Raw genomic sequence first — 72,089 nt, forward strand, 5'->3', positions numbered from 1 at the left:
GATCAATAGAGGAGTGGGTGATTGACTATAAAAGAGTATAAGAACAGTTTTGGGGGTGATATTGTGATTGTGGTGGATGTTGTGAGACTCTATACACCTGTCAAAACTCATAAAATGGTACACTTAAAATTAGTGAATTTTATAGTCCAGAAACTATACCTCAATAAAGCTGACCAAAATAATTAAAAACACAATTTTTTGTTATTTATTTTATCATTTTAAATGAATATTCATTTCATAAATTATTTGTATTCATAATTTTTGTATTTTTTTTCTTAAAGATTGCCCTCTTAATGTATAAACATCTATGTGCTGAGAATTTAGTCAAATGACAAAGAGAAAAATTTCCTGCCTTTACTGAGGCAGTATAGTATGGTAAACACCAACCATATAATTATATAAACAGATTTTATAATGTCAGGTAGTGATAGGTCCTATAAAGAAAAATGAAGTAGTGTAATATGCTTCTTCCGATCATAGAAAGCCTGTTTGAAAAGAGAACTAAAAGCAAATGAAATATCAAGCCATGAAAAGATATAAAGGAGCTATAAATGCACATTACTAAGTGAAAGAAGCCAATCAGAAAAGGCTACACACTCTATGATTCCAACAATATAACATTTTGGAAAAGACAAAATGATGGACATAGTAAAAGATCAGTGGTTGCCAGGGGTTGAAGGAAGAAAAGAGAGAAATAGGCAGAGAACAGAAAATTTTTCAGGGCAGTGAAAATACTACACATGATACTGTAATGATGGATACATGTCATTTTATACATTTGTCCAAACCCATAGAATGTACAACACTTAAAATGTGAACCTAAAACTGTTCTAAAAAAATTAAATCTTAAAAAAATAAGCATTTGTTATGGTAAGACCCTGAGAATTGTTAAGTAGCCTAAACGTGAGAAAGATGACTACTAAGAGAATTATTGAGGTGGGGATAAGGGTCTTTTCTAGGTAGAGGAGGCTCTTGAGCAAATCTTGGGACTTAAGAAAGTATAGATTTATTCTGGCAGAATGTAATGTGTAAAAGAAATGAACGAGACACCGCAGTAAGAAAAGAGGATAAGAAATTTAGCATTTGGGTATCCCCTAATTGTTTGTGCAGCTAAGTTGCTATTTTATTTTTTTGGTGATGGCTCAAATACTGCTTAATTTTCTGGATTTCCCTACAACATTTGAGATATACATTCTCCTGTGATGGATGGATAGATGGATAGATAGATAGATAAACAGATAGATAGACAGATGACACTGCATTTCAACTCCTGGAAAGGCACTTAATTTGCTCTATATTAAATTTATTTTCCTTAATTATATAATGTTGCCATTTGATTTTGTATTTTGGAGAAGCGATGCTCTCAAATTCACACTGGCATGTTTTTCTTCTAAAAAGATTTTCTTCTTTTCTATTCTGTTGTAATTTTGCATGCAAGTAGCTGTAACTTAGATTCTGATTAAAACTGCACGCAACTTTGCTATTTTCTTTTGAATTTTTTAGCATTATTTGTGTTAACTGCTTACTCATGTGAAGAGAACAATTCTCCAACAAAAAAATTATTTTTAAAAGTTATTGATTTTTAAAAAATAAAAATATACATATTTGAAAATATAAAAATACAGAAGCAGAATCCATTGTAAATAAATGTCCTATCATTCCCTTTATTCTTTCCAATTCTTACTGCCTATGAATAACCATTGTAATTAATAGTTGAAAAAGAATATTATACGTACTTCATTAGCTTATAATATCTGTTTCAACAATATATTATGGACATCCTTCAGTATTAGTACATTCTACCCCACTATTCTATTCCATGACATGATGATCAGTACCTTCTTTAAACATTTTCCAAATTTGAACAGCTTTTGCTAGTTCTTACATATAAATTTGCAATGTGTATCTTCATACACATTTTTGTACATTAATGGATAAATTAGGTAAATGTAGAATTGAATTAAAATGTATGCACAGTCCTTCCAAAAGGTTTACATAATATATGATTCTATTATCAGTATATAAGACTCCACTTTCCACTATACTCTGATAAAGACAAGTTTTTATCAACGTATAAAAATGTTTTTTCAGTAGGTAGGCAGTATAGAGCATCTTATTTTTAGATTTATTTGTTGTTCTTGGACTACTGGTGGGATTGATCTGTTGATAAGCTCTTTATATTTCTTCTTCTGTGTGTTCTCTGCTCATATTTCCTGGTTTTACTGCTGGGCTATTTGAATGTGGCTTTTTCACTTGTAAGGCTCGTTTTTATCTTAGAGACATCAAGCTTTTGACGGATGCACCTGATGTAAATCTTTTCCTCTAGTACATTTTTACTTAAAGTCATTTATAAAGTAATTTATATTACTTTGTATAATTATTAAATTATGCCTATATGTCATACGTTTTACATATAATTATATGGTGTGTTCTCACCCATTGAAACTGGTATATGTTTATAGGCCAACTTAAAAAGAAAAGGAGAAAATATCATGGGAAGGTTAAGAACACCATCTTGGAAGTCAAGCAAATCTAGGGAGCATTTCAGCTTTGCCATAAATTAGCTGTGTGACTTAAGTAAATTACTTGTATTTTCTGAGTCTCATTTTACCATTTGTAAAAATGGAAACAGTAATACCTCTTCATTTAGGTTGCTGTGAAAAATATATTAAATAAGAAAAGAAGGTGTATCAATGTGTTTTCTACGTGGGTACACGCTTGTTTTAAAATGAACACATTTCTGTAATTTTTATCCCACTTAGGTGCAATGCCTTTCTGTATTTACATTTTGGCATAACCAAGTAACTTTAGAACAATTCTCTTATCAGAGATCACAATCTCTGATATAAGGGAATGAAATAGCTTCAAATTAACTTTAAACTGTAGTTTTAGAAACATGCCCCTAATATAAAACTCTTTTATAAAACTAGTATGATAATTGTACTTTGAATTCTCAAACTAGTATATCAAAAATTTAGCCTAGTTGCTTAAGCAAAATTTTTAAATTATCTAATAGGAAATATTAACAGAGATGAAAAGTATCATTTATCTTACATCAACCTCTGTGACTGTTAGGAGTATTACGTTGGGAAGGATTCTGAAGCCACATCTTAGCTCAAGAGGGACTAGATCAGTGCTTAATGACACTACAGGAAAAGGACTTTGGTATTCTGTTGCTTTGGAGTTGCTACCCATGAACGTAAAGAAAAATAATTGTGAAATTTTATTTCATATATCACCATCTGAATTGTTTTCCCCAATGAAAAGGTAAGCATTTTATAATTTCTTAGTTAGATCAGAAGTGGCCACCGGCGTTGAACTGTCAGCTTTTTCCACTTACTGATACATATTCTTTGTTTATTAACAAAAATGTTCCACTTCTCACCATATTTCATTTCAGAAGTCTGAGCCAGATTAATTTTATCCTAGTAGTAAAACATAAATATGAACAGAGAATATACATGACTTTAAGTAATAAAAAAACTAGACTAATATGTTATTGCATTGTATCAGCTTGCATGATCCCAATGTTTTCTCATTAAGATAATTGTATGCATACAGTGTCATTAAAATAGGAGTTTAATGAATCATTCCTAAAAAATATTAATAAAAGTCTAGCTTAAACAGTAAGACATGTTTTTTTGACAATAGAGACAAATAAAAACCTATGTTCCAAGTGTTCTATTGCATAATATCAAATAACTTAGGTTCTTTTCTAAGGAGGTGTTTGTCATAGAACATACTTCCACAGTTTTTCAGAGCATGAACAATAAGTATCTGTGCTATGGAACATAGAGGGAGCTGTTGGCAAAGGTATGGTAAAGCCATCAGAAAATATACAGTGAAATTTTACATTGAAATAGAATATTTTTGAAACTTTATTTCCAAGGCATGAATTGATAGGTAAAAGATGAGATAAAATATGACTGAAGTCAATATGTTTAGAAGGAGAGTGTAACAGAAATTATCTTTAGTTTCTTTTATTAAAGATTTTCATTAAAAAAAAAAAAAAGGTCCTTTTGCTATCCAAAACGAGAGAACCTTTAAAAGAAGGGAGGGAAATGTATCTTACACTTTGTTGCTTTCACTTACTGTTGTGCCCACAATAATGACTCTGGGATTTACTTAAAATGGCAAATTCTGTCCTATTCCTCATATTTACATTGTATACTTATTGAGAGAAAAATGTAAATTGGTCTCAAGGTGTTTACCTTCATATTACTCGAAAGTTACAATCTAATAATTCAAGTGATGTGATACAGGCAAAGCATATTTGGTAAGGTCAATATCACGGTGATTCGTGACAACATAATTGCCACAAAAATTCATTACACATATAAAACAGAGAAACATTTGGTTGATGACAGGTACTGAAGACAAACAACATACTAAAGTAATTGAACATGTAATCTGAATTTGCACCACCTGGTTAGTTGTGAATTTAAACCAACATGAATGATAGTGTTTCCTAAGAATATGCACTGTCAATTAGTATTTGAATGTGAATTGTAAAGTGGATTAACATTGTTAAAGAATGATTAAAGAAGACAATTTAGGCACTACAAACAAACTTTAACACTTCACAAAACAGTCTCCATTCTAAGAACTGCAAAATGTGGCCGAAGGCAGGAAAGCTTTTATAGGTAAAGAATAAAGAGCTACGAAGAGAAAAATGGAACATATCTGATTGGCTGGGGCCGTATAGTCAACCTTGTTTGGGGTGAGAAGGCCCAGAGCTGGCATGGCATTTGAGGATTGGCTGTCTGGATATACTGTGTAAACTGAAACATTTACAGGGACACAAAAATTGTCTAAGTTTCAGTTTGCCGATGTGGCACCCCAGGCAGGAGTAGTTCCATTTTGAGCCTAGAAAATTTTTAACCATCCCCCCTCTTTTGATCATCCTCTTGACCATTCAAGATGTCAGTGTTAGTGTGACTCTCAGTTACCACTGCCTCTTCAGGTCTGAGTGTAGCATCTCAAGAGACAATGTCAGATTCATATTATTGGAGCTAGTTACATTCTTCTGTTTTCTTTTGTCATTCCAGTAAGAGAGAGACCATCTATCCAATAGTCAACAGCTGTTCACATGCATTTAAAATCTTTAGAAAGAATGCAGCGTATCAGGGAGACGATAATAATTAATAGCAGCAAAACAATGCCCTTGGTTTGGAGAGCACTCCTGAGCCATGGTCTCCATGACCCAAACCAGCTAGAATCAAATAAGTCAAGAAATGATCCTGAAGAGGAGGATACTTCTTTAAGCCAGTTGGTCTGTTTATATATTTTGTGTAACTGTGTCTCTACTTCCCTAGAAGTGTTTATCCAATGAGCTTGTTCCAGAGAAACTGAGACATTGGAAATCAGGGAGAATTTTGTGACAGGCAAAAAGAAATACAGGAACACCAGCATAGTAGCAAATCCAAAGGAGGATGAATTATCCTCCTTTGCAATTGCCTGAGATATGTGACCGGGACAAGGAAAAAGGAGGACAAAAGAATTGTAAAGACCTTCATGGGGTAAGAATTAGGAAAAAGATGGTCAGAGAGAGAAGGAGAAATGGAAAAATTTCTTGATCCAGTGTCATGGGAGGAAGCAATCTACCTTGATGTTGGCTACTTCTCTCCCTAGTCAGTTTGGTTTTGAGGTCTGCATTTACACAGAACCAGATATGAGAAACCTTCAACTGTGAAAAATGCATGCAAGATTTTTGATAATTTGGCAGCGTGTCAGTGGTCAAGGGTACTTGGTAGGGCCCTTTTCATGAATCTCACTTCTGCAAAAGTATCAGAGTAAAACAATAACTGTCTGTAAATGGTGGAAGACTTAAAAATGCCTAAGGTTAAAGGTCTGAGGAGAGTTCATTATAATAGAATTGACAAGGAAAAATGGTTGTTTCTGTGACATATAACATTTTACAATAATAAATGGAATTTGATAATATTATATCAGGACATGTCAGATTTTTAGGAATTTTACACAATTTCTGGAACACTTATATTAATAATATATACCCATACAAATATAACCTAAAGAATGTTTAGCATCACTTATTTGACAACACTTGCCATGTAATTTAGCATATCAAATAAGCCTAATCAGGGCTTCCCTAGTGGCGCAATGGTTGAGAGTCTGCCTGCCGATGCAGGCCACAGCAGTGAGAGGCCCGCGTACCGCAAAAAAAAAGAAAAAAAAAAAAAGCCTAATCAATTTAACAATTTTCTTTTTAAAAGGAGAGAAAACAAATCTTTTGAGATGTTCCAGGAGCCCTCTCAAAAATCCCAAATTTACTTTGGGATCAAAAAGACTTCATTTAGAATTTGATTTTGGGGAAGTTTGTCAAAAATATCCATTTAACTCAAAGTGACAAAGACTTCAAAGGCAAATGCAGAAAGTTACATGGTTGTAAACAAACTTAGCTCTTTGAGAATACTGAGAAAACTAGGTTTTCATAAGTACTCAAAGGCTTGATAAAGACAACATGAAGCAGAGTAAATTATTTTGGTGAGATACAAAGTCTTTGTTTTTGAGGTAATCTACCTTGAAAGGCAAAGAAAAACCTTTGTTTATAATTTCTTATTAAGAGGAGACAGTAATCTAATAAAACTTCGTCCTTTTAACAAAAAGAAAACCAAATTCTAATTTTGTACCAATGTATTTCTGATTCTAAAACTCATTAAAAAACAAAACAAAACTTAAATCCATTCTGATCTTAGTCAGTTTGACCACACATAAAACTCATTTCTCAGGATTCCTTTTCCACAAACCTTCTACAACTTTTTATATCAGATTCAGTATTTTCTGTAAAAATACTGAATCACTATGCTGCACACCTAAAACTAATATAAGATTGTAAATCAACTATACTTCAATTAAAAAAATAAGACATTTCATGAAGTGGTCAGTCTTATTTGGAGAACTGTAAAATGGGGCAGAAGGCCGGAAGCTTTTATAGGATAAAGAATAAAGGACAAGAACAGAAAAATAAATGATTGGCTGGGGCCGTAGAGCCAACCTTGTTTGGGGTGAAACAGCCCAGAGTCGGCTTGATGTTTGGGGACTGGCTCACCAAATGTACTGCATTTGTGGTCAAGCAGAGCATTTAAATGGCATGAAAGTTATCCAAGTTTCGATTTGCTGACATGGCACTCTGTGCAGGACTGGCTCCATCTTGGGTCTTGGGCCTAGAAAGTTATTTCAGCACCAGCTAATCATTTTTAATAGTTTCTGTTTTACCTCCTAAGTTTATTTTTGAAAAAAAAGTCAGGCTCTTAAATATAGTCTGATTTCCTCTCATTATTAAACCTAACTTTTGCATTCTGCCCTCCTTTCTTAAAATAAATCCATATAAGTTCTGTTCACAGAGATATTCCTCAATCTTTAAGCTGCTTATTACTCTATTGCATGCATTTATATTTTATTTAACCCATCTCTTATAGTTGAGCATTGAGGTTATTTCCCAAACATTTTATTACAAAATTATTGCAATAAACAATCTTGTACATATACAGTTTGGTATTATGGAATGTTTATCTCCAGTGTAAATGGTAGAAATTGTATTCTTGACTGAAAGGATAAATGTGTATGGCGTTTTGTTATTTATTACAAAATTTCTCACCTTAATGTAACATTTCATACTCCATGAAAAAATATGAGAGTGATCTTTTGTTGACAAATTTCTTTCCCTTTCTTTCAACCACTTCCTTTTCTACAACTTGGTAGTAATTAAAAAGGTTGTTCTCATTCTAAAAACCATCACCATGTACTTCCAAGCCTTTCCAACAACATGAGAAGCAAATTGTATATCATGTATTATTTAAAGTTTGTTTTTTAGAGCTATATTAGAAAGAGGATAAATGAACTCAGAGGCAGATTTCAGAAAACTTTTTCCTTTACCAGACAAAATTTTTTAAATCATCTACCAATGAGTATTTTCTCCTACTACATAGGAATTCACATCCTTGGTATTATGGTATGTAAATCCCTGTATCTTTGGCCATACTTAAAAATAGATGGTAATAATCATGAGCTATTTGTAGAATCAGGCTTTGAAGATAAATTTGAAAATGAGAAAAAAAAGTATCCACCAGAAGCACACAACTTTCCTAAGGCCTTTGTCGAAAATGACCAAGCAGACACGTGTACCAAAATACACACTGCTAAAGAAATTCATTATCCACTGCATTTAAATGATAAAGAGTAAACAGGTGAGGCCCACATAAAGAAGCCTGTATTCTGGGACACTAACTGAGTATGTTATGATGCAACACTGAATTCCAGGGTAGACTAACAACCTGTTAAGCAGTGGTGCTTTCATACTTCCTGAAGGTCTCAGAAACTAGGGCTCAACATATTTCTGACATCCATCTCCTTGGACAGTTTCATCTACACTTCTTAGTTGTTCTATCAAATTATAACAGAAAAGACAAGATCATTAATAATGAAATCCTAGCTGTTGACAGCCTACCATTATTTAACCACTGCTTACGACAATGAACTTGCGGCAGTGGTCATAGGCACACACTGAATAAATACTTATCTGCCTGCACTGGATAGGTCTTTTATTAGAACACTGGTTTAACAGCTATTTCAAATTTTATTATATTTATTTTTCTAGTATTAGTTTACCAAAATAACTTTCTGCCCAAGATTGTGCCGACCCTTCCGCGGGGTGCCACATCAGTAAACCAAAACTTAGATAACTTTGATATACATGCAAATAAATGCCCCACTTGACCAGAAACACAGTATATTCAGTCAGCCAATGCCCCACCCAAGGCAAGTCTGCGTCTTTTCATCTCAAACAAGGTTGAATAGGTGGCCCCAGCCAACCACATATCTTATATTTTTCTCTGCCTTGTTCTTCTTTTTTTATCCTATAAAAGCTTCTTGCCTTCTGCCCATTTTGTTCTCTAAGTGGAGACCGTTTCAGGACGTGTTAAGTTTGTAGCACCTCAGTCTTCTTCTTTAATAATTTTTAACACTGGGGTGTGAGGAGTTGGTAATGGTAGAGGGAGAGGGGATTGGGAGTAAGACTTCTCTGAGTAAACAAGTAAACCTGTCCATATTATAAAGTGTTGGTGTGTAAACCAGGGTTTATATATAAAAACTAAAATTAAAAAATGAAAATGCAAACCCTAGATATGAATACAAAAAAAATGAAGGAACATTGCTTTATTATAACATATAATCCCACAGGAAATATATATAATTTTTGAGCACAGTGCACAAATTACACAAATTTAGTTGGACATATTCTAAGGAAAAAAATAAATAAATAAATTTGAATTTCCCTTAGTAGGTTTGTTGTCAATAGTAATTCTGTATTCTTGCATAAATTTTGGAATTGAGCAAATGAGTAAACACACTGACTGTTCAGAGCCAGGATTTTCACTGTGAATATATATGAGTGTGGAAGGAATGGGGAAGAGGAGGAGAGAACTCTGTAGTGCTGCTTTGAATGGGAGATTTCCATATAATCTTATAATTTTATATAATTCCTAGTTCTATTCAGCTAAATTGCCTAGAAGCATAAGACTTCAGTAAAATAAGCACAACTAGTTTTCAGATCTTGGTTTCCAAATACCATTCTCTACTTAAAGAAACCAGTGCTCCGAGTCTAGGACAGGGCCAAAGAAAGCACAAGTTGAGCCTGTAACATCTTTAATGCTAGAAAGGAAGTGGGGAAAAAAATAAATAAAAAGGAAAGAAGTTGATTGGACAAGTCAAGAGGAGAAATTTTCACTGGTCAAATTTAGATAAAAAGAGCATCGAAAAAAAATTCTTATAACGGATTACAATACACAGAATATAAAAGAATCTGTAAGTCCACAGCAGTACTCAAAAAAATAAAAAAGGAAAAAAGAAGAAAGCAACATGGAGAGAAGGAGCTCTTCTTTACAGAAAAATGTTAGCTAATGCATCTAGAAGGAGTACTTGTAGAATTAAATAAAACAGTCTTTTGCAATCATGAATATCATCGATTAAGGCAAGGGTCGTCAAAGGATATTGAACTTTTTGGGTGAAGAACTACTGAGGGACAAAATACTCACAGTCTCATTATATAACTCCATTAACTATGTACTTGTTAACAAAGACAAAAGAACTTTTCTTACGAGAGTTTTGGCAGTCCTCATCTTTATAATTATTGGGAAAACCGATATAATATGTCTTCTGGTATAAAGTAACAGAAAATATACAGAGTGTCACTGGTATAGTAACTGCCCCCAAATCTTTAACCTAAGTCCAATCATAAGAAAACCATTAACAAATCTGGATTGTGAAATAGTAGAATGATGGCTATGCCAAGTCATTGGTGTATTCATTCTACAATTATTTATTAAGCACCTAGTACGTGCCAATCATGGTCTAGGCAGAGAGCTTACAGGAATGACATATATCTTCTCAGCACTTAACACTTTACTTTAAAATATCTGGCAGGGTAAAAGGTTGGTAAGAATAATCTTTAGATCACATGGTTAGAGAAGACGCCTCTGGTAAAATAATATTTGATTGAGTAAGATCCAAAATAAAGTGAATGGAGCCATATGACCCAAGTCAGGAGCTTGCTTGGCATATGTGAGGAACAGCAAGCAAGTCAGCATAACTGCCACTGACTGAGGAAAGAGAAAAGTAGACGAGGTTGCCAGGAACCATTTTATGTAAGACAATTCCTTTACAACATGGGAAGGAATTTGGATTTTATTCTAGGTATAATGGAAAACAATTGGGCAAAACATGCTTGCCCACAAGAAATTTATATCTTGTAGATGAAAATTATTTGCTTGCTAATTTTTATCTTACTGAGAAGAGAAAATAAGAAACTATTTACATCTCTTAAAAAATTATTTTATGTAGATTTATACTAAATACCTCAGGAGTCAACTCTTTAGCTCTTAAGCAATTGGAGATTATTAGAGAATGATGAAAGAATCTGGAAGAATTCTTAAATAAGACCCTTGTCTTGGGACATAATTAGATGGAAGCTAGGGCACATTAATATGTGACTGTAAAATAATATATTGTTTGTAACCAATCCCAAACTTCTCAGAAGTCCCTTGTTGATTCATGTTATCACTTATACTCTATCTGAAATTGTTAGAACTTTCTGCTGAGTCATTGTTCTGTGAGTCCAATTTTAAGGTATTAAAAAAAAACCCTCCAAATTATATCACAGTAGAGAAAGTGTATATGGCAGCCTTGAATGAAATGTAATAAACAGCCACCCACTACTATTTGAGGGAGTAGAGGGGCAGGTCCTTTTCTGGCCATATTATACCAAGAACCTCATTTGCTAGTGTGGGGAATTTGGGGAATGCTGCCAGGGGAGGAATTGAAAAATCTCTGAAAATGCTTAATTTCATTTTCAATTTAAGTAGCCAGAACCTACTCAAAGACATAGTCCCTAGAGTAAAATTTTGCAGCTGAGAAATTCTTTCAAATCTTTTCCATTCTGCTGCTGAAGTTCCTTAAGCAAGAAATAGGCAGTTTGGTTCAGTTCTTGTTTTAGTCACATCTGAGGGAAGAAAATCCCTCCGATGCTCTCTCCTGTCCATCTTTACTAACGTCTCTATCACAGTCTCTAATGATGCTCTCTGAACCGGATGGATGTGCATAGTCCACTTAGGAGTTTTTCTTAGGGCTAACGTTGCCCTCAATCCTCTTGTGGAATTTCACTGAAGTCAATGAGAACTACCTGACTGGATCAAGGTGGGATATATGGCCCCATGAGGTTACTATAAATTTAAACTCTGAAAAAAAACAAGAGGAATGAGGGAAAATGTGAAGAAATGACTTCAGCTGAAAATTGGAAGTGAATTAGAGATACCACATAGAGAATGGGATATCAGATTCTATTTTTGAAGAAACAGCTAGGGAAATGAGTGTGGTCCCATGTTAAATAAGACTGGTACAGAATCACAAACACCATTATGGACTAAAGCAGAAGGTCCTTCAAGACATAACATTTGAACAATGGTATGATTTAGAGTAAATTCAACATCAGACTTGTGGTATAGCCAGGTATTATATTATTAAACCTGTCATCACTGTCATATCTCAGATCAAGAGAACAATAGACTACATTTAAATTTTTTCTGATCTGTTTCATCGTTCAAATTCCCAACCCATCAGAAAAAAAGTTCTGAGATTTCTTTTCCCTGTACAAGTTAGTCAAACTTTCTGAGCCACTGATTTATCTTTCTGAAGCGATAGTTAACACTTTGCTTACTGGCAGGTATACTTTAAGTTTATTTTGATTGTTGTGATTGGGGGGTCTTCTTGCAATTCTTGGGTGAAAGGTATCTGTAAAGTACACTTAATTCTCTGGTTAGAACCTTTTCTAAATAAAGGTTGTTTGTGCATTTGTAAAGTGTGGGTTCTGCCTAATGCCTCCTTGAATAAAATTACAGTCATTTCAACAGTACAGAATTTTCAGGAAGAAAAATATGCTATAGAAAATTTCAACAATTAGTTGAATTTAGACTGCGGGTGGAGGCTATTGTTAATTTTATTCATCAGAACAGAGAATTGATGACCAAGAAACAAATAAAGCAATAGGCAAACAAATAAAAAGACAACTACAACTTGCTGCCTTCATTCCATTGAATGATAAAATTGAGAGTTAGTAGACATAATTTTCATACAGGACTAGATACTAGGATGTCACAGTTCCCCGTCACTCAATCGTCCAGTCTAGAAGTGTGTAGTTTATGGCCTCTGAGATTTTACCCCTAACTCATTATACCCCTGATCTGATTTTTCTCGACTGAGTGTATGCAGAATCTCCAACATCCCTGAGCTCTGATGGGCATTAAAGTGAATCACAGACTTAACCTCATCACCAGGTAGCCTTAAAATTTCCTGAAACTGTAGTTTCCTAGGCATAAACAGAGTTTCCTATTCAAAAGCACTTTCTCCATTTGATTTGGTGCCTGAAATGCCACATTAGAATTCATTCCTTGTAGGCTGAATTATTTTCACTTTCCAAATAATTCTCTATTAAAATACAGATATAGCTAGGAGATTTAACACCTAAGGCTAATTTCTGAAAATCAACAAATATTTTGAGAGATGGAGAGTAAGATCTGATAAGAATAAAATAAAGAATATGGCCTAAACTAATAAATGGGGTGCTAAGCACAGGAGAATGGAGAGGGACACTGGAAAGAGAAATGGAAGAACCCTAAATACAGACTTAAATTACTTCAAAACAAAGATACTGAAGTGGAAAGAAGACTGAAACTAAAGGAAGAAACCCATTAATAGTTTCAAATAACTATCTTTGGGCAATGTCTGCAAAAAGGCGTTACTCGGAACACTTATTCATGGGATCATCTAGGGAAAAAAAAGGGTTTCTTGTACAAGTAATTGGAGAAACCCTTACCTTATATCTCCTTCCTTTAGTTTCATGATGGATATTATTATGTTAGGAGCTCTGTTTGTATTTTAACTTAGCTTTCTTACATTTATGTACCACAAACTTTTTCTTTAACAAATGCACATTGGAAAATTAACACCACACAAATACCAATATCATTATGATAAGCATCTGAAGTATACTGGTAAGAACCTTGCTTTGGAATAAAAAAAAAAACTAGATTTAAATTATGGTTTTGCCACTACATACGTGTATGACCTCCCCAAGCTTTAGTTTCTGCATCAGTTAATGGGAAAATAAGTTTTTCGTTGGACATCTCTCCCATGATTATTGTGAGGGCTCAGGGTAGCACATAATAAACTGGAAAATGTACAGGTGTAAGTTATTACCTCACTGACTTAACTTGTTCAGGCTGGGCACCACCAGTTCCAAGGACAATCAGAACACCATAAAGCCCGACCAAAAGACCCAAGTGAGGTTGAAATTACACATGAAATAGTCTCTACCAGAACGAACTCCTGAATCAAAAGAAATTAATTGCAGTGAGCACAACACCTAGGTAACAAAAAAGTTCTTTCTTGGTCATCCCCAGGCAGTACACCTCATCACAATAACGGTGTTTCATTATTCTTGACGGGATAGACTTATAGGAGACTTAGTTAAGTATAGCATGTTGTCCGAAAGTAATTTTCTTTTCTTTAAAGGATTGCTTTTACTTCATAAATCACCAAATAAAGGATGCAAAGAATTAATAGCGCAGAGGGAGGGGCAAGATAGGAGTATGGGATTAAGAGACATAAACTACTATGTATAAAATAAATAAACAACAAGGATATATTGTACAGCACAGGAAAATACAGCTATTATTTTTTAATAACTTTAAATGATGTATAATCTATAGAAAATATTGAATTAATATGCTGTATACCTGAAACTAATATAATATTGTAAATCAACTATACTTCAATTAAAAAAATAATAACTTTTTAGTGAAAGTTGGAATAGATGGCTCAACCAGAATCTATATTCCGCTGACAGTCTAAGAGATTAGAAATATCAATTCTCATTTGGCTTAATCACCTGGCATTATTTGAGACTGGGCACTCACACAGGTACCAAGAAGTGAGACCTTTTCCCGTGGAATGGTGGAGATTTCCTGAGGGCAGGGTAAGATGTATCATATAACAGAAATAAAGAGAGATGTTTATTTGGATGTGTGATACAACTTGAGCACAAGAGAGCCAGTTCAGTAGTTGGACAGCTCAATGAGATACCCTTCTTTTGAAGGCCCAGCTCTTGAAGCACCTTCACTTGTGTGGTGTAAAAGGAAGCTCATGTAGACTGGAAGTTTATAGTCCTCTTATTTCATAATTCCTTCTGTCACTGTAAAGATGATGATTCCTAAGTAAAGCTCTAGTTGAAACTAATAGATCAAGAGGGCTGAGGAAGTAGAGAGGTTTGATCTGTCCCATATTATTTCACTGTCCAAAGGAGAAGAAACGTCAGTACCTTTCTTATATATACTATAGCTTGACATAACCCATACCATTCCAATGACAGTGGAGAGCATTTCAGTACTGGTGGCAAGAGAGATGGATATGAGAAAGACTACTTTGATTGTTGTACTATTTGAAGAAAGCGACTCATTAAGAAGAGAAAAACAAGATGCCCAATATCATCTAATTTATACTACATTAGCATGATGTAGGGGAAAAATCCAGAAATTCTGATACATGGAAAAGAGTATTCTGTGCACTCCAAACTTTGCAAACTTTATCTCCATTGGTAATGAGGGAAAAGAGGAAGTAATGACAAGTGTTGTTGATTTGTTAAAATAACATTTATTGAAGAAAAATATGAAATAAAGAAGTATAACATTAAAATCAAGCAGAAGATTAATGTTAGCTCAAAAGATGCATGCTAATAAATAAATAAAATCTTTTCTGATTTATTAGTGATCAGAGGAAAAAACAGATCTATATAAATTGGAACTGTAAATTGTCAAGAGAAACTACAGAGCAATATAAATACTTTATGAATGTAGAGGATGTAGAGGCAAAAGTCCTCAGAAACAGAATAAAACATAATAGTAAAACAATCTCAGCAACATATAAAAAGGATTACACACCATGATCAAATAGGATTTGTCTCAGAAATATAATATGAGTTTAACATCTGAAAAATCAAGCATTATAATATACCATATTAGTAAAAAAAGGACAAAACCCACTTGATCATCTCAATATATACAGAAAAAACATTTGACAAAATCAGTGCCCATTCATGATGAACACATAAGCAGACTAGCAATAGAAGGAAACTTCCTCAACCTGATGTATGGCATGTAAGAAAATTCCACAGCTATCATACTCAAGGGTGAAAAATGCTTTTCCTCTAAGATAAGGAACAAGACAAGGATGTCTGTTCTCTCCACTTCTATTCAACATTGTACTAGAGTTCTAGTCAATGAAATTAAATTTCTTCCAGACTGGAAAGAAATAAGTAAAACTATCTCTACTCATAGATGACATGATCTTATATATATATAAAATAGTAAGGAACCCACTGCCAAACTATTAAAACTATTACATGAGTGCAACAAGTTTCTGGGTAAAGTGCAATATAAAAAAGTATGTTCGTGTCTACACACTAGCAATGGACAACCCCCAATTGAACTTAAGACAATTATTCCACTTACAATAACATAAATGATAAACTATATAGAAACAAATTAATAAAAACAGTACAGGACTTATCAATAATTACAGAACCTTGTAGAAAGAAATTAAAGACTTAAATAAATGAAAAGACATGTTCATGGATTGAAAGAATAATTTTTTAGCTTTTTTATTGAATAAATTTGACATATATCATTGTATAAGTTTAAGGTGTATAGGGTGTTACTTCAATATACCCTATTCCGTATATTGTAATATGATTGCCACTGTAGGGATATTTATCACATTACATAATAAGTATATTATTATTTTCTATATTCATCATACTATGCTTTAGATTTCTATGGCTTATTTACTACAATATTTGTTATAAGTATGCTCCATCCCTGGCCTCCCACCCATCCCCTAGTAACCACCATTTTTCTCTGTTTTTTACAGGCTTGACTTTTTTAGATTCTACATATAAGTAATATCACACAACATTTGTCTTTCTCTGTCTGACTTAACCTTGTTTAGCATAATGTGCTCAAGGCCCATCATGTTGTTGCAAATGGCAAAATATCCTCCTTTCTCATGGCTGAATAATATTTCATTTTGTATACGTACCACATCTTTTTTATCCATTCATCTGTTGTTAAGGAAGGCAATTCTCTACAAATTTATATCCAGTTCCAGTGCAATCATTCCCTTTTTTCTTCTTGAAGTATAGTTGACTTACAATATTATATTAGTTTCAGGTGTACACCCAGACATCTTTTTAAAATATAATTTGACAGTTCTAAAATTTATGTGAAAATGCAAGTGATCCACAATAGTCAAAATAATCTTGAAAAAGAGCAAAGTTGGATAACTCATCCTTTTCAATTTCAAAATTTAACACAAGTTTATAGTAATCGAGACGTTTTGGTACTAATATAAGAATAGACATACAGATCAATGGAATAGAAGTGAGAATCAAGAAATAAACTTTAAATGTATGGTCATTTGGTTTGTGATATGGTGTCAAGACAATTCAAAAGGAAAAAAGTAGTCTTTTGAACAAATGGTGTGGTGACAACTGGATATCATATATAAAAGAATGAAAATGAACTCTCTCTGTTATACCATACATAAAATCTAACTCAAAGTAGACCATAGACATAAATGAAGAATGGCTGCTAATGGGCATAGTGTTTCTATATAGGGTGATGAAAATATATTAAAATTAGGTAGTGGGGATGATTTAACAACTCTTTGAATGTACACAAACGATACTTAGTTGTACAGTTTAAAAGGGTAGATTTTCTGGTATGAAAATATACCTCAATATAGGCCTTATAAAAATTATCAAGAGAAATTAACTTCTGAAATGAAAATGTCAGAAGATAGAATTATTGCTAATAATTTTTGGTATTTATTTAGTGGTTTTATAGCAAGTTTGTTTTTTTGTTTTTGTTTTTTACCAGGTAGCATTTCACTTAATCATTGCGACATCTTATAGACACAGGAATAAGAGGCATACACATTGTTATGGGCTGAATTGTGTCTCTCACAAAATTCATACATTGAAGTCCTAACACCTAATACCTCAAACATGACTGTACTTGGAGATAAGATCTTTACAACCATAATTAAGTTAAAATGACATCATTAGGGTGGGCCCTAATCCAATATGACTGGTGACTGGTGTCCTTGTAAGAGTAAATTTGGACACAGACATGTACAAAAGGAAGACCTTGTGAAGACATAAGGGGAAGACAGCCATCTACAAGCCAAGGAGAAAGGCCTCAGAAAGAACCAACCCTGCTGATGCCCTGATCTTGTTCTAGCTTCCAGAACTGTGAGACAACAAATTTCTGTTGTTTAAGCCACCCAGTCTGCGGTACTTTGTTACAGCAGTCCTATCAACTATTATACACCTATTTTACAGAAAAGTAAACTGAACTAAGAAGTGACTTATGAAAGGCCACTCATTTAGCCCAATATATTCTTTTAAAATGGCACAAATTAGAGCAAGTGTTGATTTCAGAAATTACATACATCTTCCATACAAAATTATGGAGCCAAAAGGACTTGGTTGATTTACTGTCTGAAGATATGGACTGCATTAATTAAAGCCTGCTCCCCCCCTTATCCATCATATCCTAAGGTAAAATTCTGAAGTGAGCTCACAGTAGTCCAAGGAGTTTACAAGTACAGCATTATGATTCACAGCAGGATAAAACTAGGAGCAAATACTAGTTTATGAGGAAATAAGCTCAGATTTAAAGACAGGCTATAGTGATAAACTTAACAGCTATAAATGTTGGAAGGAAAGATGACTAATTTTATATATATTTTTTATCTTCCAACATAATGTATTTTTCCATAGACTGAGAGTCTGTCTTCAGATTGTCAAGTGGCGAGTTAGGAGACATCGAGCTTCTTATGATTTAGAAACTAAACGTATTATTTGTCAGAGTACTCGGGGAAGGCAAGATGTTCAAGCACATGCCAGATTTAGTAATGCCATCTAGAAAGGAATTTTTGTGCTTTTTTTTAATGATTTATGGGTGATCCTTGTGACCTGAATGTATAGAAATTCTGTAGTAGTTAATTCTCAAATGTTATCCTGCAAAAGCCAACCTTATAACCTGCTCAAAATATTTCCTCTGATTCTCTATAGATAAAAACATGGATTCTGAAGTTAGTTAGCAAGAAAAAGTGACTTATAACTGCCAATTATTTGACTTTGAAATTTAGAAAATATATTAGAAAATATATAAGAAATATATATATTATAAAATACATTAAATATATAGCAAATTAATTAGTAGTTAATATACACCATATAATATAATTAACACATATAATATACATATAAATTTTGCCAACTGAAAAAAGTGTGCTGGGGAAAATTACTTGTCAGATTCCTGCCATTAAAATATTTATATTTAAGTTAGGAAGAAAAAGAGATAAGCATGTATTCATTGCATTATTAATAATTCTAATGCGTAATATAACTTATTTCTCATCATAATACTCTGAGACATAGAGTGTTTATTAACCTCTTTTTTGAATGGGAGAAATTGAGACTCATAAATATTAAGTAAAGTGTCAAATATCACAGGTCTACTAAGTGAATGGACTGAATTCAAACTCAATTATTTGAATCCAATTATGCATGTGTTTTTCTTTTGTTTCTTTGGTTTTTGTTTGTTTTGTGTTTTGCGGTACGTGGGCCTCTCACTGTTGTGGCCTCTCCAGTTGCGGAGCACAGGCTCCGGACGTGCAGGCTCAGCGGCCATGGCTCACAGGCCCAGCCGCTCCGCGGCATGTGAGATCTTCCCGGACCGGGGCACGAACCCGTGTCCCCTGCATCAGCAGGCGGACTCACAGCCACTGCGCCACCAGGGAAGCCCTGCATGTGTTTTAAAAATCCAATCATATCACTTTCCAATTAAAAATGTATAGCCTACTGAGACTCCAATAATGAGTATTACTTGCATCTTCAGTAATTGTTATGATGATGCAACACTGTGAAAAGGACTGGGTTTGAGTCCTCACTCCTGTGACTTTGGATAAGTCATTCCACTCCGCATCTCAGATTTTCCTTTGTGTGTTGTGAACATTTGCACACAGCTGCACACAGCTTGCATGGTGTTTGAAGGAAGATATCGTAGCTCAGTGTGTGCCATAAAGCATGGACTCACTGCAAATGAGCTTCCATCCTCCCTGCCCTATAAACTCTAAATTTGTCAATAGGAGTTTGGAAGTAAGAGAACTTTCTTCAAGATGAATTTTAGGTAAATCTTAAAAGTAAAAGATTTCCAGTTGATTCTTCCAGGGATTTGGTTAGGATGAGATCCTTTGTACATTGAAGACCTGTACCACGCACATGGTAGATACTCACTAAAACAAATTATTTTAATTATGAAAATTGTGACATTATAAAACATGTTAATAATTGCACATTGCACTCTGAAGATAGTAAGTAAACCTGTTTACCTACTTTGTGTCATTATTATATAAGTTAAACCAAAACCACTTAAAACATAGGGTATTAAATATGGAAATTTATGAAAATTATATAATTTAAACAAGTTGTCATATAGAAAATTGACAATTAAAAGATGCACCACTGTAGATAAAGAATATCTGCAGCCAGAGTAAGAAGATATTTAATCAAGCTACACTCTAATTCCTAGCTCTGCTGGTGGAGGCCAGACTTTTGTGAACAAATGCATTTGTTAGTACCAACAATGGCCATGGTTAATAAAGATTGGACTGGTCTCCATGAAAATATCTTTATACTGAGTTCTCTCAGAATGAGGAGGAAATAAAAAACATGAACCTTCTTTTTTAAGCCACATTCCCTAGAAAATAAAGATTATTGTTCCAAAATAGTGCTTTATTAATGTGTAAGCACAGGATGTCATAGGTAAAAGTATCACAGAGTTGTGACACGTCAGTTGAGATTTCCCAATATTCAGGTCATTTGTTATGTTTGTAAGAATAATGCATCAAGTTGCCATGTTATTTTGGAAAAACCCCACTCTCCCACCCCACCCAATATTTCTTTGCCCCATCTTATCTAAAATCTTATATAGGCATTAGGTAGCATGTCTATCTTAAATGAGGAATTTCATCCACCAGCTCCTGTTCAAAGAAGAAGAAAGAGTATAATCTATGCATATTTTTTCCTTACAATTACTGACATAAAACCCCTTAGTAGATTTTATTCTATATTTTTGTTTGACATTGGAGAAGTCATTTCATGTAATCCAGTGCATTTTTAAACAGCCTACAGAAAATACTGTAAAAGATACCTAATGGTCTTCATTTTCTATGAATCATACCATACTGGGGTTAATAAAGTATTTAATGGGAACAGAAAGAAATGAGCTCTGCTGAAAAATATAACAACCACCCAGCTTCCCATACACTAATGGCATCCATAATAAGTGTAAGATGGTTGCTTTCCTTTGCTTTTAGTGTTAAGGATGATGGGGCTTTTGCTGCAGTAGGAAAGAAAATTCCATTATATCTCCCAAGATGTGGGTGACATGTAAGGAGGAGATTCACATGGGCCAGAGGTTCACTAGGGCTTGATTTGCAAAGAACCTTAGTTACCAAATCATTTCTCTCATTGTAATTATTTTTCTAATGCCCAGGTCACATTTCAGTTTACAGAGTACTGTTTTATCAATCTGGTTCAATAATTGCTAGCATAATCACAGACTAACACAAAAATATCAATTTCTACGCACTTAATGTTTCTTTAGTTTGAAAGTCACAGGAACTAGCACACATATGGAATAATAAAATGTGTTATGCTCATAAAGTGATAAAATGGTCTTATTTGTAAAACCTGAATAATTAAGGGATAGAAATAGCCAGGAGAATTAAAAGCTCAATCTGTATTTTGGCTTTTAGTTTAAACTACTTCGATCTTTCTAACTTACATTTTTTCTAAAGGTTCTGTGAAATAACAGTGGTTTCGTTTTTGTTTTTCTCCCTTCCAAGTCACCCTCCGGTGGAGGTCCTAATGAACCATAACATGATTTATAGGGGAAAACTAGAAGAAATTAGATTACTGGCTAATTCTTTCACTAGGTAATTTTACATAGCCTCCTTCTTTCTAGATCAGTGGCTGGTAAATCCCGGTTGCCGTGAGGACCTTAGGACACGTATGCTGTCTAGAGAAATAGACTGATTTGTAAATGTACTTCCCATACTTAAAATTCCTTCACTTCAAAGGAACTTGTAAAGAAGAATAGAAAGCAATTTTAGTCTTAGGAGTATTGGTTATGCAAGAAATCAAACACAGGTAATCCTACACTATTAACATGTTTTTCCTCCCCAACAAGACTATAAAATCCTTAAAAACAAAGACATAACTAACTAGTGTGTTTTCCCCCCACCAGGATCTATCACAGGGCTTAAGACACGATAAACATTGAGATAATTTTGAGTCAGTGTATCAGTAATCTATAAAACATGCAAATACAGTAAAATTAACTGAAAGCCCAAAATTGATATAACCTTACATGTCTCCTTCCCTGGCTTTGTCTATCTCCTTAAGTAAATATATTTTGCAAGTCCTAGAACACATTTTCTAATCATGTTCAGAGTGTGAAGTATTTGGAGGTTTCATTTGTTTTCTTCCAATGAATGGCTAACCAGCCCTTCTGGTCTCCAGTTCATTATTTGACAATCCAAAAGAGTTAAAACCAAACCAGGCCAAGTAGCTGCCTAAGCATAACATCTATAGTGATATTTAAAACACAGTAATGTTACATTCTACTGAAAGAATCAATAAAGCTTGAGATTCAATCACCAGAGGTATTAGTCTGCATCATCTTCTATTCAAAATATGCTTATGTATCATCCACAGAAGGGGTTTAATATTCTTTTGACGTTTTTACTCTCAGAATGCTAAAGGCCAAGGGGTTTTAGTGCTTTGTCATGTAATTCCTTATTACTGAATCATAAAAAAAGAAGAATCTTAATGGCAAAGAGAGAGCTCTTCTCTTTGCTAAGGGTTTGATGTTGACTGTCCTTGCCTATTTTTATATGGTGCTCTTAACCAGAAACTAGTTCAAATTAACCCAAAGATTTTGGCCAAATAAATGAACTTGATCAGGAGGTAATGGAGAAAGTCTTTAAGAATCTTGAGAAATGTCTCACGGAATTACGTGATATTTGCCTTCATTAGCAATTGCTGGACACGCCCATACTGGGTCCAGAATGCCATAAAATCTTGTTAAAGTTAAGGCAAAGTAAGATGTATCATGCCAAATCGTCTACTTTGATAGATTCTTACTGCCCTGCAATATCTGGAAAATTGTCACCTAATATAGTGAACCTGTCAAACAAATCATTTTCAACTAAATTTAGAGTTAGAAATGTTACCTGTTAGAAAAATGATTTTAAAGCTATTGAAATCATCTAAGCTTGAATAGGTATGTAATCTTTATGCATACAGCTTAAAATCTAAAAATGAGTGCAGTGTCATATTGACAAGTAGTTCAGACAAAAAACTTTGAGCTTGTATTACCACTAATTAGTCCCAGAACAATGCCTAAATGAATAAATTAATATAAAGCAGGTAATATTTGCACATAGGGACAAACTTATCATGGGTTGGTGGGATGGTGTTTTCTTTATCAAGGACTCAGATTTATAAACTAGTAAGTCATCCAGGAAACAACATATGACCACAAATTCCATAATATTTATGATTGTGATGTTATTTCCCAAAGCTATAAAAATTTGTGTATGTGTATACATTTCTGCAATTGTATTTTACTTTAGCTATGAAAAAATTAATATGCTATAGTTAATGAAAGGTTAAATAATGTTTGTTTTCTAAGAATTTGAAAAGACTTCAAAATCATTCTCTTAAAAAAATGTCCAGTGTAGCTTAATTTGGTGCCTTCTTTTTCTATCTAACAATTTCCCTTGTGGCATTTCAAAGTCCTTCCATTAACGTGGAGCAGCATTTCGAAAAATAGCGTGGAGTTCTTCACTTTTCCTTTTAGATGACAGGATTGTGCCTCAATAAGCCATTAAGTGATGAATAAAGTCTCCAAAAGCTAAAATGGAAGGCTAAATGTAGCACTATGGATCCACTGTGAAGGTGAAATTCAAAGTTGCAAGAGGTAGAAACTACCTCTACTTGACAGTGCAGTGAGAATTTAAGAGAAGATGTATTTAGGAATACTGCATAATCTGTGAATTATCTCAGCTCTACAGTTTCACTCTATGGTGACTATGTTGCATTCTTGCCTATAGGGAAAAAAAGTAGGCCATTTATGCAGCATCTTAAACTAAGAGGTAACCTAGAATTTATTTCATTTAACCTATGAGTACAGCAATATCTATAGCAATGACGCTTAAACATTTATCTTAATAGCAGAACATTTCCTTCAGAAAGAATCCTACTTATAAACACCGTAGGAAGAAAAGAGAAAAGTTGAGTTATTTTGTCTGGAAGTGGGGGGACAACAGTAATAGTCCTCTTTGCCACAGCCTCCTCTGCAGATGTGCAAGCCCTGCAGGTCCTGCAGAACCCAGCTGAAATGCAACAGTTCTCTGACAACACCTACAGTGGCAGTGAACTCACCACTTAACGAGGCCACCCACTCTGGTTAGGGGCAGCTCATAGTCTTTTTATTACTTATCTTATGTCAAAATATGTCTTCCTTTAATTTCCCACTAGTTTTGCCTTCCATTGCTACTTATACCAATTCTACTGACTCTTTTTAAAATGAGCTCTTTAAAAATCTAATGGCTGCATTATACCTAATGCAAGTTTTTTATTCTCAACAACGTTCAGGAAATATTGAAGTCCCCAAATATATAACTGTCATTTATTTTCTTGACACATGCCACGTGTGTGCTTTGTATGTGTTAACCCACAACAACCCAATGAGTAGATACTGTTAATATTTTCAGGGTTTAGAGAAGATAGATAAGATCCTTAAGGGTATATGGCTATGAGGCAGGAAAGCTAAAATTTAAATCATATGTTTTTCTTTTTAAATCAGCTTTATTGACTTTTTTCTTTATTGCCCTGTGATCAATTTTGGTTAATGTTATATGTGCACCTGAAAGAATATGCATTGTGTCATTGTTTTTGCACATGATTCTATATATGTTGATTATCAAGTTGACCTTATTTTCAAAGGATCTGTGTTCTACATTACTGGTCTGCTTCTTCTATCAGTTATTGTGAGATGAGTCATAGTCTCCCATTATGACTATAAGTTTAGTCATTTTTTCCTTTCATTCTGTCAAATTTTCATTAATAGAGTTTAAAGGAAGGTTTTTAGGCACTTGGAAGGGCTTGGGGGCCGTGTTCCTTAAATATTTTTACTTAAGGAAATATCCCTTAAAATATTATGGAATATTATGTTGAATTTTCAAGTCTTTCCTTTGAATCTATACAAATAAATGACATATCAAAAAATAATAAATTACTAATTTTAAAAATAGGAGAGACTTCAATTTGTATCTCTCAGTAACTGGTAGAAGAAGCATATCAGTAATGTAGAAACTACATCCTTTGAAAATAATGAGTCAACTTGGTAGATCAGTCTGTCAGTTTACTAATGTTCAATCATATGTAAACTTTTGCACTTTGACAATTTCAAAATTGATGGCTACTGTATTCAGTTTTGAATGCACTTTTCCCATATCTAATAATCATTACCTGAGTCTAAAAGTAGTGTTTCTATTGTATTAGCATAAATTCCCCAGTAATTTTAAAGAGAAAAAATAATGAAACACATATATGTGGAATCTAGAAAAACGATACATATGAATCAGTTTGCAAGGCAGAACTAGAGACACAGATGTAGAGAACAAACATGGACACCAAGGGGGGAAAGTGTGGGGGCGGGAGTGGGATGACTTGGGATATTGGCATTGACAGACACTAATATGTATAAAATAGATAACTAATAAGAACCTGCTGTATAAAAATTAATTAATTTAAAAAAATAATGATGCCAATCAATAAGCCTGTTCTAGATGTTACCAAATGACTCTTGGTTGACAAGAAGAGAAGATATGAATTTAGGTAAAAAGTAACAGAGAAGGAAAAATTAGGAGAATACTTATGGCCACTCCAATCTTATCACTGGATAAATATGGCTGAAATAATCTTAATATTAACCTTATAATTTGGAGATTTTAGAGGAAAAGAGGATAAAAGGACTACTCAATAGGGATGGCATATTTCCCAGACCTGTTAATTCTTTCTTTATAAGAAGAGAGAAGAGGACAAGTTCTTGCCTAGAATATCTTGAGACCACAAGCCCTCAATGCATAATTTTCTAAGTTTTGGAACAATAGAGATGTTATTAAGTTGGCACTAGTGATTGAGAATATACCTGCATTTCTACTAAAATCCCATCTCTTATGAGGAAAGTGTTCTGATCCATCAGATAAGTAACATATTTTGTCTTGCTTGGAGCAGAACAACAATATTCAAAAATATTAAAGAATATTTAAAGATAAGGTAAACTTTTTCTTATTTTTACTTACAGTGTTATTACATCACTTTGGTGTTCTTTAAAGTAGCCATAAAGGGCACTTTCAGTTTCTTTTCTGCTTTCCATTCTTCAAAACTTGTGAATTTCTTTAATGCTATTTAAACAGAGATCACTGGCTTTATCATTAAGTCCTTTTATCACACTTTCTGAAGGCCTGAAAATAATAGTACAAGGATGCGTGAGATTTTATAGAGATATATATATGAGGAACAAGAAAACCTACTCAATTTTTGTTTTCAGTGAGGAGTTTGGTGGATGCTTTATACTAGAGAGGGTTTTTGGTTACAAGATCAAGAAAATCTTTGTTTAAACAAAAAAAACAAAAAAAATTATTGGCTCATATAATTAAAAGTCCAGAAGTGCAGGAGTAGAGATGGCCTTAGAGATGGGTAGAATCAGGGACTCATGCTGTCAACAGTTCCATCTCCCTTGTCTCCTTTTTTCTCAGAATGTAGGTGGAATTTGCTTAGACCAGCTGTCTTCTTAAGATTGGAACCTCATAAGGCATGTCCAAACTAATGTCAAAACTGCCCTCTAGAGCTTCCCTGGTGGCGCAGCGGTTGAGAGTCCGCCTGCTGATGCAGGGGACACAGGTTTGTGTCCCGGTCTGGGAAGATCCCACATGCCATGGAGCAGCTAGGCCCGTGAGCCATGGCCGCTGAGCCTGCGCTTCCGGAGCCTGTGCTCCACAGCAGGAGAGGCCACAACAGTGAGAGGCCCGCGTACCGCAAAAAAAAAAAAAAAAAAAAAAACTGTTCTCTACTTTTCAACTTCCAGTTAGAAAAATACTCAGGATGTATTTTTATGTCTGATTTGGGTGCCATGCCCATCAATGGACCAATAAACATGTCCTAGATACTGCAGTGTTATTATTGGCAGCCTCCACTAGAACTTCCTAACTAAAGTGGGAAGTTCACACTACCCAATGGAAGGGGAGATTATCACCCAAAGACTGGGTTAGGGTTGCCAGGGAGACAGACACTTTATATGTGGCTGCTTCCCACTAGCTGTCTATCTTACATTCGGTAGTGTATATATGTCCATGCCACTCTCTCACTTTGTCCCAACTTACCCTTTCCCCTCCCCGTGTCCCCAGGTCCATTCTCTATGTCTGCATCTTTATTCCTGGCCTGCCAATAGGTTCTTCAGAACCATTTCTTTTTTTTAGATTCCATATATATGTGTTAGGATATGATATTAGTTTTTCTCTTTCTGACTTACTTCACTCTGTATGACAGTCCCTAGGTCCATCCACTTCACTACAAATAACTGTTTCTTTTTATGGCTAATAGTCCATTGTATATATGTGCCACATCTTCTTTATCCATTCATCTGTTGATGGACACTTAGGTTTCTTCCATGTCCTGGCTATTGTAAATAGTGCTGCAATGAACATTGTGGTACCTGACTCTTTTTGAATTATGGTTCTGTCAGGGTGTATGCCCAGTAGTGGGATTTCTGGGTCATATGGTAGTTCTGTTTTTACTTTTTTAAGGAAGCTCCATACTGTTCTCCATAGTGACTGTATCAGTTTACATCCCCATCAACAGTGCAAGAGGGTTCCCTTTTCTCCACACCCTCTCCAGCATTTATTGTTTGTATATTTTTTGATGATGGCCATTCTGACTGGTGTGAGGTGATACCTCATGGTAGTTTTGATTTGCATTTCTCTAATGATTAGTGTTGTTGAGCATCCTTTCATGTGTTTGTTGGCAATCTGTATATCTTCTTTGGAGAAATGTCTATTTAGGTCTTCTGTCCATTTTTGGAGTGGGTTGTTTGTTTTTTTTGATATTGAGCTGCTTGTATATTCTGGAGATTAATCCTTTGTCTGTTGCTTCGTTTGCAAATATTTTCTCCCATTCTGAGGGTTGTCTTTTCTTCTTGTTTATGGTTTCCTTCGCTGTGCAAAAGGTTTTAAGTTTCATTAGGTCCCATTTGTTTATTTTTGTTTTTGTTTCCATTTCGCTAGGAGGTGGGTCAAAAAGGACCCTGCTGTGATTTATGTCATAGAGTGTTCTGCCTGTTTTCCTCTAAGAGTTTTCTAGTGTCTGGCCTTACATTTACGTCTTTAATGCATTTTGAGTTTATTTTTGTGTATGGTGTTAGGGAGTGTTCTAATTCATTCTTTTACATGTAGCTGTCCAGTTTTCCCAGCACCACTTATTGAAGAGGCTGTCTTTTCTCTGTTGTATATTCTTGCCTTCTTTATCATAGATAAGGTGACCATATGTGCGTGGGTTTCTCTCTGGGCTTCCTGTCCTGTTCCTTTGATCTATATTTCTGTTTTTGTGCCAGTACCATAATGTCTTGATTACTGTAGCTTTGTAGTATAGTCTGAAGTCTGGGAGCCTGATTCCTCCAGCTCCGTTTTTCTTTCTCAAGATTGCTTTGGCTATTTGGGGTCTTTTGTGTTTCCATACAAACTGTGAAATTTTTTGTTATAGTTCTGTGAAAAATGCCAGTGGTAGTTTGATAGGGATTGCATTGAATCTGTAGATTGCTTTGGGTAGTACAGTCATTTTCACAATGTTGATTCTTCCAATCCAAGAACATGGTATATCTCTCCATCTGTTTGTATCATCTTTAATTTCTTTCTTCAGTGTCTTACAGTTTTCTGCATACAGGTCTTTTGTCTTCTTAGGTACATTTATTCCTAGGTATTTTATTCTTTTTGTTGCAATGTGAGCACCTACGTTTTGAATGCCCTGTTCTAGGTGCTGAAGATAAAATAAGATAATCATAATTGCTGCCCCCAAGAAGCTAATAATCTAGTGAAGGAGAAAGAAACAATGTAGACAAATAAATAGTAAATAATATCAGGTACTAGTAATTGCTACAAAGAAATTAAAATGGAATTATATGGGAATGGGTAACCTAAAAGAAGATGTATACTACTTTTATTCAGGATACCTGCTCTGAGCAGGTAATATTGAATCAGGACATGAATGATGAGAGAGAGCTATGTAAACATAGATTTGGGAGAAAAGCCTCACAAGCAAAAGCATTAGCAACTACAGGAATAAGAGATGAAGTGCTCAGGGACAAAAAGAAGGCTGGTGTGCCTGGAGATTATAAAATGAAGAAAAGATTTGAGGGACATGAGGTCATATATAGACATAGTGGCTGAGTGGTATAGCTCCTGGTAGGTCATGGTAAAAAAAAAATTTTTTCTTAATATATTGAGAAACCATTGCAATTTTTTAAAGAAGGTAGTAATGTGATACAGTTTAGGCTTTAAAAGACTACTCTGGCTTCTCTGTGGAAGGCAAGAGACCAAACAGGGAGACATGACCGGAAGCTATTTGTTAAGCTTCAGATGAAAGATGATGGTAATGGAGACCAAGGTTATAAAAGTAAAGATGGTAAAACATGGCTGAAGGTGAAAACAGTCTTCACTACTGAACTGGATATGATGATTGGAGCAAAGTGGCATCAAACGTAATACTTTGTTTTGGGGTTTTTTTGTTTGTTTTGTTTTCCTAAACAACTGGGTATATGGTGATACCAGTTACTTATCTTAAAAGCAGGAAAATCAGGTCAGAAGAACCAACCATTTTGTTCTACTCATATTACTTTAAGGATCCTACTACATATTTAAAGAATGGTGTTAAACTGAGATATGTACACAGACAAAAGTCTGGGCTAGGAAAACTTTTATCTATTCACTTAATACATTCTGAGGCTCTATTATATGCAGGTAGGCAGTGTTATAGGCATTTGATTACAAAGTGCTGAAACATACAAAAATACAAGGCATTTGATTACATAAAACAGTGAAACATACAAAAATACAGAAAGTCCATGGCTCATGGAGCTTATAATCTACTGAGGGAAGACAAAAAATTAAAATACATATATTTGAAAAAGTAAATATAAATATGTTACATAGTATAATAGGAAGAGATAAATTTTATGGAAGAAAATGATCAGGGCAAATGGGAACAGGAGTTCCAAAGGCAATGTGATTTTAACAAGGAAACATTTGAGCAAAACTTGAAGGTAGTTGGAATTAGCATGTGGACACTTGTGGGAGTAGTATGCCATGCAAAAAAGGAGGGTCCTGTCAGTGCAAATGCCCTAAGGCAGGAGCTTGGCCAGCCAGTGTGTTCACAGCGGAGTGGGAAAGGGGGAGAGTCGTAGAAGAGATCAGAGAAGCGGTGGGAACCAGACCCAGTTGGTGTGAGGACCTTGCTTTTACTCTGAATGAAATAGGCGAAGAATCAACATGATCTGATCCCCATTTAAAAGAGATACTCTGCATGTCCTATTGAGAGAATTCAGTTTATCCACAATATTTTAAAGCCACGGTTCTGGATGAGATCTGTTAAGGAGACAATGCAGATGGAAAAGAGCGTCAAGAACAGAGAAATGGACATTATGTTTGACATTTAGAGGTCCTTGGCCAGCAAATAAGTCTTAGAAGAAAAGCCAATGAGAAAGAAAGAAATTCATGGAAGCCTAGTTGGAATTGAAGAATGTTTCCATTAGAAGATGTGGTCCACTTTGTCAAATACCACTGAGAAGTGAGTGAGATGAGGGCAGGAATGAAATATATTATATATTTTGTGGATGATTCAGGATGCTGTTAATCTTATAAGGGCCATTTCAATTAAATGGTGCAGAAAAACTACTAAAAATAAAACCAGACAAAAAAACCCAAAAACACAATAAGGCATAGAGAACTCATTTGAAGTGTTTCATTGTGAAGAATAACAGGACAGCATGATGGTAAATCAAGGAAACACAAAATGGGGGGGGGGTGGAGTTAATATTTGTAAGGTAGGCATGTTAAATAAACATCTGTATGTCAATGGATTTAATCAGGTTAGAAAGAGAGAAACCAATGATACAGGAGAAAGAGGACAGAGTAATAGGAAGAAAGTCCTGGAAAAGATGACACAAAAAGAAATCTAAGGAATGACTGGGGAAGTGGGACTTGAATTTAACCAGAGAGACAACAAAGTGTGTGGGTAGAATTTACACTTAGGCTGTAGTTGTTGGTATTCTAAGATAAAATAGTTCTTATCTACTGATTCTGTTTTCTCTAAGAAGTATGCAGTCATTAGCTGAGAATGAGGGGGAATGCAGTGTATGATTAGAGGGAGGGTGTGAAATGAGAATGCCAGAGAGTGGAAAAGTAAATTCATTAGCAATACAATCTTTTAGTGTTGTATGCCGAATTGATGTTTTTGTCCAGAAGTTTGTTCCATTGAAATTTTGTTCCAGAACTCATCACTTAACAACAGTTGTATGATTTTTCTCCCACAAAAATTTGCTCCTGTGAAAGTATAGATAAGTTCATAGTTGAATTTAGCCTAGGATAGACTTTTACCACTAAGAATGACAGAGAGTAATGGGAGTTCATAAAAGTCTTGGCAAGTGGGTATTTTTAATGACATATAATGGATTATAGGGTGTATGAAAGGTTCTGAGAAGAGAAATGGATACTGAAATATATTTTGGTCTCCATGAAGCTGGAGAAAGGCTGGAGTGGGAGAAATGGAGTCAGACAGTTGAAAGGAGATGGCAGTTTGGGAGAAAATTATTTGAAACCACTGGATGGCTGAGTTGAGAGCAGATGAAAAAAATATTGGCCCTAAGAAAGGCAAACAAATAGAAGACATGAATTTGGAGAAGTGATGTCTTGGGAATTATAACAGTAGTAAAACTGGAAGTAATGAAGTTATCAATTAATGAAGGAACATTCCTGAAAGGGTAACAAGTGACAGCAACACAGGTAATAAAGAAAGGTAAAGTCTGACACCATGGAAGTCAAAGGAGCTAGGTGTTTTAAAGAAGAAGATGAGACAGTCTGGAAGCGGCTTGGGAAACAAGAAGGAAATATATCTTCTATTAAAGCCTTGAGGCATGTGTCATGTGAGAGAACATGGAAGCAGCCAGGTAGGAGCAAAAGCTGAAGGGAATTTTTAGAGAAGACTCATCAGGCACTTGCTGCTGACGAACTAGAGGTTTTAAAAGCACAATGGAAATTTTGGTAAGCAGATAGACATGAGAAATGGAACCTGACTACAGGATGTACAGACAAATGTATGAGAATTGATTCTTATTTACATGTATGATCTGGGTAGCCTGAACTTCTACCCAGTGATTGACGGAAGCAAGGATGAGGATGAATGTAATCATGGGCTGGTCCCGGAAGTCAGAGCACTCAGTAATTGAAAACGTAATGGTGCATATCTCAGCAGCTACTAGAAATATGGCAGCTTGGAGCAACTCCATGAATGAAAACATAAGAGGCTGTTCATGTCCCTGGGAGACTTTTTGGCTCATCCTGGAGTATCTCTGTCTCACCTACAGATAGCATGCTTGTGATAACTGCACCATAGGTGGCTGTAGTGCATCCACTGCTTTTGATTATGCTTCTCCTTGTGCCTCATATTCCCCACACCTTTCTTTCTCTTTCTGGTGAATTCCTATTCAAGGTCAAACTTAAACATCACCTCTTGATTCCTCATCAAGGCTTTCATGACCCTTCTCCCTACCCATTGAGTTAACTGTTCCACTACCTGTTGTGCTGATGGTCACATTGCTCTTTCAACTGGTATTAAAACTACATGGGTTGTCTTTTCGTCCTGTTTATGGTTTCCCTTGCTGTGCAAAAGCTTTTAAGTTTCATTAGGTCCCATTTGTTTATTTTTGTTTTTATTTCCATTTCTCTAGGAGGTGGGTCAAAAAAGATCTTGCTGTGATTTATGTCATAGAGTGTTCTGCCTATGTTTTCCTCTAAGAGTTTGATGGTGTCTGGCCTTACATTTAGGTCTTTAATGCATTTTGAGTTTATTTTTGTGTATGGTGTTAGGGAGTGTTCTAATTTCATTCTTTTACATGTAGCTGTCCAGTTTTCCCAGCACCACTTATTGAAGAGGCTGTCCTTCCTCCACTGTATATTCTTGCCTCCTTTATCAAAGATAAGGTGACCAGATGTGTGTGGGTTTATCTGTGTCCTTTCTATCCTGTTCCATTGATCTATATTTCTGTTTTTGTGCCAGTACCATACTGTCTTGATTACTGTAGCTTTGTAGTATAGTCTGAAGTCAGGGAGCCTGATTCTCCAGCTCCATTTTTCTTTCTCAAGATTGCTTTGGCTATTTGGGGTCTTTTGTGTTTCCATACAAATTGTGAAATTTTTTGTCCAGCAAAGGAAACCATAAACAAGACGAAAAGACAACGCTTAGAATAGGAGAAAATATTTGCAAATGAAGCAACTGACAAAGGATTAATCTCCAAAACATACAAAGAACTCATGCAGCTCAATATCAAAAAAACAAACAACCCAATCCAAAAATGGGCAGAAGACCTAAATAAACATTTCTCCAAAGAAGATATACAGATTGCCAACAAACACATGAAAGAATGCTCAACATCATTAATCATTAGAGAAATGCGAATCAAAACTACAATGAGATATCATCTCACAATGGTCAGAATGGCCATCATCAAAAAATCTCCAAACAGTAAATGCTGGAGAGGGTGTGGAGAAAAGGGAACCCTCTTGCACTGTTGGTGGGAATGCAAATTGATACAGCCACTATGGAGAACAGTATGGAGGTTCCTTAAAAAACTAAAAATAGAACTACCATATGACCCAGCAATCCCACTACTGGGCATATACCCTTAGAAAACCATAATTCAAAAAGAGTCAGGTACCACAATGTTCATTGCAGCACTATTTACAATAGCCAGGACATGGAAACAACCTAAGTGTCCATCAACAGATGAATGGATAAAGAAGATGTGGCACATATATACAATGGAATATTACTCAGCCATAGAAAGGAACGAAACTGAGTTATTTGTAGTGAGGTGGATGGTCCTAGAGACTGTTATACAGAGTGAAGTAAGTCAGAAAGAGAAAAACAAATACCGTATGCTAACACATATATATGTAATCTAAAAAAAGAAAAAGTCAGAAGATGGGAATAGGGGCAAGATGGGAATAAAGATTCAGACCTACTAGAGAATGGACTTGAGGATACGGGGAGGGGGAAGGGTAAGCTAGGACAAAGTGAGAGTGTGACATGGACATATATACACTACCAAACGTAAAATAGCTAGCTAGTGGGAAGCAGCTACATAGCACAGGGGATCAGCTTGGTGCTTGGTGACCACCTAGAGGGATGGGATAGGGAGGGTGAGAGATGCAAGAGGGAAGTGGGATAGGGAGGGTGGGATAGGGAGGGAGGGAGATGCAAGAGGGAAGAGATATGTGGATATTACATATATGTATAACTGATTCACTTTGTTATAAAGCAGAAACTACCACCACCGTAAAGCAATTATACTCTAACAAAGATGTTAAAAAAAAACCTACATGGAACTCTTTCTCACTTTTGGCTTCCCACTTTTGTAAACCACTCATCTTCCCCTTACTCTCATGGCCTACCTCACTGTTCCATTCCACCCATGCCTGTGACATAATCTGAGCTGCAGCAAGAGCAAAATGTGCCTGGTACTTCTCTCTCCAGCTATCCTTAAATAATATGGGAGTGTTTCTGCAGATGTGGAATTTATTAGCTACTTGATTCTGAGTCTGCCATAACTCTAACTTTTTGCAAATTTGTGTACACACTGAATGCTACAGAAGCAATAATTACAATGGAATTAAGGCTTGGAAGAAAACAAATCAAAATATGGGTAAAAACTATAACTGAGAATGCATGCTTCCCAGGAAAGATACTGCTAATTGATTAACATTTCTAATAAAGGTTATCTTCAGGCAAATCATCACTGTGATATTACTACACTTTAAAGGGGCTAATAGTCATGGACCAATAAAAACACATGTATGAGCTGTTAAAGTAAGACAAAAAAACAAAAACAAAAAAACCCGACTAATCTCAGGCTTGCCTTTGAAATCTCCATATTTCCCCCACTAATTTTTTTCTGTCTTCTTTCTTAGTTTACTTGCAGTGCTGAACTTATATAACAGAATGTCTTAATAACTAAAAGGTCACCTGGTTTAGCGCTGTTTACAGTTAGTACTACAGTAACTAAATGATTACCCAAAGAAGAAGTACTTATAAGAAAATTTCAATAAGAATACACTTAAATCTGCTTAGGTGATCAAGGAGAAGGAATGTTTATCTCTTTAAGCAAAAATTTTAGAAGAGACTGGTTATGTACATTTCAAGAGAGGTGACAGTTATTTTGGAGAAACAGAGTTTTCTTGCCCTCTCCACTTCACGGCTATGGTTTTCATATAAACTCCTCAACTCAGTGACTCTAGGGAATTTTGGCAGGCATAAGACTCCCAATGAATTTTCTTTGCTAGGAAGTATATAGCATAGGAAATGAGAAGAAGTATAAGCAAGTGAATATGTTTTGAAAATGGAAATTTTCAAAAGTTGATTATTTTTATTATAATAAGGTGACTCTACTACCAAAAATAACCTATTTCTAAGTTTGTGACTTCCCTACCTTATCTTCTTGACTCCCCCTACTGATCATGACCATTATATTGAATTCCATATCCAACATTTTCTTGCTTTCCTTTTTATGTAGTTTTATAATTCTATAAGAATACTTAAAGATTATTTTCTTAATTATTTTTACCTCTATATAAGTTTATTTGTAATAAAGTCTTTTAGGTCTTACATTTTTCTTTTAATATCATATTGCAAAAATCCATCCATTTTTATTTTCATTACAGTATATATGAATATATTACAGTTAATAAATCCAATCTTTATTTTAGGGATCCTGAGTTGTTTACTTTTTTTGCATATATCCCATGGTAAATATGTACCAGTATTTTTTTGGGGGGGTTAATAAAGAGGGAGTAAAATTAATGGGTCAGAAAGTATAGGAATGCTCAACTAAATAAAATTTTAAAAAATGAAAGCTATAAATGGACCAAAGAATCTCATGATTCAAATATTAAGAGTACTACCACTGTGTTGACCCAAGTTTCACTAAGTTTCTGATTAAACAAATACTTTTCACATCCTTTCCTAAAATTAAGCTCATTTTAACTCCATTAGTTACTTGCCTAGAGAAAAAATAGTGTGATAAAAAGATCAGAATCTTTGAGTCAGCTGAAGCTGGTTTAGAATCCTGTTTTCTAATATAAAAGAGTGGCAGTAAATCTTACTGTGTAATGGCAGTGGTTCTAGGGACAGAATTTTTGGGAGTTTAAGTCTCATGTTCACCATTTCCTAACTGGTGCCCATTAGAAAGTTTTTAAACTGCTTTTGACACAGTTGCCCTGTCTATAAGATGAAGGTTAAAAATTGGGTCCAGTGGGGGAAAAACAAAGCCACTACAATGTTTGTAGAGATAAAACAATGTAATAGAGGGATTAGGACATATAAAGATGGGAGAAGGCGGAGGTAGTAAAGATCTAGGTAAGAAGGCTGTAGCTGCAGATCCAGAGAAACAGGAGTTCCTGCAGTGAGTTGATAAGCCAGAGCTTATGAAGAGGTCTGAAAAGAGGCTGCCTTTGCCCACCACTATCTCCTAAGAATAATAGACTCTCCTCCATTCTGCTTCCCAAGCCTCTCACTTTCTTCTTATTGGAAAACTCTAAGGCAGAACCCTCCAGACCAGGAAAAATATAGTTCTTGGCTTCTCTTCTACAATGCTAATGGTATCTTATGCACAGAAGGCAATGTTGGTAAATAACAACCCATGGTTTGTGATACCTACCTCATAAAGCTGAAAAGATTAAGTAATGTCCATGTATTCAGAATAGTGACTGGCTCCAAGAATATATTCAACACATTGTTTTACAAATGATGTGATCTAGTTAAGTTACTTTACATCTTTGCCACTTTTTCCTTCTCTCTCTCTCATTGTAGAATACAGATAATGTGATGTTATCATTTCTTAACAAGGAACTCATGGCATACTCATCTTCTTAGGTTTAGTTGGTACCCAGGACTGTGCCTGGGTATAGTAGGCACTTAAAATGCTAGTTGTCTTCCCCCTCATTCCTCTAGTATTTTCTTGAATTATCTCCATGCACAAGCCACTGTGCTAGGAAGGTTTGGCATGAAAACTATATAAAATACAGCTACTACCATCAAGGAATTTACAATGCAGAAAAATATTTCTTTTTCTAAAGGAGTTGGGTCTATTATACACCCAGTGCCCTTCTGAGAGTAAAGCCAGAGAAGATGGTCCACAGTGCCTAAGTTACAATATTTTGTATAATATAAAGAGTAACATATACAGAACTGAGTATATACAGAACTGAGTATATACAGAACTGAGTCTTAAAAGGAATCCTTATTTACTGAGGAACAAAGAGTCCTAGAGAAGCAGTATATCATCACCATTCAAAGTTACAACTCTGGATCCAAAATACTGGGTTAAAATCCCAGGTTTGACACTTATTAGGCATATAGCCATGGGTCACTTATTTAGATTCCCTCTGCCTCTGAGGCCTGGAGATATTAACAGCAACCACCTGAGAGCATCATGGTACAGATTAAATTGAGTAATATATTTAAAATTCTTAAAGAGTCTCTGACATAAAAATCAATAAAAAGCTTTTATTATCATAATTATTATTAATATCCAGGATGAACTGATGGTTGCAGAGACAGGCACACTTACTGCAGGATAGGTAGACTATGCTGTGAAACATTCATATTCAGTATGGATGATCCGTTTTGGATGGAGTTAACATTCATTTATTCTGTCCAAGAGCCCTGAATGTAAAGCAAAGTGAAAGATTTGGAAGCAGATGGTTCAGTAGGACAAGTAACAAAAGTAGAGAGAAAGGGTAATGGAGACAAAGAGATGAATGGCTGAGTTGCTAGAGTGAGAGCATCACTATTCATGGTGGGAAAAGAGGTGATGTGAACAGGTTTGCAGAGCTTCTCTTGCATCACTAATCTTGTCAACTGATTGTTGAATGATAATGACTCCAATTAGCAGTGAATTCTGGCTGTGTGATTGATGAGATGATTTCTAATTTTTACCTGCTTTCCTGTCATCTGGATGGGAACTCCCAATTATTTCTGATCAACTCACTGTTTCTCTGTCCCTAAGCACATAAAGAAAATAATGATGTTGAAAAAGAGAAACTCCATATTATTGGAGGTACAATGGAATAATGTAGAAACAGAGCAGATATATAGTTATAGATATATCCCATTTATCTTCTTCTTTCAGTTTCTCCATATCACTACCACTCCCTACCCCAACAAGTTAAGCCAACACAGATTCTGGGGCTATTCCAAGCATAGAATTTGCTTGATGGGTACTATTAGCTGCATACTTTGACTATGCTCTGGAAATGAATGCTGTTGCTAAATGGACCAATATACTGATGGAATCAGAAAAGGCAAGCAGAGCTTTAGAGAGAGAATAAAGATATTTAGCATTTACAGGATTTTTGTGACATTAGTTTTAGGTTCGAGCCATCATTATTAAATTTTATTCTCATTTGCCTAGGCTCCCCACCCTTCAAATCTCAGTGATTATTATAAAACATTATAATTATAAATTGTAATAGTTGTAAAATTTAATTATATAAGTATAAAATTAACCAATTCTTCAAGGATATCATCTATATTGAAAAATAGTGACAGAAGTGGGGAACTTGAATATGAGGCCAAGAATAGTCTCTGAAAAGGAAACGAAACACCTATCTTCTTAAACTAAGTCCTATAAAAAAAACAGGTTTTGGGCTCCCCTGGTGGCGCAGTGGTTGAGAGTCCGCCTGCCGATGCAGGGGACACGGGTTCGTGCCCCGGTCCAGGAGGATCCCACGTGCCGCGGAGCGGCTGGGCCCATGAGCCATGGCCGCTGAGACTGCGCGTCCGGAGCCTGTGCTCCGCAACGGGAGAGGCCACAACAGTGAGAGGCCCGCGTACCGGAAAAAAAAAAAAAAACAAAAAACAGGTTTTATCAAGAAGAAAAAAAAAATCCATGAGAGTGTAATACACAATTAATTAAGGTAATGTTGTTTACAGTTTAAAGTGTTTAGCAGACTTGTTTGCTCCTACAATTTATACATTAGACTTAATATGCAACCTAGCCATTTAAGAATATAAGGAATTGCATAATAGTAAAGCTACATTCAAATTATATTTAAGATTTTTCATAAGTTCTCAGAATCATAAATTTTTCCTAACTGGCCACTTAATGCATTTTCTCTCATCTTTATGATTTTGAATGTCAAATTTAAGAAAGAATTATTTGCTTTTATGCTAGTAGGCCATTTTTTCCTCACATATCTAATCAAAATCTCTTTTTAAAGCAAGAATAAATAAAATAAAATGTCACTATTTCTCTCTGTGGTAATAGACGAGAACTATTGGTATTTCGAAGAAAATTATCGTTAGTATTATTACAGTTGGTTATTGTGGGTTAGCTTCCTTATTTAGTGGATGATAGTTTTTATGTGACGTTCTAGTGATAATTTATTAGTAACAACAAATAAAGTTTTGTTCATAATTAAACCTGAACAGAAGTACTTTTCTATCGTGGTAAAGTATACATAATATAAACTTACTATTTTAATCATTTTTAAGTATACAGTTCACTTGCATTAAGTACATTCATATTGTTGTACAACCATTACCACCATCCATTTCCAGAAATTTTTCATCTTTCAAACTGAATCTCTATAACCACTAAACAATAATTATCCGTTCTAGACCCCCTCCAGTCCCCGCAAATCTCCAGTGTACTTTCTGTCTCTCTGAATTTGACTACTCTAGGTATCTCATGTAAGTGGAATCATATGAAATTTATGCTTTTGTATCTGGCTTTTCTCACTTAGAATAATATCATCATTATACATCCATAATGTAGCATGTATCAGAATTTCCTTTTTAAGTCTGAGTAATATTGCACTGTATTTAGATAGCACTTTATATCTATACATTCATTCATCAATGGACATTGGAGTTGTTTCTGCCTTGTGGTTCTTGTGAATCATCCTGCTACAAACACTGGACACTGGTAGGCAAATATCTGAGTTCCTGCTTTCACTTTGTTTGGGTATATACCCAGAAGTAAAATTGCTGGATCACAGCAATCCCACTCCTGGGCATATATCTGGACAATATTTATTAATTCAAAAAGATACATACACCCCAATGTTCATAGCAGCACTATTTACAATAGCCAAGATATGGAAACAACCTAAATGTCAATCAACAGATGAATGAAGAAAGAAGATGGGGTACATATATACAATGGAATACTACTCAGCTATAAAAAAGAAGGAAATAATGCCATTTCCAGCAACATGGATGGACCTAGAGATTATCATAATAAGTGAAGTAAGTCAGAGAAAGACAAATACATATGATATCACTATATGTGGAATCTAAAACATGACACAAATGAACTTATCTACGAAACAGAAACAGACTCACAGACATAGAGAACAGCCTTGTGGTTGCCAAGGGGGAAGGAGGGTGGAGGAGGGAAAGATTGGGAGTTTGCGATTAGCAGGGGCAAACTATTATATAGAGAATGGATAAACAACAAAGTCCTACTGTATAGCACAGGAAACTATATTCAGTATCCTGTGGTAAACCATAATGAAAAGAATATAAAAAAGTATAACTATAACTATATATATATATAACTGCATCACTTTGCTGTACAGCAGAAATTAACACAATATTGTTAACTGTACTTCAATAAAAAATGTAAAATTGCTCGATCATATGGTGATTCAATATTTAAGTTTTTGAGGAACTGCCATCCTGTTTCCCACAGAAGCTTTACCATTCTACATTCCCACCAGCAATAACAAAAGTTCCAGTTTTTCCGTATCATCACCAACGCTTGTTTTCAATGCTTTGTTGTTGTTTGTTGTTTTTATAATAATCATCCTAATGAATGTGAAGTGATACCTAATTTTAGTTTTGGTTCGTATTTCCCTAAGTTTTCCTAATACGATTAGTAATATTGAGCATCTTTTCATGTGCTTATTGGCAATTTATATATCTACTTTGGAGAAATATCTATTCAAGTTTGCAGTGCTATTATAAATGAAACATATTTACAACCTTTGATTCAGAACCAAGTAAATATATTTTTTTAATAAGCAGTGAAGTGGCAGTCATTTCAAAGAAAGGTAAAGTTAATGAAACCACTTATTCAAAAGATTAAATATTTTTAGATTTTTAGAAAAATTATACTTTTCCTGTTATTTTTCTTTAAAATGGCATTTTGGACAAAATGTTATGAGATTAAAATGATTTTGAGAAACATTTCATGGTATAGAAAAATAATCGAGTTATATTGATAAGTGAAAGAGTTAAAATTTAAAATAATATAATGGTGTGATACAAATTTTGTGAAAAATGCCACTCACAAAAATTATATGTTCCTAACTACCCATAATTAAAAATAAGCAACAAAAAATTATGAATTAATTAGAGCTAAAGAATAATGGCAGTGTTAAATGTTAAAATCATACGATATTATAACATTTAGGTAGAGGGTAATATGTAGCCTTAAATGCATTTCTCTCTTTGCGGTACGCAGGCCTCTCACTGTTGTGGCCTCTCCCATTGCGGAGCACAGGCTCCAGATGTGCAGGCTCAGAGGCCATGGCTCACGGGCCCAGGCACTCCGCGGCAAGTGGGATCTTCCCGGACCGGGGCACGAACCCGTGTCCCCTGCATCGGCAGGCGGACTCTCAACCACTGCGCCACCAGGGAAGCCCTTAAATGCATTTCTTTCTTAAAATAAAAATGTGTTGTCGTTTCAGGTATCTTTTTCATTTACCAATTGTTAAGTAATCATGTACATAAAATTTAGTGTCTTAGAAGTGTTCCAGCTTCATCTTAGTTTAGATGAAGAGAGTGTTGCTCCAACCTCTCAATAGAAAATGGCACATAATCTGAATAATCAATGTTTTCCTGAATCAATGCTTTTCATCACAGAGCTGAGGTCCCAAGGCACCAAAATAACCCCAAACATAAGTAAAAAGGCACCTTCAAGGAGACACTGAATGCAAGCGCTTCTTAACTACGGTAGATATTGGACCTGATAGAAGCTCATAAGAAGAAATCAACTAAAATTCAAAACTTAGTAATAAATTACTAAAGGCTGAGACTAGATCAGCTTCGGTATGGAAGTCATTGAAGCCACAGACATTGGGGGAATTTGAACTCACAGATTCTTCTCCACAGACCTCACCAGACATTCGTGAGAAAGAGTGGGATGGTGCTGGCAAGCCTACAGGAGGCAAATAGCAACAACTGCAAGAAAAGTGCATAGCCCTTCTCATGTCCATAGCCTCTATTTCTCTTACAGAACAAAAGACTTAGGTCACTGGGAAAAGAGCAGCAATCCTTTGTAGAAAGGGAAAGCAAATTAAAAACAAATAAACCAAAACAACAAACCCTAACAATGGAAGAGAGGAAGAAAAACATCATGAGCCCAGATCATTAAAACTTTCCTGCCATTGAGGGAGGGATAGGATCAGTGGGAATTCTCCACTCGCAAGACCCAGGGACACATCACTGACGACTGTGATAGAACCGGAAAAAAAGAGAAGGCTACCCTTAGCTTCACCATCAGATTATCAAGCCAAGCACTGAATAACAACACTAGTCTACTGCAGAGAGAGAGGCAAGAAGATGGATAGAGACCTTCTTTGCTTTTCAGACACAAAGGGAAGACCTAAGGTGAGAATGAAACAGATATTAAGAAAAACCTTCTGGCAGAGGAGTCCCACCCTAATCGCAGGATAGCACTGGAGGAATGGGAAACCTGTGATCTAATGAAGGTAACTACAGTAACAACAAAACCCAAGTCCAGCTCAACATCTGGTTAAACTGATGAAGAGCAACTAAAGTCCTAGCAAAAATCAAGGCATGCTTAATCCCAGAAACAGACTATTTAACTCAGTGTAATATATACAATACGTCCAGGTTCAACAAGAATTCATCAGAGCCAAAATAAAGCAAGAAAAAAATGTGATCAAGAAACAAAGAAATCAATGGACCTAGCTTGGAGGTGACTTGTGTGTTGAAATTATCAGATAGAAATTTTAAAAATAGCTACGATTAAATGAGAGAGGGAGGTTCTTGTTTAAAAAGATAATACAGATGCACAGACAATTCTTGCAGAGATAGAAACATGAAAGGATCAGATGGAAATGCTAAGATGAAAGACATAGTAATCAAGGTAAAATATGTGATTGACAGGCTCATTAGTAGATCCAGCACAGCTCAGAAGAAATAGTAAATTAAAGTTCGGTTATAAAAATTATCAAAGCCAAAAAGCAAAGAGAATAAAGGGAAATTTAAAAAAAAAATAGAGTAAAAACGAAAGATGAACAATACTGAAATGTCTAACATGTGCATATTTAAAATCCCAGAAGAAGAAGGGAGCAAAAGATTTGAAAAGATATTGTCCAATAATTTCCCCAAATTAAGGTAAGATAGTAAACCACATATTCACAAAGCTCAGAGAACATTAGGCAAGATAAATAAACACAAAACACAGAAACATCTCAACACATCATATTTAAACTGCTGAATATTAAAAATAAAAATAGTCATAAAGGTAGCCAGACCTTACCCCCTCTGAAAAGAAACACACATTATATACATAGGAATGAAGAAAAACTATAACAAGTTATCATCAGAAACTATGCAAGTTAGGAGACAATGGAATAACATTTTTAAAGCACTGAAAGAAAAATATCCAGAAATCTCTATGTGCAGATTGACAGTCTACAGATAATCACGAAAATGCAATAAAGAATTTTGGAACACCGTCTCTGTACAACTTGCTCCTTACCAATATTCTGCCCAGTTTATTCTAGTCCCTTTGGTATCCCTGACATCTGATCTATCTCTTCAACACGGCCAGACTGCTAGGCTCTGTTTGAGTTCTCCTTGCACTGCAGTTCCAGAATCTGCCCAGGTAGAAAGCCTTATACTGGGGCTTACTTTATTTATTTTCCTTTTGTAGAGGATAACAATCCTATGCAGCCTTCTATCCAATGTCTGAAAATAGTTGTTTTCTATTTTTCTTTTTAGCTTTCTACTTATTTAAAGCAGGAGGGTAAAACTTTTTTTTTTTGATATTGCTAGATTTAATTACTTCATGATTTACTAATTCATGTCGGAAGGACCTGTCCTCTGATCCTTTCCATTTTAACTGCATTATCAAAATTATTGTCAGAAAATTCACTTTTAATTTTTTAAAAAACATCACTGTTTTCTACTTATATCTCATTTTGTTCCTAATGTGTGAGGTGTAAGGTCAAACACATGAAGCCTGGCTGCAAATATGTGTAAGAATTCTTATATTACCATTTGCTTTTCCCTCCTCTCATAGTGAGGCAACCATGGCTTCTCTACAGAGGCTAGAAATGATGGTTTATTAGTCTAAAGTATTTGAATGAGAGAAAATATGACAGTAATATTGATTTTCCATTAATCTGTGAATGCTTTAATTTTTCCTACTTTTCTATCCTCATTATCTTATCTCGTGAGGAAGACATCCTGTAATCAGTTATCATCACAGACAAATTGATACCAGTTAAATGTGATTTGGGAACTTATGGAACACAGTACACTGGTCAGCTTGTGATATTTGGTAGTCATCCATAGGGTTGCTTCTTATCAATTTATGTTTCACAATATTTGAAAACAGAGGTTCCCTCCCCTTTATGAAAGTGGAGTGTTCCTATGAAAAGTTTCATAAGCTGAAATGGGGTAAAGCAGAGTATCACCCTTTTCTGAAAGTTAACATTACACCACTTTGCTTTTAAGAAAGACCAACATTAGTATAACAGCTTTTTTGTTTTTCGTTAAAGCCAAAATCCTCTTCAAAATTCTTTCAGTTAATTCAGACTTTTGGAAAGCAGGGAGATTCTTGTACTCACAATGCAGTTACACTGATAGTTGATGATATAACATCCTGCAATGGGAAGAGCATGATATTGGTGTCAGAGAGGCTCTAATCCAATACCAGTTCGCACTCATTTATTCATTTCTTCATCATCATGTTTCTTCATTTGGTTACTAGGCTGTGCATGTGTCTTAAACTCTCTGATAATAGGCATCCTCATCTGAAATACTGCAATAATAGTTCTATCACTATAATATATTTATTCATCTTTTTATTAGGGAAACACATAACATAATATATGGCCAATAATAGGCCAGTTAACTCAAGCTCTATTGTACCCTAAAGAGAAGGTTCTTATCACCTCCATATAATTCATATTCGGGAATTATACATATCCTACAAACCTAAAGAAATTTTGGTGACCAAAACTCATATATTTTAAAAACAAAACCCAAAAACTACTAGGTTATCTAATTTGTCTAGTGGTAGTACAGAATTGTATCTGTGGCATGTACTTTGGTGTGCTCTGTCCAATTTGGATTTAAATAACTCATGTGGAGAGGCTCCCCGTGGAGACTCATCCACTTTGTAACAGATCTCACTACTATAATTGTTCCTAAGATTCTGCCTAGATTTCCCTGTGCTTGATTTTGTCTCATCACTTCTCATTAAAACAAGGCATAACCAATTCTACAAATGAGAAGGATGCTTGATAGTTACTCATTTTAATTTTAGACATTTCCACATTGTCACAGCTTTCATTTTTATTTCGAACAACCACTTGAAACACAACTTCAGGTATTTCACTAAGTGAAAATATAAATGTTTCCAGTGGTTAGCTGACCCCAATTTAATTTCCCCCTCCTTCTTTAATAAAAGGAAGAGACTGTATGAAGTATAACTCTGGATGTCTGCAAACATTTTAAATGTTCAACTCAAGATGGAGAAGCATTGATTTTCTTAGATCCGATAATCCACTAAAAAATGCTTCTTTGGGATTTGGCAGAGAATACAGTTTAATTTTATAAGCATCCTGTGTGACCCACATCAGTCATGCTACTTAGACTTATTTTTTGTGCCAAACATTTAGAAGGTGAAGGTCATTGCTGTCTCTGTAGGACACAAAGCCCTTGATTCATGGCTTAGAAACATCAAGGTTTTATTTGTTTCAATATATTGTTTGCTGTCTTTAAACTATTCACAAAGGTATCTTCAGGTAACATTGCCGTTGGCATCTTGAGTGATGGTCTTTATCAACAGACCAGCCTACTGCAAGAATGTCACATGGATTTATTGTCAATTACCTAATTGCTTCAAGAATATCTGCAAGCACCAGGACTTGATTTGGGTCTCTCCTTACAGGGGGAATAGGTATTACAGAAAGGGGGAAAAAAAAGAAAGCAAAAAGATTTGTAACTCTTATCTGCCTTTCATTAAGGATTCAATCTTTTCTTTATATAATGACTCCCACTGGAACAATGAAACAATTTATACATCTCAGGCTTTTTGTAACACTTCTCTTCCAGAGCAGAACGCCTACACTTAATCATCATGTACTTTAAGAACAACAAGCTTTCTTTGTTACATAGGAGGCTGTATAATGCAAATTAATTAATTCATGGCAATAAGCTGTATAATGACATTACAGTAACTTCTTCGTGCCAGTTTCCAGTTAAAAGGATGGGTGGGAACTCAGTTACCAGTTGTTTTTCAGCAAATGTGTTACTTTAGTCTCAGATGGCCTTACCCAAATTTTCTTCAAGGAAAAGACAATCTACTCTTTCTCCATAGCACACTTTGGGGATTCCTTCCTGAAGGAATCCTTCCTGAATCTATCCCCAAAGCTCCACAGTTATCTTCCACTAATGCTGCATAATTTCTTCTTCGGCACAGGGTACATTTTGCTCCTGTTACTGCAAACTTTTTTGAGAGCAGGGACTTTAATTTTGTTTCACTAATCTTGATATTCACAGTTTAAACACAGCATCGACTGCATGGCAGATTCTCAATAAAATGAATGGATTTAAACTCCATCTTGATAGCAATAGTAAAATCCATGTATCAAAAAAATCCCCATGGAATTCAGATAATTCGGTTCCAATGAGACATTTTTGTCATAAATACATTTCCTAATAAAACAAGATTTTATATCATCCCAGCCTTGCCTTTGTGTAACACCTTATGAAGACTAAAATGAGGTATTTCCCTGATATCACCCCACAATTCAGGTTGCTTAATCTTCCTGGTGATTCTTGGATCTATTGCATGAGGCTATGCTTATTGAGTGGCTTATTAATTTGAATGAGTTTTAGCTTATTGACTTTTTGAATAAATATTAATTCAGCATGGCTTTTAACTGTATTTTAAAAATATTAAAATTCTAATACCAGTAAGAGCAGTGAAGCATAATTATTGGTATGATTGAATAGCATGACAAAAAATAGAACACAGAATTAAACTATAGCAAATATTCTTAACTGAAATTGGATCCATGAATGTATTCCAGAGAATCCATACATCCCTGGAATTACGTTTAAAATTGTTCATCATATTTTTCAACAAATTATCCAAAAATTCCAAGAACTACTATCACAAAACCAAATATTCCTTCATATAGTTCTCCTTATAACTCACTCCCACAGCCACCAGAAGACAATTATTTTCAATTTCCATATAATCTCATGATTCAATCTGTTAAAAGACATGATCAGAGAAAACATTTTTGTAGAAATATTTGATGTGTTGAATTTATTATAGTCAAGTTAACAGTCTTCTTCTCTCAGAAATGTGCAGGAATAAGGAAAGTGCATTCATATAGAACTTTTTTTGTATATACATATATACACACACACACACACATAAACACACACACACACACACACACATATATATATATATATATACAATGGAATACTAATCCATAAAAAATGATATCTTGCCATTTGCTGCAACATGGATGGATCCAAAGGTTATTATGCTAAGTGAAATAAGTCAGACAAATACTACATGAATTCACTTATATGTGAAATCTAAAAAACGAAACAGGGGCTTCCCTGGTGGTGCAGTGGTTCAGAGTCCACCTGCCGATGCGGGGGACACGGGTTCGTGCCCCGGTCCGGGAGGATCCCACATGCTGCGGAGCGGCTGGGCCCGTGACCCATGGCCGCTGAGCCTACGCGTCCGGAGCCTGTGCTCCGCAACGAGAGAGGCCACAGGTACCACAAAAAAAAAATAAAAATAATACAAATAAAAAATGAAACAAACCAAACAGAACAGAAACAGATTTGTACATACAGAGAACAAACTGGTGGTCACTAGAGGGGAGGAGGGTAGGGGACAGGAGAAACAAAGGAAGAGGATTAAGAGGTACAGACTTCCAGTTATAAAATAGTCATGGAGATGTAATGTACAGCATAGAGAATCTATTAAATATGTTATAATAAATTTGTATGGTGACATAGTAACTAGACTTATTGTGGTGATCATTTCATAATGCATAAAAATATCAAATCAATGTGTTGAATACTTGAAACTAGTATTGTATGCCAATTATAATTCAATAAAAAATACTGAATTTTGTCAAATGATCTTTTGTACTATTGAAATGATTGTATGATTTTTCCTCAAATATTTTGTTAATATGAAGAATTATATTAATTGATTTTTAAAAGTTAAACCAAACTATCCATGCCTAACATAATTTCCGCTTGGTCATGATGTATCTTCTTTTTTTTTTATATGACTTAATATGATTTCCTCGTATTTATTCAAGGAAATGTACATCTTTGTTAATGAAAGATATTGGACTGTAGTTTTCTTTTATAATACCTAGTCTGGTATGATAAGGGCATTACCGTTCTCATAAAAAAATGTTCCCTCTTCCTCTATTTTCTGAAGGAGTTTAAATACGATTGGTGCATTTTTTTCTTAAATGTTTGATAGAATTTGTCAGTAAAACCTTCTGGTCTTGGACTTTTCTTTATGGGGAAATTTTTAATTATAATTTCTGTCATACATGTATGAATACAAAGATGTGTTTGTTCTTGAGTGAGTTTGTGTCTTTCACAGAATTTGGCCCTTTCATTTGTTGTAAATCAGTTGGCATCAAGTTGTTCATAATATTCCCTTAATATCATACAAATGCCTGTAGGTTCTGTAATGAGAGTCCCTCTTTCATTCCTTATATTGGTAATTTGTGTCTTTGCTCTTGATCAGACAAACTAGAGATTCATTAATTTTATTGACAGTTTTAAAGACAAGCTTTTGATTTCACTGCCTTTCTTCATTGCTTATCCATTTGTATTTCTTTGATTTCTAAACACTTTCTTTTTTAAAAAATTTACCTTGGTTTAACTGCTCTCCTTTTTCTACCTTCTAAATATGGAAGATTAGTTCATTGATTTTACCCTTTCTGGTTTTTCTAATATGAGCCTTTAAAGTTAAGTATTTTGCTCCAATCAGGATTTCAGCTGAATCTCATAAATCTGATAGGTTTTGTTTTTATTTTCATTTAATTCAAAATATTTCCATATTTCCCTTTTAAGTCCTTCTTTGACCCATGGATTACTTAGAAGAATGTAGAAATTTTCCTGATATCTATCTATCTTTATTGTTTCTGATTTTTTCTATTGTGATCAAAGACCACAATGTGTATGATTTCAGTAATTTCAAACGTACTCAGATTTATTTTATGGCTGAACTTATCATCTGTGCCCTTGAAAAAATTTGTATTGTGTTTTTATGGGGTGGAATTCTCTATAGATATCAATTACATAGGTTTGTTACATATTAGTTTTCAAATCTGCCATATCCTTACTGATTTTTATCTTTTTTCTATCACTTACTGAGAGAAATATATTAAATTTTCCAGTCTTAAATAAAACTGAAGATAAGATTTGTTTACCTTTTTAGTTCTAGTTTAAGCTTAACGTAGGTTGAAGTGCTGTTAATAGGGTACAAGAGAAAAAAAAATATATAGTATGTATATATAATATATATTTATATGTATAATATAAAACGGTATAACATAATTTTACAGTATATGTGGCAAGAGATAATATTTTATTCCTCAATAAAATGCATAAAAGATTAGTACTTATTATTATGAGGGTTAAAAATAGGATAGTTTATACAAAGCAATTCAAGTATCACCTAGTAACACAACAATAAAAACAATATTATGAATTGTTATTATATTTATTATTTGTACTAGCTCATTTCTTAAGCCACCCTTTTCCTCTACTCTGTTAAAAAGAGAAAACTGTTTATAATATTGGTTTTATAAGACATATATATGAAATCAAATCAACAAATAAAATTAATGCACAGAGACTTTTCAAGGAATTGAAACCAGGATAGTAAATGTAGAATCCAATGTATATCGAACACTGAGCAAATATAAACTACTGTAAGGTAACTTTGTGGCTGAGAACAAATAATAAAAGCAAATCAAGATAGATTAGGTAAATGCAATGACAGGAGGAAATATTTTGCACTGGCTGAGCCTAAATAAATAAATACATAACAACTTTACAGTAGTTTAAGGACAGAGACCACACATCTAGACCATTAAAGCCAGAATCCAAGAGATGAGCAAATTTGTGAAGTTGTCTCTGTATAAGTCTCTTTCAAAGTGTTCTGCACAAGGAACTCTCTGGATTTCTTTAATTCTTTTTCTTTTTTCTTTTAACATCTTTATTGCAGTAAAATTGCTTTACATTGTTGTGTTAGTTTCTGCTGTATAACGAAGTGAATCAGCTATACATATACATATATCCCCATATCCCCTCCCTCTTCCGTCTCCCTCCCACCCTCCCTATCCCACACCTCTAGGTGGACACAAAGCACCGAGCTGATCTCCTTCTGCTATGCGGCTTCTTCCCACTAGCTATCTATTTACATTTGGTAGTGTATATATGTCCATGCAACTCTCAGACTTCATCTCAGCTTAGCCGTCCCCATCCCCGAGTCCTCAAGTCCATTCTCTACATCTGCGTCTTTATTCCTGTCCTGCCCCTACATTCTTCAGGACCTTTTTTTTTTTTTTTTTTGGTTCATTATATATGTGTTAGCATACGATATTTGTTTTCCTCTTTCTGACTTACTTCACTCTGTATGACAGTCCCTAGGTCCATCCAACTCACTACAAATAACTCAATTTTGTTTCTCTTTTTTTTAAACATCTTTATTGGAGTATAATTGCTTTACAATGGTGCGTTAGTATCTGCTTTATAAAAAAGTGAATCAGCTATCCATATACATATATCTCCATATCTCCTCCCTCTTGCATCTCCCTCCCACCCTCCCTATCCCACCTCTCTAGGTGGTCACAAAGCACTCAGCTGATCTCCCTGTGCTATGCAGCGGCTTCCCACTAGCTATCTATTTTAAATGTAAGTCCATGCCACTCTCTCACATCGTCGCAGCTTACCCTTCCCCGTCCTTGTGTCCTCAACTCCATTCTCTATGTCTGCGTCTTTATTCATGTCCTTCCCCTAGGTTTTTCATAACTAACTTTTTTTCATTCCATTATATGTGTTAGCATACGGTATTTTTCTCTTTCTGACTTACTTCACTTTGTATGAGAGACTCTAGGTTCATCCACCTCACTACAAATAACTCAATTTCATTTCTTTTTATGGCTGAGTAATATTCCATTGTATATATGTGCCAGATCTTCTTTATCCATTCATCTGTCAATGGACACTTAGGTTGCTTCCATGTCCTGGCTATTGTAAATAGAGCTGCAATGAACATTGTGGTACATGTCTCTTTTTGAATTATGGTTTTCTAAGGGTATATGCCCAGTAGTGGGGTTGCTGGGTCATATGGTAGTTCTATTTTTAGTTTTTTAAGGAACCTCCATACTGTTCTCCATAGTGACTGTATCAATTTACATTCCCACCAACAGTGCAAGAGGGTTCCCTTTTCTCCACAGCCTCTCCAGCATTTGTTGGTTGTAGATTTTCTGATGATGCCCATTCTAACTAGTGTGAGGTGTTACCTCATTGTAGTTTTGATGTGCATTTCTCTAACAATTAGTGATATTGAGCAGCTTTTCATGTGTTTGTTGACAATCTGTGTATCTTCCATGGAGAAATGTCTGTTTAGGTCTTCTGCCCATTTTTGGATTGGGTTCTTTGTTTTTTTGATATTGAGCTGCATGAGCTTGTAAATTTTGGAGATTAACCCTCTTTCAGTTGCTTCATTTGCAAATATTTTCTCCCGTTCTGATGGTTGTCCTTTTGTTTTGTCTATGGTTTCCTTTGCTGTGCGAAAGCATCCAAGTTTCATTAGGTCCCATTTGTTTATTTTTGTTTTTATTTCCATTTCTCTAGAGGTGGGTGAAAAGGATCATGTGATTTATGTCGTGGAGTGTTCTTCCTATGTTTTCCTCTAAGAGTTTGACGGTGTCTGGCCTTACATTTAGGTCTTTCATCCATTTTGAGTTTATTTTTGTGTATGGTGTTAGGGAGTATTCTAATTTCATTCTTCACATGTAGCTGTCCAGTTTTCCCAGCACCACTTATTGAAAAGGCTGTCTTTTCTCCATTGTGTATTCTTGCTTCCTTTATAAAAAATAAGGTGACCATATGTGCGTGGACTTATCTCTGGGCTTTCTATCCTGTTCCATTCAGCTATATTTCTGTTTTTGTGCCAGTACCATAATGTCTTGATTACTGAAGCTTTGTAGTAAAGTCTGAAGTCAGGGAGCCTGAATCCTCCAGCTCTGTTTTTCTTTCTCAAGACTGCTTTGGCTATTCATGGTCTTTTGTGTTTCCATACAAATTGTGAAATTTTTTGTTCTAGTTCTGTGAAAAATGCCATTGGTAGTTTGATAGGGATTCCATTGAATCTGTAGATTGCTTTGGGTACTACAGTCATTTTCACAATGTTGATTCTTCCAATCCAAGAACATGGTATATCTCTCCATCTGTTTGTATCATCTAATTTCTTTCATCAGTGTCTTATAATTTTCTGCATACAGGTCTTTTGTCTCCTTAGGTAGGTTTATTCCTAAGTATTTTATTCTTTTTCTTGCAATGGTAAATAGGAGTGTTTCCTTAATTTCTCTTTCAGATTTTTCATCATTATTGTATAGGAATGCAAATTAATTTTGTATTCTGCTACTTTACCAAATTCATTGAATAGCTTTAGTAGTTTTCTGGTAGCATCTTTAGGATTCTCTACGTATAGTATCATGTCATCTGCAAACAGTGACAGCTCTACTTCTTCTTTTCCAATTTGGATTCTTTATTTCCTTTTCTTCTCTGATTACTGTGGCTAAAACTTCCAACACTATGTTAAATAGTAATGGTGAGAGTGGGCATCCTTGTCTTGTTCCTGATTTTAGAGGAAATGGTTTCAGTTTTTCACCATTGAGAACGATGTTGGCTGTGGGTTTAACATATATGCCCTTTATTATGTTGAGGTAAGGTCCATCTATGCCTACTTTCTGGAGAGTTTTTTTCATAAATGGCTGTTAAATATTGTAAAAGATTTTTCTGCTTTGGTTGAGATGATTATATGGTTTTTATCCTTCAGTTTGTTAATATGGTGTATCACATTGATTGCTTTGACTATATTGAGAATCCTTGCATTCCTGGGATAAACCCCACTTGATCATGGTGTATGATCCTTTTAATGTGCTGTTGGACTCTGTTTGCTAGTATTTTGTTGAGGATTTTTGCATCTATGTTCATCAGTGATATTGGCCTGTAGTTTCCTTTCTTTGTGACATCTTTGTCTCGTTTTGGTATCCGGGTGATGGTGGTCTAATATAATGAGTTTGGGAGTGTTCCTCCCTCTGCTATATTTTGGAAGAGTTTGAGAAGGATAGGCGTTAGCTCTTCTCTAAATGTTTATTAGAATTCACCTATGAAACCATCTGGTCCTGGGCTTTTGTTTGTTTGAAGATTTTTAATCACAGTCTCAATTTCAGTGCTTGTGATTGGTCTGTTTATATTTTCTGTTTCTTCCTGGTTCAGTCTTGGAAGGTTGTGCTTTTCTAAGAATTTGTCCATTTCTTCCAGGTTGTCCATTTTATTGGCATATAGTTTCTTGTAATAATCTTTCATGAACATTTGTATTTCTGCGGTGTCAGTTGTTACTTCTCCTTTGACTCTTCTCCCTGTTTTTCTTGATGAATCTGGCTAGTGATTTATCAATTTTGTTTATCTTCTTGAAGAACCAGCTTTTAGTTTCACTGATCTTTGCTATTGTTCCTTCATTTCTTTTTCATTTATTTCTGACCTGATCTTTATGATTTCTGTCTTTGTGCTATATTGGGGGGGGTTTGTTCTTCTTTCTCTAATTGCTTTAGGTGTAAGGTTACGTTGTTTATTTGAGATGTTTTTTGTTTCTTGAGGTAGGATTGTATTCCTGTAAACTTCCCTTTTAGAACTGCTTTTGCTATATATCCCATAGGTTTTGGGTCGTCGTGTTTCCTTTGTCATTTTTTTCTAGGTATTTTTTGATTTCCTCTTTGATTTCTTCAGTGATCTTTTGGTTATTAAGTAATGTATTGCTTAGCCTCCATGTGTTTGTATTTTTACAGATTTTTTCCTGTAATTGATATCTAGTCTCATAGCGTTGTGGTCGGAAATGATACTTGATACGATTTCAGTTTTCTTAAGTTTACCAAGGCTTGAGTTGTGACCCAAGATATGATCTACCCTGGAGAATGTTCCATGAGCACTTGAGAAGAAAGTGTATTCTGTTGTTTTTGAATGGAATGTCCTATATATATCAATTAAGTCCATCTTGTTTAATGTGTCATTTAAAGCTTGTGTTTCCTAATTTATTTTCATTTTGCATGATCCGTCCATTGGTGAAAGTGGGATGTTAAATTACCATACTATGATTGTGTTACTGTCGATTTCCCCTTTTATGGCTGTTAGCATTTGCCTTATGTATTGAGGTGTTCTTATGTTGGGTGCATAAATATTTAAAATTGTTATATCTTCTTCTTGGATTGATCCCTTGATCATTATGTAGTGTCCTTCTTTGTGTCCTGTAATAGTTTTTATTTTTAAGTCTGTTTTGTCTTATATGAGAATTGCTACACCATCTTTCTTTTGATTTCCATTCGCATGGAGTATCTTTTTCCATCCCCTCACTTTCAGTCTGTATGTGTCCCTAGGTCTGAAGTGGGTCTCTTATAGAGAGCATATATTATGGGTCTTGTTTTTGAATCCATTCAACCAGTCTGTGTCTTTTGGTTGGAGCATTTAATCCATTTATATTTAAGGTAAATATCAATATGTATGTTCCTATTACCACTTTCTTAATTGTTTGGGGTTTGTTATTGTTGGTCTTTTCCTTCCCTTGTTTTCTTCCTAGAGATGTTCCTTTAGCATTTGTTGTAACACTGGTTTGGCGGCGCTGAATTCTCTTAGCTTTTGCTTGTCTGTAAAGATTTTAATTTCTCCGTCATACCTGAATGAGATCCTTGCTGGGTAGCGTAGCCTTGGTTGTAGGTTTTTCCCTTTCATCACTTTAAATATGTCCTGCCACTCCCTTCTGGCTTGCAGAGTTTCTGCTGAAAGATCAGCTGTTAACCTTATGGGGATTCCCTTGTATGTTATTTGTTGTTTTTCCCTTGCTGCTTTTAATATTTTTTTCTTTGTATTTAATTTTTGATAGTTTGATTAATATGTGTTTTGACGTGTTTCTCCTTGGATTTATCCTGTATGGGACTCTCTGGGCTTCCTGGACTTGATTGACTATTTCCTTTCCAATATTAGGTAGGGAAGTTTTCAACCATAATCTCTTCAAATATTTTCTCAGACCATTTTTTTTCTCTTCTTCTTCTAGGACCCCCATAATTCGAATGTTGGTGCATTTAATGTTGTCCCAGAGGCCTCTGAAACTGTTCTAAATTCTTTTCATTCTTTTTTCTTTATTCTGCTTTGCGGTAGTTATTTCCACTATTTTATCTTCCAGGTCACTTATCCATTCTTCTGCCTCAGTTATTCTGCTATTGATTTCTTCTAGAGAATTTTAAATTTCATTTATTGTGTTATTCATCACTGTTTGTTTGCTCTTTAGTTCTTCTAGGTCCTTGTTAAACGTTTCTTATATTTTCTCTGTTCTATTTCCAAGATTTTGGATCATCTTACTGTCATTACTCTGAATTCTTTTTCAGGTCGACTGCCTATTTCCTCTTCATTTGTTTGGTCTGGTGGGTTTTTACCTTGCTCCTTCATCTGCTGCATATTTCTCTGTCTTCTCATTTTGCTTAACTTACTGTGTTTGGGGTGTCCTTTTCGTAGGGTGCAGGTTCGTAGTTCACATTGTTTTTGTGTCTGCCCCCAGTGGCTAAGGATGTTTCAGTGGGTTGTGTAGGCTTACTGGTGGATGGGTCTGGTGCCTGTGTTCTGGTGCATGAGGCTGGATATTGTCTTTCTGGTGGGCAGAACTGTGTCCAGTGGTGGGTTTTGGGGTCTCTGTCATCTTACTATGATTTTAGGCACCTCTCTGCCAATGGGTGGGTTTGTGTTCCTGTTTTGCTAGTTGTTTGGCATGGGGTTTCCAGCACTGGAGGTTGCTGGTCATTGAGTGGAGCTGGGTCTTGGCATTTAGATGGAGATCTCTGGGAGAGCTCTTGTTGACTGACATTATGTGGGGCTGGGAGGTCTCTGCTGGTCCAGTGTCCTGAACTCGGCTCTCCCACCTCAGAGGCTCAGGTGTGAGAGCTGGCCAGAGCACCAAGACCCTGTCAGCCCCACGTCTCAGAATAAAAGGGAAAAACAAAAAAGAAAGAAACAAAAAAATAAAATAAAATAAAGTTACTAAAATAAAATCTTAAGCAAAATATTATTAAAATAAGGAAACTTAAATAGTAATTAAAAAAAAATAAAGCAACCAAACCAATAAACAAATCCACCAATGATAACAAGAGCTAAAATCTATACTAAGATAAACATAAAAATCAGAAACTGGTCAGTCACATACAGAAAACCCCAAGTCTATAGTTGCTTCCAATGTCCACCTCCTCAATTCTGTGATGATTCGTTGTCTACTCAGGTATTCCACAGATGCAGCGTACATCAAGTTGATTGTGGAGATTTAATCTGCTGCTCCTGTGGCCGCTGGGAGAAATTTCCTTTTCTCTTCTTTGTTCACACAGCTCCTGGGGTTCAGCTTTGGATTTGGCCCCGCCTCTGCGTGTAGGTCACGCTCTGGTGTCTGTTCTTCGCCCAGCCAGTAGAGGGTTAAAAGGGCAATTGATGAGGGGGCTCTGGCTCACTCAGGTTGGAGGGAGGGTGGGTTACGGAATGCAGGGCAAGCGTGCAGTGGCAGAGGCTGGCATGACGTTGCAACAGCCTGAGGTGCACTGTGTGTTTTCCTGGGGAAGTAGTTGGATCATGGGACTGTGGCAGTGGTGGGATGCACAGGCTCCCAGGAGAAGAGGTGTTGATAGTGACCTGTGCTTGCACACAGGCTTCTTGGTGGCTTCAGCAGCAGCCTTACCATTTCATGCCTGTCTCTGGTGTCTGCGCTGATAGCCGCAGCTCGCACCCGTTTCTGGAGCTCGTTTAGGCAGTGCTCTGAATCCCTTCTCCTCGTGCACCCCCAAACAGTGGTCTCTTGCCTCTTAGGCAGTTCCAGACGTTTCCCTGTACTCCCTCCTGGTTTACTGTGGCACACTAACCCCCTTCAGGCTGTGTTCACACAGCCAAGCCTAGTCCTCTCCCAGTGATCTGACCTCTGAAGCCCAAGCCTCATCTCCCATCCCCACCTGCCCTGGTGGGTGAGCAGACAAGCCTTTCAGGCTGGTGAGTGCTCGTCTGCACTGATCGTCTGTGTGGTAATCTCTCTGCTTTACCCTCTGCACCCATGTTGCTGCGCTCTCCTCTATGGCTCTGAAGCTTCTCCCCCCACTCACCCTCTGTCTCTGCCAGTGAAGGGGCTTCCTAGTGTGCAGAAACTTTTCCTCCTTTACAGCTCCCTCCCTGAGGTGCAGGTCTGGTCCCTATTCTTTTGTCTCTGTTTTTTCTTTTTTCTTTTACCCTACCCAGGTACATGGGGAGTTTCTTGCCTTTTGGAAGTCTGAGGTCTTCTGCCAATGTTCAGTAGGTGTTCTGTAGGAGTTGTTCCACATGTAGATGTATTTTTGATATATTTGTGGGGAGCAAGGTGATCTCCTCGTCTTACTCCTCCACCATCTTGAAGGTCCTCTCTGGATTTCTTTAATTCTTAATGCACTATGGTACAGATGTTTCTACCAGAGGCCTAAAATCACTGAGTACAGCTTTAGAGAACATAGTTATCATTAAATATCAATCAAAGTCTGAGAGTCATATTTTGACAATATCTAATCTTCTAAGTGCTTCATAGAAGTCTAATTGCCTGAATATTCTAGGCAAGAATATTCAACCTTCTACAATAGTCACTTCTCCACTATGTATAACATTTCCAAAGCACTGGATATATATTACCACATTTTTTTTTTAAGTAAACCAAGAGTAATTAAGGAAAAACATAGACTGTAATTATATGTTATATTACATAAGCATACCTAAATGATTCAGTATTATCTTCTGTTTTATATTTATAATTAATAAATCGATATTAGACAGAAGAAACTAATTTTTTCAAGCCATAGAGTGTATATTTTATCATTTTCCTATCACTGACAAACGCTTGATTCTAAAAAAAGAAATGCACTAAGATTTAGCCACTTAGTATTTTACTGTTATCTCATCTGAGTAGTATATTTTGTTACATCACCAAGAGCTATTGTTTGATTTCTTGATTACACTCTCTGATTGACTGTTCGAACTGTCAGTGTTGTACTGTTGGTAAAGTGTGTGCTTTTGAAGAGATGCCTAATTTTCAGCTGCCAGGAGTGCTTGGTACTCTATAGGGGAATTACCTCTTAACTAAACATGCATGTAGCACACCATAAAAGAACAAGAAATGACTCGTGAGTATCTCTAGCAGAAAGCCAAAACCAACCTGACCAAGGGACACTCAGAAACTTCCGAAAAATTAGTGTTTTTGCAAATGGTTTGTATTTCTGGATGCTGGGACTGTGCTCTCTTATCCATAGAGTAAAAAGACATACTTATTTTAAGAAACAAAAATCACTATTCCAAAATTTGTTGTTAGTTGTTTGTATCGTAAAAGTAGATGGATTTGTTTTTAAAATAGAGAATCATAGGTTGGCCTTAATATTTAGTGTTCTTAAACCAAAAAGCCAACTGCACACTACAATAAAAGATTGAAGAAATTGGATGTATTTTGACAATGTAAAAAGCAAAACAAAATAAAATAGTACCTACCCAGGGGAAGAAAAGTGAAGTAAAACTAAAAGTTAAGTAAAGAAAAAGTGTAATAATTTCTAAAGCACCAGCAGTATAATTCTAGACAGGTGAGGACCCTCTCATGAAACTAAGGAAAAGTATATCCAAGTAGTTGACAAATAAGCAAAACCTTTTTGGGTTGTGATTTTGGAACAAGAAATATCAATGATAAATTCTTGGGGTTTTACAGATTATCCAATCTGTGTGCAAAAGTAAATATTGCATCCAATGTATTGTGTTGTTTCAGTGTTTCTGTTCATGAATATACTTTAATATTTCATTTTCATATGGGCTTCAGAGGGATGAAGAAGGAATAAGTGAAGTGGCCTTGTGCCACTCCTTTAGAGCTAGGGTGGGCTTCTTAGAGGTCAGTTGACCCATATCTTTGGTTTTTTTTAACATCTTTATGGGCGTATAATTGCTTTACAATGGTGTGTTAGTTTCTGCTTTATAGCAAAGTGAATCAGCTATACATATACATATATCCCCATGTCCCCCCCCCTTCCATCTCCCTTCCACCCTCCCTATCCCACCCCTCTAGGTGGTCACAAAGCACCGAGCTGATCTCCCTCTGCTATGCAGCTGCTTCCCACTAGCTATCTGTTTTACATTTGGTAGTATATATATGTCCATGCCACTCTCTCACTTCGTCCCAGCTTACCCTTCCCCTGCCAGTGTCGTCAAGTCCATTCTCTACCTCTGTGTCTTTATTCCTGTCCTGCCCCTAGGTTCTTCAGAACATTTTTTTTTTTTAGATCCATATGTATGTGTTAGCACACAGTATTTGTTTTTCTCTTTCTGACTTACTTCACTCTGTATGATAGACTCTAGGTCCATCCACCTCATTACAAATAGCTCAATTTCGTTTCTTTTTATGGCTGAGTAATATTCCATTGTATATATGTGCCACATCTTCTTTATCCATTCGTCTGTTGATGGACACTTAGGTGCTTCCATGTCCTGGCTATTGTAAATAGTGCTGCAGTGAACACTGTGGTACCTGACTCTTTTTGAATTATGGTTTTCTCAGGGTATATGCCCAGTAGTGGGATTGCTGGGTCATATGGTATCATTAATCATTAGAGAAATGCAAATCAAAAGTACAATGAGTTATCACCTCACACCAGTCAGAATGGCCATCATCAAAAAATCTACAAACAATAAATGCTGGAGAGGGTGTGGAGAAAAGGGAACCCTCCTGCACTGTTGGTGGGGATGTAAATTTATACAGCCGCTATGGAGAAGAGTATGGAGATTCCTTAAAAAACTAAAAATAGAACTACCATACGACCCAGCAACCCCACTACTGGGCATATACACCGAGAAAACCATAATTCAAAAAGAGTCATGTACCACAGTGTTCATTGCAGCTCTATTTACAACAGCCAGGACATGGAAATGACCCATATCTTTTGAGCAGTTTCATGACAATGGGGCTCTTGTGTGCAGAGAGCGTCATATATGCTATGGTTCAAAGGCAGTTACCTGAATTCCAGAGGAGTCCTCTATAAAATTTCTGAATGAGATTACATGAACTTTCACTTGGAATATTATATCTTGGTTATCATCTGGATTAGGACAATTGCTTAGAGCAAAACAAGCAGACAGAGTGAGTCTGAATCCTGGAATTGTGAGCCTTCCTCCTTTTTAATGGGACAGGAGCCAAGTGATTTTGCTTCCATGCAATCACAGATGGATGAGTAATGCAGGGCTTCAGGCTTTGACATGACTCAGAAACTAACTGGAATATGATCTTGAGTGTGAGGACCAAGGATGATTTCAAGCTCTAAGACCTGGATCAGAAGTAGAAGGTCTGGTAACCAAATGGAGGCCCAATATATCAATTGGGGGGCACTCTTTCTAGGTCAGGAAAAGTCCCAAGGTGATGATGCTGCCTTCCATTTGGTTAATTACCTCTGCCATCAGGTTAGAATTAGTTCTGGGAAGGAGGTACTGGGAAGGAGAAAGCACAAAGAGAGGCAAACCAGGCTGAGTAATTTTCTTTGCTGTAGGGTGTGGCAGTTGAAGTGCTAGCAAGAGGTGAGAGTACAGATGATTAATAAGAGCATCTCAGGACTTACCTATTTTCCACTTCCCTTTGTGGTCAGCCCGTGCACTACACCTGGAAGTGTAGTTAGAAGGCTTCCTTCCCCGAAATATCTCTTGTACTCTGATAACTCATCATGAACTAAGGATGATAAGTACATAGTGTGTACTCCATCTTTTCATAATCAGCCAACACCACTGTTCCTGAGAGGGCTTCTGAGTCAGCCTCCAAGCAACTGTGACCACTGGTTGGTCCACAGCACACTTCGTTGAAACCTGTCTCCATTAAAGTGCTACCTGTTGTCTTTTCTCGTTGTCTTCTTTTAACAGTGATTATAAATCTTAATTGAACATTTGCATTGCCTAGAGAGTTTCTGAGAACACCAGCGTCCAGGACTGACCCTAGAAATTCTGATTTAATTGATTTGGGAGGGGGGAGTCTAGATATCAGCTATTTTTAAAAGCTCCCCAGGTAATCCTACAGTGTAGCCAGATGCAACTATCCCCAGGAGGGAATGCATATGCAGACCCTATGAAGACACAGTGAGAAGGAGCTTGTCAGATTCTTTTATCAGTTTCATGACAAGAGTTGAGGCAAAGGCATGTTGAAAGAACAGCACGGGATAGAAAAAGAGGATATAGCAAATTTGAGGGTATCGATTCAGAGTTGCTCAAGGCCTGCTGTTCCAGATCACAAGGAACATTGGAAGTCAGCTTTCTTAAAGTCAGCTTCCTTAAAGCTTTCTTTGGAAGCTATGTCTCTTGCCTTTGGATCTGGGTCAGATAACACAGAAATTATTTTTAGCCATCACACCTCCTTTTTGACGGTTGGAATGCTTTCTAACATCATGTCTGTAGAAACTTTAATAGGTGAAGCCAAAGGCACCAAATTGGTCTTTGTTCTGTTGGTATTTCTCACCACTTATTTAAGTTTGCTAGATAAAGTAAAACAGACAAAAAAGCTGCTGATTTTCAACTATATATTAGAACTTCGTGTGATATTTTGTAAGGCATCCATGTTGTGTTTTACAGTGATTCTACCTAGTTCACAATTAAATAAGACAGTACTTCATATTGTGAGACGTAAAAGTTAAATAATTCAGGAATCTTTAAAATGTAGCAGGTTAAGGATTCTCTTTCTGAGCTTACTTATCTTGAGATGTTATTTATATTTCCTTTGGGACATGCACATTTCCATTTCAACAAAAAGGGTTCTATTATGAGCAAATATATTATAGGCAAAGGGATGGACAATTTTGTCCTAACTCTTTTTTTTTTTTTAATAAATTTATTTATTGTATTTATTTATTTTTGGCTACATTGGGCCTTTGGGCAAGCAGTAGCTACTCTTCGTTGCAGTGCCCACGGGCTTCTCATTGCTGTGGCTTCTTTCGTTGCAGAGCACCAGCTCTAGAGCACAGGCTCAGTAGTTGTGGCATGTGGGCTTAGTTGCTCCGAGGCATGTGGGATCTTCCCGGACCAGGGCTCGAACCCATGTCGCCTGCATTGGCAGGCGGATTCTTAACCACTGAAGCACAAGGGTAGCCCTGTCCCAACTCTTGTTACTCAAATCTTGGTCCAAATCAGAAATGTTGGAATAACCTGGGAGTTTGTTTGTAATGCAAAATCTCAAAGCCCACCAGGTTGTTTGCAAGCATTTAAAATTTAAGAATCACTCATATCCGAAACATGCTTCCCTGTCTGCTGTACTTTGTTGTCAGTGGAAATAAGTGTTCTTTAAGAAGATTTATTGAGCAAACTATAGCCTCAGGAACCAGGAAGTTCACACTTGATTATTGGTTCAATCATTCATTTAGGTTTTTGTTTTTGTTTGTTTGCAATGCACCTGACTTCTTTGGATATAATTCTTCATTAGTAAGTGAAAGAGTTGAACTACACCTGATAGGTCCACCATTCTATAGATCTCCAATAAGTCAGTTTGAAGAAGAAGCAAATGCCAGTGTGTAAGGCTGTGGGAGAACAGTGGAGAGGGTAAACGTACTTGTGATTCTGAACTTATGGGATTTTGTTCCTCTCAGTACCACATCAGCCTGCCTAGCAACTAACAAGTAGAAATTTTGTGACAGTAAGAGATGCACAGACTCACGTACTCATAAACCCCTACAACTCATGCACAGACACTCAACAAATATTTTTTCCCAATGACAAAAGCAAATGAAGGCCAAGGAACAACCTGTTTGTTCCTCCTGCACTATCAGAGAGCTAGCATTTTTAAGAAGCATTATAGATTCAACATATACACGTGCATTTATTCATGCACATTAAATGGCTGACAGCTCATCAGTGCTATATCTCTAATGGACTGATTTAATTTTCTTTAAGTTCAAGAAGAGTAATTGTAAAAATAAACTAGTGGTCCTTTTGTTCAGGTTCTGGTGGCTTTTTCCTTTGGGAACCCTTGGGAACCCACAAATTTACAAAAAAAAATAACAGTTTACAAAAAACTTTCCAGGCATCATTCTGAGGTTCTTTCATTTTGCAGCCCTCACACCTTAACCAAGGTGGCAATGCTTATCTAGGAGAAAGATGGAGTGAGGTTACCCCAGTATGTAGGGAACACCCAAGCCAATTGCTCTAGATTATGGGAATTTACAAGATGTGAGAAGTGCAGTTGACAGCCATCCTGCTCCCATCGGCAAATGGACAGTATTGTCCATAATCTTTACAAAAGTTATTCTTTAAGAAACATACAAGGCAAAATAGTTGTTGAGACTATAGTTTAAATATTGTGTACAAAGATGCAAATTCCAAGATTACTTCAAAAACAAAAATTCATATATATTCCATTTGATCAAAATAGAAGAATTTAATTAAAGACCTAAATGTAAGACCAGACACTATAAAACTCTTAGAGGAAATCATAGGAAGAACACTCTTTGACATAAATCACAGCAAGATCTTTTTTGACCTACCTCCTAGAGTAATGAAAATAAAAACAAAAGTAAACAAATGGGACCTAATGAAACTTAAAAGCTTTTACACAGCAAAGAAAACCATAAACAAGATGAAAACACAATCTTCAGAATGGGAGAAAATATTTGCAAACGAAGCAATGGACAAGGGATTAATCTCCAAAACATACAAACAGCTCTTGTAGCTCAATATCAAAAAAACAAACAACCCAATCAAAAAATGGGCAGAAGACCTAAATGGACATTTCTCCAAAGAAGATGTACAGATGGCCAAGAGGCACATGAAAAGATGCTCAACATCACTAATTATTAGAGAAATGCAAATCAAAACTACAGTGAGGTATCAGCTCACACCAGTCTGAATGGCTATCATCAAAAAATCTACAAACAAATTCTGGAGAGGGTGTGGAGAAAAGGGAACCCTCTTGCACTGTTGGTGGGAATGTGAATTGATACAGCCTCTATGGAGAACAGTACGGAGGTCCCTTAAAAAACTAAAAATAGAACTACCATATGACCCAGCAATCCCATTACTGCGCATATATCCAGAGAAAACCATAATTCAAAAAGATAACATGCATCTCAATGTTCACTGCAGCACTATTTACAATAACCAGGTCATGGAAGCAACCTAAATGTCCATTGACAGAGGAATGGATAAAGAAGATGTGGTACATATATACAATGGAATATTACTCAACCATAAAAAGGAACAAAATTGGGTCACTTTTAGAGATGTGGATGGACATAGAGACTGTCATACAGAGTGAAGTAAGTCAGAAATAGAAAAACATATGTATATTAACGCATATATGTGGAATCTAGAAAAATGATGATGAACCTGTTTGCAAGGCAGAAATAAAGACACAGATGTAGATAACAAACATGGACACCAAGGGGGGAAGGGGAGGTGGGATGAATTGGGAGATTGGGATTGACATATAAACACTAATATGTATAAAATAGATAACTAATGAGAACTTGCTGTATAGCACAGGGAACTCTACTTAATGCTCTGTGGCAACCTAAATGGGAAGGAAATCCAAAAAAGAGGGGATATATGTATACATATAGCTGATTCATTTTGCTGTACAGCAGAAACTAACACAACATTGTAAAGCAACTATACCCCAATTTAAAAAAAAATAGAAGAATTTAAAACAACTTTAGTATATACACAGGATGAACTAATACAAACTTAATAAAATTGGTATAGTAAAGGCTATTTAGTGATATTAAGATGCTCACAATACAATATGAAGTAAAAAAAAAAGCACCCCACCAAATGCACCACTTCAGAAACCTAATCCCTTCTTTTTAGTCACTTGTCTCCATCACAAACAACCACTGTGGAACTTTTTAGTTTTTAGTTTTTGCCACCAGAAGATTACAAGTACTACACATAGGAAATGCAATTTTAACCAGCTTTTCACTGTATCTGCATTTCCAGAACCTATTATAATTGTCAGGTACCCAAACTACAAAACCACAAGGCAAGTATCAGTTTATATTCTAGAACTGACAACAGACTTAAGGTCAGCATTTTAAATTCATAAAACCCTAAGGAGTTTTGTTCCTATATTTTTTATAGTAAAATGATGTGGTTTTACGGGACTGCAGATAAAGAAAAATAACAAGCATCCATGGACCTTCCATTGGACATTTTCTCACTGAAGAGTTAACAGAGCTATAAACGTTTCATGACTTTTTATCCTACCAGTCTCCTTGGCTCTTTTCTTTTTTTAATCTCCCTACATTTGGACAGTTAGGAAATTACTGGAGAGAATTGAGCTATGCTATTTAATCTCTGGCAACCTGTGCCATAAAGTTTCCCCAGTAGTAATGCTTAGTATGGAATGAGGTGTCCTTGTTTGATGTTGAGCTCTGATTCCAAAAGAATTTCTTTCCTCTTTTATTACTTCATAGTACATTTTCAAAGAGATTTTTACTAGATATCTGTTTAGGACAAAAGATCAAATTTATATTAAATTATTATAGAAGGATTTTGAGGTTTTAATAAATTCAGTTCTTTTTTCTTTCTTTTTATTTTGGAGATATGGAAGGTAGTAGCACTGGTCTCTGTATTTGGGGGGGTACCCATTTGGGATGCAGTTAAATACTGTGGTCTGTGTTATAACACTGACAGTACGAATTACGAAATTTAAACGTAACATATCTCTTATTGGGAAGTTAAAACAATAAAGATACATACAATCTAATTAAGCAATAATCCCACAACCAACTCAGTAGTTCTGAACCAAGAGAAAGGTACAGAAGACAAACTTTCTCCTTTTCTTCAGCTGCTATTTGAGACCACCCACCCTGTTTGTAGTTTGTGCAGTGATTTGATTAGTGAACTCTTCTGAGAGAATGGAGTTGCTTAAAGATAGCACCTCTCTGATGCTTAGACTCCAATGAACAGGGATTTCTTTTTTTTGGTGTAAATTTTTAAAGTGGGATTCTTAGCAAGATGAGAAAATGCCTGTGGCCCCAAATGTTACTTCACAGAGTCTTAATGTGAGCAAATAGCTGAGCTATGCAGCACTATATGGTTTCATAATGATTGTTTTCACATGAGATTTTTGCAAAGACTGTTTTGTTTTCTCCCTCTACCTCTCCCCAAATTAGTATGTGAATTTGTCAAAGTGAAATCTTACCATTTCCTTTAATATATATAATATGCTATAATATATATACTATGTGTGTATATATATATATACACATATATATAAAAATACATTTAAAATATATTTTTTTCTCCCTATGGTAAAACATTTCTCTCTCAACAAAGTAGTGATGATCCTAAGGTTATCTTTCCTGATTGCTTTCTTGGCCCTCCAGGTATAAACATTCTCTTACATAATTTAAGGTGTTGTTTTTAAATAAAGTGGTCAAAGACCTCTTGCCTGATTTTTATCAGTCTTTCCCAAGTATCTTTCCTAAGCCCCCACCTTGCTTCCAAAAGGCCGTGTGCATGTCTGTGTCTGTGTCTGTGTGTGTCTGTGTGTCTACATGGTGCCCCCATATGATATCGTGCATGTATGTGTGCAATCTCAAACACAGTTGCTTTCGTATTATTCACATTATTTCCTACTTAGGCTCCTAGTGTCTCAGGCGTATGTTGTCATTGTCTATTTTAGTATTATTCCCATTCATGAGGCCTTGTCATTGGAACATTCTATAGTATAATTCACATTGTTCTTATTTCTGTTTTTTTTTCCTGTCCTCCTTTTTAGCCATTCAGTTGCCCCGAAACCATGGAAATCAATAATAAATCACTCTTAAATCCTACTCATTTCTCTACCATAAGCTGTTTCCACTATGTTTATCCTGTTTTTTTCCTTTTCTCTAATCGCAATAAATCTTGTGCAAACTGCTGACAATAAGAAACGTTAACATTCTGTAAATTCTAATACCTTATTTGGTCTGACTACTCCCTACTCTAATAGATTATTGCCTTTCCCAAGACTAAAGTTGACCATTAGATTCTGCCACAAAGAGGTTGTCAAGGAAAGCCATAAGTTAGTGAGGTGGAGACAGAAACCAGCCATGCTGCACTGGACTAAGGGTGAGTAAAGTTGGGCAAGCTGGAGGAGAAAGGAAGAGATAGGAAACAGATGTGGAAGAGTCTGTGTGTGTGTGTGTGTGTGTGTGAGAGAGAGAGAGAGAGAGAGAGAGAGAGAGATCTTTTATATCTCTCTCTATATATAAAGATATAGAGATAGATGTCTCTATATCTACCTATCTATCTATCTATCCTATTGGCTCTATTTCTCTGGAGAATCCTAAGATCCTGGGCATTATATAACATAATAGAAAGGGCTTTTTCCCATTCTTCTACTCTATGCTGTCTGTTGAAATTTAATATTAGCTGAGGGAGAGGTACCATACTACATACTGTAGAGTCAGTAGGCCCTTCACTGCCCTGCAAGGCCATGAGTCCTGTGGGGCCTTCGGCAGGAGTGGGAGGAGGTAGGGTAGCATGATACAGGGGATAAGAGTTATTGCACCTTTATGATTGGCTTGAAAGAACATGCAGAGTTTTCCTTTGGTGAAAGAAGCCCTCCACTGCATTCTGAATATTCAGGCTGCCTGTCAGTACACTAGTCATTTTGTGTTAGTCTGTATTCTCTGGCTAATTAGTTTGAGGAATACAGGAACGCCATGGAATTTTTCTCAACAAAATGTATATTGGCTTACCCTTATAAACATTAATCACAATTAACATTAATTTCCAAATTTAAATCTCAGATTTTTGAGTACATAATACATTTATATCATATAAATATATTTATATATACATCATAAATGTTTGGTAAGTCAATATGTTACTAATTTTCTCTGTATATTTAAATGCAGGGGAATAGTAGTATTTTCAAGACCACTGTGAGCATATATTAATAATATTTCATGTACTGTAATTCAACTATACCAATAAGATATATGAGAATATCAATATCACACACAGTATAACCCATTATAACAGTAATACATAACCCTTATAGCTGTTTAAAAAATTAATTTCAGATTTATTTTATGCAGTTTATGTTTTGAAGGACGTATGGACACTCAGATCCAAATCTGTATATTAATGAGCTATGCTGCATTTAGATTTCCACTGTCTTTCTTTGATAGTAATTTTCAAATAAAATCTATTATAATACTGACAAGTCTATGCATCTCAATGAAACAAATCAAAGTTCATTTCTTAAAGACCATGATCTTAGGATAAAATATTGTTAAATACTTCATAAATTATTTCGCACGCAGCTAAAAAAGCATAATAGACAGAGGTCATCAGATTTCTCTGTTGCCATTTTATGCTGTTGGTCAAAGGGTACTTTACTTTTCTCCACATTAGAGATTTGATGGTCTCAGCTTCACTTTAATAACACAGAAATTTAAATGAACCCAAGTCTATTTTGACCCTCATTTGTATTCAAATGGCCATTATGAAGATTGAATTAGGGAAGAGTAGTCAAATATTTTGAATGAGAGTTCTGTGGGAAAAGTGGAGTTGGAGTTGATACATGAAGTCAAGAGAGTTAATAGGTTTATGAGAAGTAAGTCTTCTTATTTGTTCTACCAACAGAGGTAAATTGGAAAGCTTACCCTTTTCTTCCCATTTAACTAGTAATCCCTTATACTTTGTGTTGCATTGCACAGTTAACCCAGAGGGCTGAGTAAGAGTATTTGTGAATAAATTTCAAATAAGCACCTGGAGGTGGGGGATGAAAAGAAGGGGAGTGGGATTAAGTGCTGAGCTCTGATGAGGCAGCAATTACTCTTCAGGAGGCCAGGGTGTTGCTCAGGTTTAAGAGCCAGTTCAAATTGTTATATAAAAAAAGAATGGTATAGTTACCATGGCAACTGACATACCACATGACATTGATATTTTCCCTCCTGAGAAGAAAACCCATTTTAAAGCAACTATCATGCACCAAAAAAAAAAAAAAAAAAGCTTTCTGATAGAATTACTGAAGTTTTAAATGCTTCCTCAAGGACAAAAAAAAAAAAAAAGGGTCAGACAAAAATTTCAGAAATTTTGCTTTATTATTTACAAAATAATCTGAATTTCACCATCCTGTGGCCTCTCCTAAAATGCAATCATTAGGTGATATTTATGCTTATGTCAGGGAAGAGTAAATGGGTAAACTGTTTCTTAATAAAGTAATGAAACTCTGGCCCATATCCTTCAATAGAAATCTGACTGATTTCCTTGAAAGTCTTCAAATTCTATGACATTGAGCTGCCTTGAACATTTTATTTATTCATTCATTCATTCATTCATTCATTTTCTTTCTTTCTTTCTAAACGCTTTCACGTTTCTGCCATTACATGTCTCATTGTAACACAACTGTCATTCATCAAAAGCTTACTCAAGAAAATACAGTTAACATTCAATTACCTGACTTGGTAAAAGGATATCAATAATTCAGAATTGGAATAACCATCTCCCAATTCATTTATGGAACTCTCATATTAATCTTCATTACTCTGAGAATATTTTTCAATAAATTATGGGAATCATGGAAAAGACAATGATATTGGAAGGGATGGTTAGTGAAGAGAAGAGGACCAAGGACTGGAGTCCTTCAGTATTAAGGGGGTCAAAGATAAGTATAAGAACCAGCAAAGAAGAGGAAGAAGGAACAACCAATGAGATAATGAGGCTTTATGAGGTTTTATGTCAATTGTTGATGTGGCTTTCCCACCCCAACCCCACACCCAGTCTAATGGCATTTTAGGCAATGAAACCAAGCTTTTAGTTCCTCTGACCTAGCGAGATACTTGCTCCACGCAGGCTGTACTAATCAGCAAATCAGTTCACATCTTTAAGGGCCTAGGAAGGTGCCCTAAAACTGCATCCACACACTGTCATTCTTATTTGTCCTGTACCTTTGTCCTTTCTGCTCACTGGTTCATTGAATGAAAGCAACCTTGTCATTCTCTAATGTCTTTGGACCTTGACCAACCCTTTGTATTCTCAAGTATATTAGGCACAGTGTAATGTTGCAGGTTTGATCTGGAAAAAAATATTGTCAAGAAAATAAAGAAACCATGTTGTGAAATCAAAAAAGAATAATATAGGAGAAGCTCAAAATTGACTCCTATATAAGTGAATCTCATTGTCCATTTCCATGATATAAAATTGAAAAATTTCCATTTGTCTTATGCATTATTAAAGTATTTTTGGATCTCTGCAAATTTTGTTCTATTGTCTTCTAGTTATAAAAATTATTGTGAAGAGGTCTGAGGTCTGTGATATTTGTCCTCTTGCAGATGGCTTAAATACCTAAAAACAGTTTTCCTTGTTTTTGTCATGATTTTTTGAGCAGCAAATTGAGGTCGTTATTTCAGGAAAATTCTCTTCTTATATTCTATTTTGAAAAGTGTTTATCTTCATTTATTGGGTGCTCTACTTCAAAGGTATCAATGATTCTTGCTTAATTTATTTTCAATATCATATAGCTTTTTAAGATTGTTTTAACATATTCATCTTTTCATCTATATTTTCTTAAGATTTTTCCTGTAATGAAAAAAATAACCATAGTTTCTGATGATTCTAATTTAATGTTATTCTTCAGAGAAATTATTTTGGCCCTGTATCTATTTAACGAGATCTGTAATTTCTCTTTTTATAAATCTTATTTTTTACTCATTTCCTTTTTGAAATATTTTTATTGAAATCAGTTTTAATAAGATGCCATATAGAAAATAAGGGAAAAAAGTAGAATTTCTTTATGTTCATTGGCTTATATTTTCTTCTAGGCAGTCTTTGTGTATTATGTATTTCTTTCCTTCCTTCCTATACTTTATTAACATAGGAGCAATGTCATTTCTTTTCATCTTCCAAAGCTTGGGGTCTTTCAAAAACTTCTGCTTGCTCTCATACAATACTCTGACATTTTAAATGTTTAATATTTACAACTGTATCTGAGACTTGTTTGTTTTCCTGTCTGAACTATGGCTTAAATGTGATTACTTTTGTTCTGTGTACTCAGCTCTTCTGTATTAGGCGAAGGTCAGTATAAGAGCTGAAGTGGCATGGCCTTTTGCTGTTGTCAGAATATGTGGCTTCTGCTCTCACTTGTGAGATAGTTAAATCTATTCTGTAACCAAGATTCATTTTACATAGTTGGAGGGCAGATACCATAGTTGGAGGGATAGCTTCAAGTTTCAGATTCATCTAACAATTGAGTAGCCCTAAAATATATTTGAAGAACAGAATATCTACTTTATTTTTCTTTTCTTACTTATCCTCACCTCATTTCCAATATTAATTTCCTTACTCCCTAGTTGAAAGAAAGGTAATGGAGGTGCCTAGACAGTTTAAGTCTTTCCATGCTTGGGAAGGATTTGTTAACTCATGAGTACTACTCTCAGGAAACATGAAAATGGTTAAGGATCTTTTTTTT

The sequence above is a fragment of the Delphinus delphis genome, chromosome 2 (genome assembly GCF_949987515.2).
Source record: "Delphinus delphis chromosome 2, mDelDel1.2, whole genome shotgun sequence".
Classification (NCBI taxonomy): domain Eukaryota; kingdom Metazoa; phylum Chordata; class Mammalia; order Artiodactyla; family Delphinidae; genus Delphinus; species Delphinus delphis.